Source organism: Panthera leo, chromosome C1, assembly GCF_018350215.1.
Source record: "Panthera leo isolate Ple1 chromosome C1, P.leo_Ple1_pat1.1, whole genome shotgun sequence".
Lineage (NCBI taxonomy): Eukaryota > Metazoa > Chordata > Mammalia > Carnivora > Felidae > Panthera > Panthera leo.
The window spans coordinates 101631494-101703582 of NC_056686.1; the positions used below are offsets into that span (position 1 = coordinate 101631494).

At 42.4% G+C, this 72089-nt stretch overlaps 1 protein-coding gene across 1 annotated transcript; it reads left to right on the forward strand.

Annotated features, from left to right (window-relative positions):
* Positions 1–23676: 23676 nt before the first annotated feature.
* Positions 23677–49914, forward strand: HAO2 (hydroxyacid oxidase 2). The gene is made up of 8 exons (XM_042951930.1): positions 23677–23706; positions 32833–32971; positions 34690–34841; positions 36759–37042; positions 38956–39165; positions 43569–43727; positions 44093–44162; positions 49605–49914. The coding sequence occupies exons 2-8, from the start codon at positions 32841–32843 to the stop codon at positions 49658–49660; spliced, it is 1062 nt and encodes a 353-aa protein (XP_042807864.1). The 5' UTR covers positions 23677–23706; positions 32833–32840; the 3' UTR covers positions 49661–49914.
* The last annotated feature ends 22175 nt before the right edge of the window (positions 49915–72089 follow it).

Here is a 72089-nt window from a genome sequence, read left to right on the forward strand (position 1 = left end):
GTTCTCCCATGCATATCCTCCTATACATTGTTCATTTGTACCCTCAATACCTTCCATAATCCAAACACTGCGGGAACAGGGAGCAAGGACACCAGACCCCTTGGCTTCAGAAAGAATTATCCAGGCATAAGACAGAAAATATATGAAAGAAGCTGTGAGCAGGCAGCACCCATTTCTTCCACTTCTGAGCCAACAGAGGAGCCTCTAGGCTGAGTAGAAAGAGGAGAGCTGATGACAAAATAGGGCAGGTGCAGCATAGAAGTTGTGCATCCTTCCAATCTGTCCACTCCCATAGCCAAATCACAGGTGTGGCTGTGTCTGGTAGGGACACACAAAAAAACCCTTTCTAAATCAGGGATCTGAGAATGGAGAAGACCCGTGTCTTGCTAGCTGCATGAAGTCTAGGGAGACTACAAGCACGATCCATTGTTACGTAGCAATGGTGGAGTAGAAGTGGTGGCCAAGTACAATGGAGACAAATGCTACCCTGAGTTTTTTTGTATCCCCAAAGGGCTGTGGATGGCCATCTGAAAATACCCAAGGCTCCTGTGTGAGACACGAAAGATGGGAGACAGCAAGCCTGTGGAGACTTGGGACCAGAGCAAGAGAACACATGAGAAGTGAGCAGCCCATGTACAGGACCGCTGGAGTTCTGGAAGGATGCAGCTGTATCTCAGAGGATGGCTGGTGTGGGGGACAGTATCTTGGGTGGATACAGGACAGAGCTCATCTGAAGCAGCAGGTCATAAGGGCGCCAGAGCAAACCACTGAGAATACATAGGTTACCCAGCCCACAACACCAAGTTGGCAAGTGTAACAGTGGCCAGTCAGTGTGACAGCCCTCTCCCTACTGGAACAAAGACCAACCAGGAACAAGAAGAAAGAGGGAGAAGGAACTCTTTCTTGACTGTGACTCGCTTATAGCGGATGATAGCTGGGAGATCACTGAATTTAACTGTGTTTACCCCCAAAATAATTACATTAACTTTTCTGTATCTGTTTGAATGAGGACTCAAGATAGGAAGTCAGGCTAGAAACAGGAAAAGTAAAGAAAGGTACTTTTTTGTCCACCCGAGTCTGTGTTTTATGAAATGAACAGGCGTTAGTTACATTAGCTTTTATTTGTGATTATTGAGTATTAATATTATGCCAACTACTTTACACATATCATCTCATTTAATCGTAACAGCTCTGTGATGTTTGGAATTGGAGGGAAGAATTTATCCAGGATAACATTTGTACCTTTGAATTTTAAGCCCTGTGACTGTATTGATACCTATGTAACAATAAATATAATTAAAATAATAAAACTGAAGTTCACGTGTTTTTTTCTGACACAACTTTCCAGTCTCTGTGTCTTTCCTGCACAAAAGTACACTGATGTTCACCAACCATTGAATTCCTTTCCCATCTCTTTGTTATAATTGTCCATAAGGCACTGACCCCTGAGAACCAGACTCCAGCTGGGCAGAGCTGTCCTTTCCCTTTTCAAACAGGGGTGAGCCGGCAGTGTGGGCTGGGATGGCCTCATGCCCTGGTGAGCAAACAAGACCATTAAACTCTGGAGACACGGACCCCATCAAAGGTCTGATGGGCTTGAAATTTTTCCTTGCTGGTTAAAAATGTTGCTCATTAACCTATGTGACCCCAGACTTTGGACAGTGTGGGGCATGGAAGAGGTACCCCGGAAGACCCCGTGTACTGGGGAAGGGAGGGTGGTGCAGGCAGAAGAATATCCTTTCCTATCCTTTTCTCCTCTAGACACATAGCCAGCCAGCACCACCGGGTTCCTGTCAGCTTGCTCATGGCCTTGTAGAAAGAACAGAGTCTTCATTTGAACAAGGAGCAGGAAACAAAACCATTGCCCTATTTGAACGAAGACTTCAGGGCTAGATTTTTCGTCACATATTTGACTGTGGGCTATCCAGGAGATTATCCTAAAACTGATTTTAGGAAGGGGAGGGAACACAATGATACTTCTAATTTCTCTCATCCACAACACTGATCATTTTCCAAATAGGAATCATGACCCCTTCCTCAATATCTGTAACTATCTATAAACTTTGGAAAATTAAGAAGAAAATAAGAAAATGCAGGGAGGAAGAGGAGAATGGCGGATGGATAAGGCAGATCCATGTGTGAGTGGTTTTCTTTTGTACATGAAATTATCTGCATCATCAACTCAGTGTACATTCACGGCCATATCTCTATTAATTTTCCAGAAGCGGTTGCATATTGTGTTACCGGGGAGCCCAGAATATTATTTTTCAATCCTTCCCCCAATAGCTCACCCACAGGAGTTCCAGGTGCTCACACAGTTGCAAAAAGGTTTGTAATTATTTTCTGGGATGAGAACCTGGCATCCACCACAATCACTGGTGGCTCTTCATGACTTGACAGCTACTTGTCCTCTATGTAAAGATTACAACTCTTTTGAGCTCACATTGCCTTGTTCATCCATCAATCTCCAGATCACAAACATTGGTGCCGGAGCACTGTGTCTGGAGGTGCTCCCAGTATGGACCTTACCAGGATGTGCCCAATTCACCCCCCAACACGGATAGACAGCATCATTGGTCCCAAGTCTCCACCTCTCCCTACATTCATATTCATGTCCTTTGCCATGTATCTTGGGAGTTTTCCTCACTAAAAGGCAGAGTCTATTAAATTTGCCTCTTAAATTTGGATTTGTCCATGTGACTTGCCTTGGCCAATAAATAAAGAGCAAGTGATAGTGTACCAATTCTGAGACTAAGCCATAAGAAACCTCATGCGTTTATGTTTGTGGAACTCAGTTGAGCCATGTCAACCAAGACCAGTCTAGGTTAGCTGAGCTCCAACAAACCAGTATATACTTGAACAAGCCTACTGGGGATCAGCAGAACCACACAGCTGAGCCCAGTATAGATCATTAGCCCCTAATCAACCAGCAGACTCCTGACCTAAATGGTGCTTATTGGTTTTTCCACCAATATTTTGTGGTTGTTAGATAGAATCAGTGTGGTCCTTGTTTACTGACCCACGGATCACTGGCTTTATGTTGAGTTCAGGCAATCAACCTCATTCCTCCTTTCCTCAATATAGTTTCATTTTGAGGGACTTCACAGACCTTCCCCATCCCTAGCTCTGGTTATGGCTAATTGGTCCACCTCTGGTAGATCACTATAACTTTGATCCTTGGGACACAGGGTTGAGATCCTCAGGCCTTGTTTTCTCAGAAGGCCCCTGAGATCCTTTTGCAAATAATTCTAGACCCTTGCCAGAGTTTCCATTTCCAAGGAGATAGGCAGTTTTATGAAGGTTCAAAAGAGGTCCAGTTATATCCTCTCAGAAAATGATAACCTGATCAGCCATCTGTTATGTAACTAACAGAGACATTCCTCAGGATCTGCCTGTACAGAGCCCTGGAAGCTTCTCTGGCTGGAAAAAAGTCTCTTATTATATAAACATAAGCCTTGGAGTGGCATCCAATTACACATATAATTATGAGGTCATGATTTTATGAGCTGGTTTCACATTCAATAAGACTGAAGCATTGTAAGGTTATAGATCTGCCCAATTTCAAACCTGTAAGGAAAGACAGAACCAGGATCAGAACTAAATGTTCAAGTTCTCATTCATGTTTCTGGACATTTAAGCCATGCTGGGGTATCTGAGGGAGCCCAATATAGAGCACCCTCTTTTCTGTCCATACTCTGTACAGATTAACTGGCAAATGGAGATAAAAATACCCTTTGTTTCTAATAGGGTCCAGGTCTGCAGGATGTGGCAGATCAAATGGATCTGCCAAAACTGGACCCAGTGAGGAAAATAATCCCTCCCCTAGAAGAGCAGAATAAAATGCTTCCTCTGTGTGAACAACTCAGTCCAAGAGGAACATGGGTGGCACTGAGCTGAGCATGTCCAGATATATCAGGCAGTTAAGAGACTCCATCCCCCCTGGGGGAAGTATGAATAATGAACTGAAAGAACCCAGGAGTTACACTAAATGAGCTCCCTTTAACAAACGGAAACACCATGAGCTGAGCAAAAATGTTCCTGTACATCAGATTTATCTGATATCAGTCTAAGTTAGGTTTCATTAGCAGGGCCCATATCTTAGCCCACATCCATAAAGCCAGAATGATACGTCCTCTGTCTCTATGTTAACAAAGACAGTAGTAATATTTCAAACCTAGAACAAACCCTGAGGTACTGTAGAGTGGGGTAAGATGGAGTATCTACTGAACCATCCTGAAATCACACCACTATATTCAACCATCAGTTCTGCTTCCGTGTAAAGTAGACCTGGCTAACTGTCTGACACAGGGAAACCTTCTGTGTTTCATCAATTTGTTAGCTAACAAGACACTGTTTTAACTCTAGCAAAGTTGTCACTTTCCGTCCCAACCCCACCTTCAAATGTGGTAATGTTCTTTTTGTTTTTAGGTAGCCAACATACAGCACAATATTGGTTTCAGGAGTAGAAGACGGGTGATGAGTAGTAGCGTTCTTTTAGGCCCAAACTGGTTCATCTTCTTCTAGAAAAACCATCCGTGAGAAGAATCTGGATCTTAAATAACTTGCCATCTCTGCATATTCACAGTACATTACCTATTCTGGCTGCTTATTAGCTCCTTGCATCCAATTCATAATGCACAATGAATGTTGAAAGAATAAGAATTGAGAGATGGATTCCCCAAACCATGGCAGCAAAGATTACCAATTGCCAAAGGCTTTTATAAAGTAGGTGAAGAGCAGGGATGGTTCTCATCATATCCTGTCTCCACCATCTTGATTCATCTGCAGTGAAAAAGGAGGAGGGTACGGTGTGGAAATGTGTGTGTGTGTGTGTGTGTGTGTGTGTGTGTGTGTGTGTGTGAGTGAGGGGGGGAGAGAGAGAGAGAAAGAAAGGGATTCAAATTGCATTTTTTGGCTACATCTCGAGTAAGATGATTAAAGAACTTTAGCTCTTTGCAACCATCCCAGCCAAAAGTTTGACTATGCTTTGCTTTACAAATATGGTTCTCATTTGCTTTCAACCTCACTCATTTCTTATTATTTGTCTTTTAGAGAAAAAGCCAGCAAGAAAAATTAACCTTGAGCTTTGTTAATTAAGGCTTGCATTCTTCTAGTGTATTTCAGAAAAACAATCGGTTCCTTTTGTCCCCACTCTCTGGAGAACCTTATAATGTGGTTCTATTCATTTATCAGGGCTCCGTACAGCTCTGGGGCCTGTCCAGGTTTGGTGGTCCCTAAATTCATTTTCATGTGGAGTTGTGGACATTGTATCAGTTTATAAAATTAGTATTTCTCTCTGCAGCGCTCCAGCAAACAACCCCTAGGATAACCTCATAAATCTTCATTGGGAAGAAGCAGAAACAAGGATTTTTATCTGACTGTGTGATTTCCATAATTAAGAAAAAGAAGAAAGGTAAGTATTAGCGTTTTCACTCCCTACCCCTAGCTGGTCCAAATACCAAGCATTCTAGTTCTGATTCCCTGTTTACTTGTTATATGAGGTCCTGGTTCATTGTAAGCTCGGTCTCATTTAAAAAAATTTTTTAACGTTTATTTTTGAGAGAGAGAGTGTGAGTGGAATTGGGGCAGAGAGAGAGGGAGACACAGAATCTGAAGCAGGCTCCAGCCTCTGAGCTGTCAGCACAGAGCCTGATGTGGGGCTTGAACTCACGAACCATGAGATCATGACCTGAGCTGAAGTTGGACGCTTAACCGACTGAGCCACCCAGGCGCCCCACTCAGTCTCATTTTACATGATAAACAAACCCCCCAAAAAGCAGGGAACTTTGGGGGTATCTTCCAGAATGTGGAACCAGACAGAGTCAGGGAGAGAAGCCATATGTCTACATTCTCAAATCTCTTTTCTCTTCACATTAATGCTTTCTGGAAAGAAGGCTGATGTGGTTCAGTCATTTTACCCAAGCCCCTTTGTCATTTACACCAGAATAAAACTTTCAGCCTGGATTCAGACTGAAGATAAAAATGGGTCCTTAAATAAAGTTCTGTCTGTTTAATCAACAGACACTATTCTGCTCAAGACAGTGGTATGAGTATTATGGGGAATCAGAGATGAACTCACTGTGCATACTAAGGGGTCCATAAACAGGACAGATATGGAACAGAGAAAGGAGAAGTCAAAGGGATGAGGGGGAGGGCAGGTGAAACACGCCCCCTTGTGAACTTGAATCTCACTGTTCTTGTTTTAGTTGACTCTGCACACATCATCATAATTCTAAACTGCTTCTCCTCTAGTTCAGAATTCTTCTACACTGCCTCATTGCTTCCTAGGAACAGGGAAGCAAAACCAGCAAGAAAAAAAAATCACAAACCCAATTGGCTGAAAACAAATGAGCCAAGAAAATCAGTTTTGTAAAATCATTAATTTGTTAAAAGATCAATTTACCAAACTAGTAATTACCAAAAAATGTTTTTATTTTCCATTAGCTTCTCAGAGAGTTCATTGCAATTCACATGCTTGACAATAGCTTCAACAGGCCTCGTGGACTTTTCCTAAATTTGGTTTCTCAGAGACTTTTCCACAGCCAAGGCCACTAGGTATCATAGAAGATTTCTACATATAAGAGAGCTTTGTACATGTGTACCCTTGATGAAGGAGTGGTCCCCCACTTTCTGGGTTGTTTGAGTACACAGCTGCAAGAAGGATGCCTAGGAAGCAATGAGGGGTGGCCATGTAGCCAGGTAGCAAAGCCAAACCAGCCAGGATCATGCTTCTAGGGATAGATGTGGTGGCCCTCACCGGCAAGTCCAGGCTAGACATGAAGAATCCTAAATGTCAAGTGAGTGAGTGTGAAATTCCCAGGAGGCTCTGAAGGACGTCTGAGTACTAAAATGACAAGAATGTAGATAACACCTACAACACTACAGGCCACACAAAGGCACCCAGGATGCACCTATTGAATGAACAGCTCACCTTAAGGTACTCCATTTTCCTTTGCTTCAGCTTGAGCAACGAGGCTGTAAACAACCCCCTCTTTAAAACAAAAGCCAATGGCACTGGGGCGCCTGGGTGGCTAAGTCAGTTAAGCCTCTGACTTTGGCTCAGGTCATGATCTCACAGCCCGTGAATTCAAGCCCCACATGGGGCTCTGTGCTGACAGCTCAGAGCCCAGAACCTACTTCAGATTCTGTGTCTCCCTCTCTCTCAGCCCCTCCCCTGCTTTCAGTCTGTCTCTGTCTCTCTCTCTCAAAAATAAACAAACATTTAAAAAAAAAAGCCAGTTGCACTGATAATAGTTCTGCTTTGGTTAGGTAGGGGCATAGCTGTATCTTTCTCATTGGAATATGGGACTGTCAATGGTTGTGATATTGTAATTTAATTAACATCATCATTATCATTTGATAAATAGCCACACTGTAGAATGGAGCATGGAAGGTGCTGGGCCCATGACTCAGAGGCCGACAGCTCAAACTATTCCCTACTACTACTATTTAAAACCTAGGGGGAGGGGAGGGTTCAAGATGGCAATGTAGAAGGATCCTGAACTTACCTCATCCCAAGAACACAACAAATCTAGAGGTACATATGCGACAGTTCCCTCAGAAAAGGACCTGAAATATAGCTGAACAGTGTCTCCACAACAAAGGATAAAAGGGCTACAGTGAGACAGGTGGAAGAGGTGGAGACACGGTTTTGCAAGAAACTCCACCCCAGGAATGGCAACCCTCAGTTGGGAGGGATCTCATAACACAGAGTTCATCTCTGAGGAGTGTTTTGTGTCCCACGTGAGGCACCCCAACCCATGGGAGCCACACCGGAGAGATAAGCCACAAAGTGTCTGGCCATGAAAACCAGTGGAGCTTACTTTCAGGAGTATAGGAAACAGGAAATCTGCTCTTAAAGGGCTCATTCACCCCAGAAGCCCAGTGCAAAAGAAAGAGTTTGAAAGGCAACTACACCATATGCAAAGGACACTCATTTGCTCATCTGAAAGCATCTGCAAGACAGACAGTAACCTACTGGGACTTTCTCCAAGGACTTAGGCACTGATGGGTGCCAAATTTGCATTCACCTCTGCCTTTTTGATGCTGGCGCTGGTAGGTACCATTTTCATTCTCCTCACATCCACCCAGCCTGCCAGCTCCAGTGGTAATGCCCAGCCCCCCATGTATCACAGCCACTGCTGGTCCCACCGCAGGGACCAGCTGAGATCCCCTCCCCCATGCTGCCACAACCAGCAAGCACACGCAGCCCACCATAAGTCTGGTGGCCAGGGGGATTGCATTTCTGTGCCGCAGGGGTCTGAAACAATCAGAGAGACAATTTTTGGCAGGCTACCGTGCCCTAAGCACTGCACAAACAGCAGACTGAAATACACCCTCATTCTTCATGTGAAAAAGGCCTATTCCTTGTCTTAGTGCTCAGCCTGAGGGGCAGTTTCAGGTTTGCCTTCAGACTACAGAGGTGCTCCCAGGGAATGTAGCTAGAAAGACACCATATTAGCACCCTCCCCTGGCCTCACAACAGCTCGCCGATACTTCCCAAAAGGAGCTTAGACATATGTGTAAAGCCATGATTTTTGCAACTGTCACCCAGGGGACACCTTCAGATATCCTGGTTTGGAGGTCAGCACAGTGTTTAATTGCCAGCCCACAGGGCATACTTTAAAAGCTTCTGCCTGAGGATCTGGTTTATGATTAACCTGAAACTAGGCACTGTCTGTGATCCTTCCCTTTGGAACACTGATGGATCTTGGCACATCTTCAATAACTGCGACCTTTCAAGGACAAACCAGGTGACTTAGATAATCACAAAAGTTCAAGAAACAAACAAAAGCTAGGAAATGGTTGAATGGTAAGTTTCATCTCCTACACAAGGCCACTCTTTCAAGACTAGAAGAGATAGTTGTTTTGCCTGATATGTGGAAACATAAAGTCAAGCAAAATGAGTAAACAGAAAAATATGTTCCAAGTTAAAACAAGACAAAACCTCAGAAAAAAGACAGAAAATAAGAAACAGAAATAAGTAATCTACCTGATAGAGATCAAAGTAATGGTCATAACGATGCTCACTGAACTCGGGGAAAGAAAGAATGAACATAGAACATCAACAAAGAAATAGAAAACATTAAACAAGTACCAAACAGAAATCACAGAACTGAAAACTGTGCTACAGCAGATTGTTGTTGGATGAAGTAGAAGAATGGATAAGTGACCTGGAAAACAGGGCAGTGGAAATCAGCCAAAACAGGACAGCAAAAATAAAAAAGAATTTTAAAAAGTAAAGATACTTAAGGGACCTGTGGGACAATGTCAAGCAGTATAACATCTGCATTATAAGGGTCCCAAAAGAGAAGAAAGAAAAGGGGTAAGAAACTTATTTGAAGAAATAATGGCTAAGAACTTCCCTAACTTGGGCAAGAAAACAGACATTTTACTCTAGGAAGCACATAAAGTTCCAAATAAGATGAATCCAAAAGATCTACACCAAGACACATTATAATTAAAATGTCAAAAGTTAAAGAGAGGATATTAAAAGCCCCCCCCCACACACACACAAGACTACCAGTTCATTTTTCAGCAGAAACGTTGCAGGCCAGAAGGTATTGGCTTGATATATTCAAAGGACTGAAAGGAAAAAACTTCCAACTAAGAATATTCTACCTGGTAAGGTCATTCAGAATCATCTCACAGTTTGTGGGATCGAGCCCCATGTTGGGCTCTGGGCTGACAACACAGAGCCTGCTTAGGATTCTTTCCTTCTCTTTCTGCCCCTCCCCCCACTCTCTCTCAAAATAAATAAATAAGCTTTTTAAAAAAACTATTGTATAAGAGTTTTCCAAACAAGAAAAACTAAAGTTATTCATCACTACTACTAAACCAGCTTTAGAAATGTTAAAAGGACTTGTTTAAGCTTAAAATAAAAGGTACTAACTAATAACAAGAAAACATATGAAAGTAAAAATCTCACTGGTAAAGGTGAATATATAATAAAGGTAGTGGATTAACCACTACAAAGTGACTAAGAAGATTAAAAACAAAAGTGATAAAATTAACTATATTTAAAAGATAAACAAAATAAAACAATGTAAAATATGACATCAAAAATAAAACAAGTGGTGAGGAGAGTAAAAAAAAAATTGGAATGCATTCAAACTTAAGGTGCTATCAACTTAAAATGGATACATATATAATATTATATAATGTTATATGTGAACCTCATGGTAACCACAAAACAAAAACCCATAGTAGATACACAAAAGACAATGAGAATGAAATATAAACATAACACTAAAGGAAATCACCAAACCACAAGGGAAGAGAGCAAAAGAAGGGAACAGAGAGGAACTACAATAACAACCAGAAAACAAACAAATGACAATAAGTATATACCTATCAAAAATTACTTTAAAATGTAAATGAACTAAATTCTCCAACCAAAAGACATAAAAGTGGCTAAATGGATAAAAACAAACAAACAGGGGTGCCTGCGTGGCTCGGTTGGTCGGTTGGGCATCTAACTTCAGCTCAGGTCATGATCTTGCTCGTGGGTTTGAGTCCTGTGTCAGGTTCTATGCTGATGGCTTGGAGACTGGAGCCTGCTTCAGATTCTATGTCTCCCTCTCTCTCTGCTCCTCCCCTCCTCACGCTCTGTCTCTCTCTCTCAAAATAAATAAACATTAAAAAAACTTTTTAAAAAACAAACAAACAAAACAAAAAACAAGACTGATCTATATGTTGACTGCAAGAGACTCACTTCAGACCCAAGGACACACACAGACTGAAAGTAAAGGGATGAAAAAAGATACTCCATGCAAATGGAAGTGAAAAGAAAGCTACAATTATATCAAACAAAATAAACTTCAAAATAAAGACTGTAAGAATAAATTAAGGACATTATATAATGATAAAACTGTCAATCCAAAAAGTGTATATAACACTTGTAAATATTTATGTACCCAACGTAAAAGCACCTAAATATATAAAGTGAATATTAACAGACCTAAAGGAAGAAACTGAGAGCAATACAGTAATAGTAGGGGACCTTAATACCCTCCTTTCATCAATAGATGGATCATACAGAGAGAAAATCAATAATGAAACATCAGCCATCTGACACATTATACCAGATGGACCTGATAGATATATACAGAAAATCTAATCCCAAAGCAGCAGACTACACATTCTTTTCAAGCTCACATAGAACATTCTCCAGGATAGATCACGTTGGTCATAAAACACAACTCAATAAATTCAAGAAGATTAAAATCATATCAAGCATCAATTACAGAAAGAAAAACTGGAAAAAATGACAAATATGTGAAGATTAAACAACATGCTATTGAACAACCATTAGGTCAACCAAAAAAATCAAAGGAGAATTTTTTAAAATATTTATTTTATTTTTGACTGAGAGACAGAGACAGAGTGCGAGCAGGGAGGGGCAGAGAGAGGGAGACACAGAATCTGAAACAGGCTCCAAGCTTTGAGCTATTAGCACAGAGACTCATGCGGGGCTCAAACCCATGAACCACAAGATCATGATCTGATCATGATCGTGATCATCTGATCACGCTCAACTGACTAAGCCACCCAGGTACCTCTCAAAGGAGATATTTTTAAAACACTCAGAGACAAATGAAAATGGAAATTTAGCAGTACAAAGTTTATCAGATACAGCAAAAGCAGTTTTAAGAGGGAAGTTTATAGCAATGTGAGTCTACCTCAAGAAACAGGAAAAATCTCAAATAAACAATCTAACTCTACACCTAAAGGAACTAAAAAGAGAAGAAAAAATGAAGCCCAAAATTAATAGGAGAAAGAAAATAATAAAGATCAGAGTAGAGATAAATGAAATAGAGACTAAAAGAAAGTCAACGAAACTAAGAGCTGGTTCTCTGAAAAGATAAAGCTTTTCTCTGGAAAGCAAAATTGACCAACTTTTAGCTACACTCACTAAGCAAAAAAGAGAGAGGATTCAAATAAAGAAAATCAGAAATGAAAGAGGAGAAGTTACAATACCAAAGAAATACAAAGGCTACTACAAACAATTATATACCAACAAATTGGACAACTAGAAGAAATGGATACATTCCTAAAAACATACAATCGCCAAGACTGAATCAGAAAGAAATAGAAAATTTGAATAGACTGATTACTGGTAAGGAGATTGAAACAGTAATCAAAAACATCCCAAAAAACCAAAGTCAAGGACCAGATGGCTTCACCGGTGAATTCTAACAAACATTCAAAGAAGATTTAATATCTATCTTTCTCAAGCTCTTCCAAAAATTTAAAGAGGAGGGAATGCTTCCAAAACTCAGTTTACAAGGCCAGCATTACCCTGATATCAAAACCAGACAAGGAGAGAAAAAAAAAAAAATTACTGGCCAATATCCCTGATGAATATAGATTGAAAAATCCTCAACAACAACAAAATACCCCCCACAACATTAAAAAGATATGCCATTATCAAGTGACATTTATTCCAGAAAGGTAAGGATGGTTCAACGCCCACAAACTGAGCAACATGATACACCACATTAACAAAATGAAGGATAAAAATCAAATGGTCATCTCAATAGATGCAGAAAATGCATTTGACAAAACTCAACATCCATTCATGATAAAAACTCTCAACAAAGTGCATATAAAGGGAAATGTTCCTTAATATAATAAAGGCCATATATGAGAAACCCACAACTAACATCGTACTCAATGGTGAAAAGCTGAAAGCTTTTCCTCTAAGATCAGGAACAGGACAAGAATGCCCACTCTCACCATTTTTTATTTAACATTTATATTTAAACATATTTAAATATTTAAACATAAATATTTATTTAGTATTGAAGTCCTATCCATAGCAATTAGGCAAGAAAAATAATAAAAGTCATCTGAATCAGAAAAGAAGAAGTAAAACTGTCACTATTTGCAGATGACATGATACTATACATAGAAAATCTTAAAGACTCCATCAAAAAATGATTAGAACTAATCAATGAATTCAGTAAAGTTGCAGGATACAAAATCAATATACAGAAATTCGTTGCATTTCTATACACTAATAATGAACTATCAGAAAGAGAAATTAAGAAAATAATCCAATTTACAATTCCATCAAAAAGAATAAAATACCTTGGAACAAATTTAACCAAAGAGGTAAAAGACCTGTCCGTTGAAAACTATAAAGCATTGATGAAATTGAAGAAGACATAAATAAGTGGAAAGAGCTCCCATGTTCATGGATTAAAAGAATTAACATTATTAAAATGTCTGTCCTACCCAAAGCAATCTACAGATTCAATGCAACTCCAATCAATATCCCAATGGCATTTTTCAAAAAATTAGAAGAAATAACTCTAAAATTTCTATGGAACAACAGAAGACCCCAAATAGCCAAATCAATATTAAGAAAGAACAAAGCTAGAAGTATTATGCTCCCAAATTTCCAACATACTATGAAGCTATAGTAAGCAAAGCACTGGCACTGGCATAGAAACAGACACATAGATCATGGGAACAGAATAGTGATCCCAGAAACAAACTCACACAAATACTGTAAATTAATTTACCGAGCCAAGTACTTGCAATGGGGAAAGAACAATCTCTTCAGTAAATGATGTTGAGAAAACTGGACAGCTACATACAAAAGAATTAAACCAAACCACTACCTATACACCATGCACAAAAATTAACTCAAAATGGATTAAAGAGTTGAAGGTAAGACCTCAAACTATAAAAATTGTAGAAGAAAACATAAGTAGTAAGCTCCTTGTCATTGGTCTGAGCAATTTTTTTTTTTTGGATTTGACCCCAAAGACAAAGGAAACAAAAGCAAAAAAATTTTAAATTAGACTATATAAAATTTAAAAGCTTCTGCACAGTGAAGGAAAATATCAACAAAACAAAAGGCAGCCTACTGAAAGAAGATATTTGCAAATTATATATCCAATTAGGGGATAATATCCAAAATATATAAATAACTCATATAGCTCAATAACAAAAACAAACAACCTGATTTTAAAATGGGCAGAGGATCTGAAGAGACATGTTTCCAAAGAAGACATACAGATGGCCCACAGGCACATGAAAAGATGTTCAACATCACTAATTATCAGGGAAATGTCAATTGAAACCACAATGAGATATTGCCTCAATTTGTTAAAAGGACTATCATCAAAAAGACAAGAAATAAGTGTTGGAGGGGATGTGGACAAAAGGGAACCCTTAGATACCTTTGGTGGGAATGTAAATTGGTACAGCCACCGTGGAAAACAGTACAGAGATTCCTCAAAAAATTAGGAATAGGAATACCATATGATCTAATTATCTCACCTCTGGGTATTTATCTGAAGAATATGAAAACATTAATTCAAAAAATATATGCACCCCCATGTTCATTGCTGAATTATTTACAATAGCCAAGATATGGAAACAACCTAAGTGTCCCTCAATGGATGAATGGATAAAGAAGTTATGATATATATACAATGGAATACTACTCAGCCATAAAAAAGAAAGAAATCTTGCCGTTTGCAACACTATAGATGGACCTTGAGAATTTTATGCTAAGCAAAATAAGTCAGAAAGACAAATACTGTATGATTTCACTTACATGTGGAATCTAAAAAACAAAACAAATGAACAAACAAAACAAAACAAAGATAAACTCACAGAGAATAGATTGGTGGCTGCCAGAGGGGAAGGGGATTGAGGGGGAGTGAAATTGGTGAAGGGGCTCAATTATATAGTGACGGATGGTAACTACATTTACGGTGATCACTTGGTAGTGTATACATGTATCAAATCATATTTTTGAACACCTGAAACTTATGTTATATACCAACTTTATTTCAATAAAAGTAATTTAAATATAAAACAAAACCTAGGGGGAAAACTATTTGATATCTAAAAGTTACTCAAGGGGGTTATAAAAAACGTCTATAAACATTGTATGTCAATTACACCTCGATAAACAAAAGAAAAAAAACCCAATGTCTATAAGATCTTAATTTCATATTCTTCTCCAATCATGTGACTATTTGTTTATTATAAGCAAGAATGTGCAAATGTTTAGAATGTGTTTAATTCCACTGAATGTGAACACTAGACACAAAATACTAAGATCTTGGTATAAAACTGAGGTCTGCTTCTTCCTAGTTGCACGCTCTTGAGTAAGCTTCTTATCTTTTCCGAGCCTCAGTTTCCTCAGCTGTGAAACCCATAACACCCACTACAGAATGTTGTTCTGGAGATCCAATGGCACAATCCATGTGACTTTTGAATGAGGTGCTTCTTCTCTGACCTCACTGATGGATTCCCTCCCACAGTACCCTGTATATTACTTGGAATCGGTATGGTCCGACTGCCTTGCTTACTCTCCTAATAAGAATTATTAAAATAACTGTAATTAAAAGGAACTTACATGGGATATGTATTAAACCAGTAGATTTCAATGGTCTTTGAAAATTCCTCTTGCTGCCCAGTTCTGCATGCCTTGAGTCTCACTCAGGTGCTGAAGGAGTGAACACGCATGCAGCAGCTTCCACTGATGTCTGTCCCAGCTGCCCCCACGGCACCCACCTTCCCACCAGAAGGAGGGCTTCCTTCTTTTTCCTTTCCTGGACTGCCTGCCCCCAGCTCTTTTTGCTGTATGTTTGCCCCTCCACTTATCCCTGAAATCCATCATCCTTACGGAGAGGAGGGGCCTTGATAACCTCAGTTGTCTTTCTTTGGTCACCTCCTTTTGTTCCTTCTCTGGCACTTACATCCTGACTTCTCTCTTTCTGGTGGGGAGGGACTCCTTTCAATCTCTGTGTCTTAGGAAACTCCTGGCCCCAACCAGTTGGCTCATCATATTCTTTACGGCAGATTCTCCTCCCCTCGTTGTCAGCCTATCCATTCCCAATGACATTGTGGCTTCTAGTTCCAGGTCCAACTTCAACCACCTCTCTGAGGGTTGGGTTCTCACTTACATATATTTAAATTACATGCAAATCACACATATGTGAGTTACGTATGTATTGTATAAAATACATACACATAGGCATCTACACATCCAGTATAGCATTTGACACTGTGGAGTCCTGTGATTTTTGCCTTTATCTCATATCTACATGCTCAATACAGTAGCCACCAGTCACAGATGGCTATTTAAATTTCAATTAGTTAATATTGAGTAAAACGTAAAATTCAGTTCTCAGTCACACGAGCTACCCTTCAGGTGCCCACTCGCCACCTGTGGCTGGTGGCTCCTATAGGAGCATCACTAAAGTTCTCTCAGACAGCACTCCTCCATATCATTTGTCCGTGTCCTTCTGGGTCTCCGGGTCATATTATCATCACATCCTTAGGAACCCAGAGGGAGGTATTCTTACTTCTAGAAAGTATTCATCCTTTTTTGATTCCATTCAGCAAAACCCAAGGCCAAGATGGGTCTCAGAACAGACAGAGAGCCTCACCCCAACTTCTGGTTGGGGTCAGGATGCAAAGGACTGCTTTCTAGCCATTAGAAGGAACTGCAGGATCACCGTTTCCCCTTGCCGAGCTCCAGCCCTGGCTTGTGCGTGGCGCTCTTGATACTCTGAGTGAATGGCAGTGACGACATGTTTAATGAAAGGTAAATATTTATGGTCAGTCTCCAGCAGATGTACTCTGTGGGTGGGTGAGGGAGCGGGTGGGTCAGCAAGGCCATCGGCATAGACGCTGGGATCCCGTCGGTGGTTACCCTCTGGATCCCACTTGATGTGTTGCTGTGTGCCTAAGCTTGACCCTGTTGTTCCGGAACCGGAGCAGGTAGGGAACGGGGCAATTGAGATGCTATGAGCAGCCAGCCAGCCAGAGCAACTTTCCTTGTGCTGTTTTGGAAACTCCCAGAGCCTTACGGCACAGCCATCCAGTCTCCTGGGGTGCTGCTGGCATCTAGTGGAAGACCAGGAAGTGGCCGGCATGCAGAAATACTTGGGGCTCACGCAGGGTCCCAACCAGACCTCACCCTGTGCTGTGGGGCTCACATCCGACACCCCTACTCTAACCAGAGCAGTTACCAGAAGCCATAGGCATGGAAAGATATCGCTCTATTTCACCCAGACAATACCCACAGCATTGGTTCTCAACACTGTCAGAACCAATGCCCCCTTTTTGTAATATAGATTTGGTTTTTGCCCCCTTTTCCCATCCCATAATTAACTCCACAGGTAATATACCTACCTGTGCACATTATTATAAAAATCAATATGATGTCCTGACTTTAACGTAATGATTAAAACACGGTAGCATGTGACCTGTAAAACTGTGTTTCGATATGTGTGTATCCATAGGCAAACAAACTAGAACACATCATTGGGTCACATGCGTGCACCTACGTTAAATGATTGTGAATTTAAGAGAAGTAAAAATATCAGAAGCCATTCTCTACGAGAAGGGCAGGAAAATACAAGAGCAAAAATACAGGTGCACACTGGAATAAAACCTTGTATTCAGATAAATAACAGCAGACCAACCTGGTTATTTGCGTGTAATAAGATAAGAGGAAATAACTTTCATGGAAGACAAAAGGAGACGGTAAAATCCCTGCTGGGATCAGTGAAGAATGAAAGTGGGACAGTGTCAGGAGGGGAGACACAAGTGAAGACTGAGAATTCAGCAGAAGCCACCGAAGAACCTAAGAACCGAAGAACTCGGGAAGAACCAGAAGGAAACGGAAAGGTGCTGAGAACCTACGGAAGCTGAGAGGGGAGGGATGAGAACTCCCCACTCACGGAGATGGGAGCCAAGAGCAAGTTTATCTGCTATTTGAGTTGGAAAGAGGGTGGTGGCATGTGACTCGGGTTACATCACACCCCAGGCACTGTGGCTGTCACCTTGCGAGCCTTCTCAGAAGGACATCGTGCCTAATTGGACAGTGAGTTGTCAGCTGAGTGGCTGTGCCGTTTGAGAAAGCTGCCTTTTGGTTGAGGGCGCCCGTAGGCGGCTGAATAGGTGCTTTCCATACATCACCTGATTCTTGTAACTACCTTGCCAGGTAGTCACTTGTTGTCTTCACTTTACAGAGATTAAAACCCAAATTTGGGAAGTTAAATAAGGAACACAGTCAAGGTTTGGTAGGACGTGGCCAAGTCAGGGTTTGAATGCAGCTGTATCTTATTTGAACCTCACACCTGTCCTAGCAGGAAGGTGGGTAGAAATAGGAATCACCGTTCCCACTTTGGTTTTGGGGGACCTGACGCCAGAAGTGACATGACGTGCTAAATTCCATGCAGCTGGCGTGCGATGCGTCCCTATCCTGACTGCAGAGTCTGTACCTTCCATTTACCTATCGCCTTGTGATCTTTACCCAACATCTTGTTTTAGGGATGTCAGAAATCAGCCGCAAATTAAAGCGACCCTCCTGGCAGGATATGAGCACGGTAAATTATCCACTGTTTCATAACAGACTAGAAATGTAAATGTCATTTAGGGCATTTCGTTAAGATCCGTGCTCAGTATGGGAACAATTAGCTAACGGACTGCAAATAAATTTCTCTGATTACCCAGGAATGGGATAGTGACTTGTTGCAAAGCCACTCTTGAATCTGAGGGTGATCTGGCTTGAACACCTGTCATCAAATTGCTTGTTGGGTTTGATCCTGCATGGTGGGCTAAGCTGTATTGTCTTCCTCCTTTATTGCCCCTTGGATACCCTTCCTAATTTTGCATGCTGCTTCTAAGGTCCAAGAGAGTGGCAAATCCTTTTCCCAACAAGTATGAAGCATCTCTTGGGGACAGAACACTCTGAAATCTGTTTGTAAGAACCAATGTTACGGTTCTTTGAACGGTTCCAAGTGGTAACTGTGCACTAGCAGAACAAAGCCTATATGAAGCCAAAGAACTAAAAATTTCATACTGTGGGGTTGGGAATGTGAAATGGTATAACCACTTGGAAGAAGTTTCTGTAACAAAGTTAAAAATACGCCTACTCTGTGACTCAGCAACTTTACTTTTGGGCATCTATGGAAGAGAAATAAAAACATGTCACAAAAAGAATTGTATGGGGGTGGTGAGGGGGTGCCTGGGTGGCTCAGTCGGTTGAGCGTCTGACTTTGGCTCAGGTCATGATCTCACAGCTCGTGAGTTCGAGCCCCGTGTCGGGCTCTGTGCTGACAGCTCAGAGCCTGGAGCCTGCTTTGGATTCTTGTCTCCCTTTCTCTCTGCCCCCCCCCCTCAGTCTCTCTCTGTCTCAAAAATAAACATTAAAAAAATTTAAAAAAGAATGGTATAGGTATGTCCATAGCACTTCCATTCATAATAAACCCCCAAACTGGTCACAAACCAAATGCCCACCTACAGGGTCATGGACAACATATGTGCGGTATGCTAATATAACAGAACAACACTAAGCAACAACACAAAAATAAACTACTCATACAAGCAACAACAGAGGCGAATCTCCAAAGCATTTTGTTGAGTGAAAGAAGCTAAACATACATAAATAATCGTTTCAGTGATTCCAATAAATTAAAGTTCTAGAACAGGCAAAACTCTCAACCAAAGTGATAGAAATCAGAGCACAGCTCACTGCTGTGGCTGGGAGGGCATTGACTGGGAAGAAATAGGACATCTTCTGTGGTGACAAAAATATCCAACATCTTGATTGTGTCAGTGGTTTCACCAGTTTTGTCAAAACGCACCCAACTGCATGCTTCAAATGAGTTTGTCTTATTATGTGCAAATTATATTAGAATGTTTAAAAACGAAACCTAAGACTGTTTCGGCAACTGGGAGACCATAGCTGTGTCTACCTCTGCTCCTGCTTTCTCTGGCACTTTTCTCATGCCTCAGGCTTTAAGGGACCAAGAATCACAGTCAATCCTTAGTGGAAATCATTGGGGTGGGGAACTGGGGCATTGGGGTACAACTACAGCTTAATGTTTAAAACGATAACCAACCCATGATTCTACGAAGCAGATCCAGCTTGTGGACCAAAGAGGTTCAAAGCCCAACAAATGTTTGCTGTCACCCCCCCGGCAGAACAGCCAGGTGGCACATTCACGGAGCCTGAATTCCCCTACTTCACAGAAGGAGCCATGAGCACGCACAGAACACTTTCAGGGAAAGAGCACTTGCAAATTCAATGTGGCAGGGTGGAAGGAGAAGGGCAGTCTCAGGCAGCCGCTTTCCAGAGGCACCAAAGACTCCTCTTAGCCACAGTGGCGTGGCAGGCCTAATGCGGCTCATTCAGCGTCACCGTGGTGGGCTCCAGTGGGAGTCAGTGGTGTGGTGGTATGTGAGCGAGGGGCTAGGGGGCCGATCAGAACCTTAGGACTTAATAAAGCGACCTCCCAGGAAACTGATTGCATCAACAAAACCTGGTGCTCTCACTTGGAATTTGGCCCCTGGATCTACTGAGGTTATTGCAAGTTCAGGAATGTGAACATCAGTCAGCAGTCCAGGAGCCAAAGATATCCTGACCTTTGCATTAAACTGGCCACACTCCTCCAGTCGGACCCATGGTAGAGAGGAGGAAGAGGAGGGCGAAGCGGGTAGGAATGGGCACGAATGATGCTGACTGCATTCTTTGCCTGCATCTTTGAGAATTCAGGTTGTAATATCTGTTCCCCAATCCTACAACACATAATCGTCATGTGCCTACCGTGTGCCAGGCTCTGTGCTGGGCATTGGGATTCAAGAATGAATACAACATGGTTTCTGGCCTCAAGGGACTCAAAATCCTGCAAATGCCACCACTATAGTGGGCCAACTGGAGTGCAGTGTGATGAATTTCACACACACGCACACACACACACGCACATGCACGCAGCCAGCTCTGCCTGGAAGCACTGGGGAATGCTTCATGGATAGGTAGGCACATCAATTCAGTCTTTGCTTTTTAATGTTCATTTACTTTTGAGAGAGAGAATGAGAGCGGGAGAGGGGCAGGGAGAGAGAGGGAGACAGAGGATCCAAAGCAGGCTCCAGGCTCTGCGCTGACAGCAGCGAGCCCGATGCAGGGCTGGAACTCACAAACCATGAGATCTTGACCTGAGCTGAAGTCGGAGGCTTAACTGACTGAGCCACCCAGGCGCCCCCACCGATTCAGTCTTAAGGACAAATGGGAGTAATGGGAATATTCCAGGAAGAAGGAATAGCAGAGGCGTGTAAACAATGTGTTTTCGTGCAAGTAGAGGCAAACGTTAGCCAGTGAGGCATGAACGTTTTCCTGGTACCGCGGCCAGTCTCTAAGAGTCCCTCACTAGTGGGGCCACTGGTCCCCAATCCCACCGGGCTCTGGTTCAGTAGGTCTGAGGCCTCAGCTGACTACCCCTGCCCCCATTTATGTAGGAACAAGACCCCTGGGCTCAACTTCAGGCCCAAGGACTGGGGTTGGGAGCAGAAAATAGATTTGAATGTATGTTAACGGGCCAGATGAGGGGTGCCCGGGTGGCTCAGTCAGTTAAGCATCTGGCTCTCGATTTCAGCTCAGGTCAGGATCTCACAGCCCCACATCGGGCTCTGGGCTGACAGCACGAAGCCTGCTTGGGATTCTCTCTCTCTCTCTGCTCCCCTCCCCCCCACTCTCTTTCTCTCTCTCAAAATAAGTAAAAAATGTAAAAAATAAAATAAAATAAAAAATAAAGGGCCAGCTGAAACTCCTGTTTATTCAGATCACTCACTTCCTTGGTCACCCCAGCCAGAACCTCTCTCTTTCTCCTCCGGTCTCTTCTCGGCTGCTGTCTTTGGATTAATTAATAGCCAAATATTTACCAGTGTGAACTCTGAGCCCAGATTGCCTAGCTTTGGATCCTGGTGCTGCTGCTTGTTAGCTATGTGATCTTGGACAACTTATTTTACCTCTATGTGCCTCAGTTTTCTCATCCATAAAATGGGGATAAAGTTGATCCCTACCTCGTGAGTTAATACCTTAGAACACTGTCAGGCATATAGCCAATACTCTGCAAATGTTTTATTACTATTATTGACAATAATACTAACTACCATTTATTGGGCACTTACTAGTACTAAGCACAGTGCCAGGCCCTTTGCACACCGTATCACAGGTCAGCTATGAGGCCCTCTGGTGGTCTCAGCAGGAGGATGTCACAGTACGAAGTGACTGTAGGGAGGATATTGTTGCTTTCTCAATAGAAGAAACTTCCCAGCTCCAACCATCCCTCCCCTGCCACTTAACTCATATGTAAGTTATGGTTGGTCCTTGATCAACATAAACCTTCCCAAGGATGCAAACCCTCTTCAAGATGCCAATGGCTCTCCCATCAGTGCTCTGCTGGTAGAATCCTGCATGATCTCACATGTGGCCCTCGAGCCCTCCACTGAGATTGATGCTCTTAGGCTAAAGCAGTGAAAGCTGGCATGACCGTGTGTCCCTTTGGAAAAGAGGAGGCTCCTTAGCTCAGTGATCAAATTCAAAATGTCCCCCAAACCCTGTTTTAGGTTCAAACTTGAAAATCTACTTTCAACTAGACTCAAACTACAAATCTAGTTATGAGACCTATATGTTGTATCTATTAACAGACCCTGAAAAGCATTAACCCACTTACTTCTTAGTAAAGTGTGGGAGATGTTACGAGGAAACTGACACACAGAGAAATGAAGGAAGGGATCACCGATTTGAGATTGGGTATTATTCTCTGGTGTCTGTGTTCTGACCACTACACTAGTGTCTCCTGGAAGTTAGGGACGTGATTCAAGATTGGAAAACCGCAATGGAAAGTCCGGCTCAGGAGACAATCAGCAGGCCAGGTGTTGGAAGAGATGACTGTGGGCACGGCCTAGAGGCTGACTGTGGGGGAGTAAAAATTGCTATGGAATTTCCAGATCCCAGGGTATGGGCTCTTTGAAAAGCATTTCTGAGGTAACTCTGCCATCTGGTGGTAAGACAATTGATAGCAATTCCTCTCCAAGCAAATCTAGTGTGGAAGAGCCTGTGGGCAAGGTATAGCAAATCAGCAGGGAAGTTATTTTTTTTGCTCTAAAAGAGGTCTAAAAAACCCTAGAAGACAGACAAATCCCACTGCCCTGGTCCGCAGAATTGCCTGCAATTTCCACATGTCACTGAACGGTGGCTGCAGGCTAGAGTCAAATCCCAACTCTGCTCACTATGGATAACAGGGCAAGTTAAATAGCCTCATTTTCTCTTCTGAAAAAATGGGGAAAATAACATCTTTCCGTATGACTGTGGTGAGGATCAAGTGAAATAATGCAGGCGACACGTCAAGCACATTGTAAGCACTGAAATGTTCATTGTTGTTACGGTACTAAGGAGATGTGACAAGGAGATGGGGACTGGCCCAAAGGGAAGGACCTGGACAATTATTAATTGGACTTAATTACTGACCTTCAGTAAACCTCCCCAACCAAGCCTTTCCTTTACAACACAGAGGCTTTTGTAATTCTCCACCTGAAATCACCCGCTCCCTTTTCTGAACCATCTTTGATGAATTGGGAACATACATGGCTTGGGAGCAAATAGGCAACTATTTTATTTTGCAGTCTAATTTTGTAATGAAATCACTTAAATTGGAAGAGACCTTGCAAAGCCCCCAGAGTTCATTTCAAAATTAACCTTGGTCTGGCCTAGTTGCTCATTTACTTCCAAGCTGGAAGATTAACTTGTAGCCTTGAACCTCTTCTGAACTCATAGAGTTATAGGTAGTGACCTACTGCTCCCTACCACATCCAGCAGCAAGCCAGGCTCCCATCAGCTTCCTCTGGACACCACTTTTCCCAAGGACTGGAAGACGCTAATCTCAGGTTTGTTACTGGGTGTCTTCTGTGTGCTTGCAACAGGAGAAGGAGACGAAGTCGCAGGAGATCTAGGAGAGAGGTCAGAGACTATGTGAGTATCACTGGTGCTGACTGTGAGTTTCCAAGGTGAATGATCCAGCAAAAAGGGGCTGTGTAGGGACAGGTAAGTAGGGGGACTCCAGGAAACTATCAAAGGAAGGCTTTGCTTCAAAGACACTACAGAGAAGGATATGTTTAGCAAAGTTAAGTCTTAACTCAATGGAATATTTATGGGTGTCCTTAAGAGGGAAAAGTCTCAGCCTTTGGGCATGTCCTTTATAACTTGACCATTGCTTCCTGGCCACCAGCAGAGGAAACCAGTGACATGGCTATCACTTCTAAAAGGCAAAGAAGTTAACTTCTCAAACAACTGGACCAGGGTAGTTTCTTTGAAAAATAAGCTTGCATGGAACTAGATACCAATTCCCTCCAATGCAGAGCCTTCTGGGAGTGTGATTGGGTCAGACGGAATCTATAGACCAATCTGGAGGGAACTGCCCAAGAACAGTGATTAAGTCAGCATGGTATTGGTAGAAAGATGGACCAATGGATCAGTGGAACAAATTAGAGAGTCTAGAAATAGAATCAGAGGAGAAATAGCTTTTTGTGATCTTCTACATCCAAACAGGAAGCAAAACTCCCAAAACTTGACTCTTAATCACTAGGTTACTCTGCATTTTATAAGATCCTTTTAGTCATACAAGGTCTCTATTAAGATAGTCATATCCTCATTTTATGGATAGCCAAGAATTGGAGCTTGTCTAAACTAAATGGTAGTAGAACATCATCTGTGAGACGTTGAGAAACATTATTGAGAAAAAAACAGGAATATTCCTAAATCCCCGGATAGTACCCTTCCCCCAGAAAAGGACTCCTGTTACCCTCTATGCCCTAGCAACTAACCGAGAATGAGCTATTGAAGTCTGTCTCCTTCAACTGTAAGCTTCTTGAGAGCAGAGATTGACATCATGTAAGTTTTTCAGTCTCTATTGTTCAGCACAACACCTGGATATATTAGTTAGGCTTGTTGTGCTGTCATAGAGAATAAACCCTGAAATCTTAGTGGGTTAGCACATAAATATTTATGTCTTGCTCATATAAAATCAACTGATCTACTCCTGTCCAAATGGTGCTTCAGAGACCCAAGCTGCCTTTATTTTATAGCTATGTCTTCTGGGGAACAGGGCCTCCACATTGTTGTAGCAGAAGAAGAGAAAGATGAAGGGGCACACATCAGTTCTTAAATTCCTGGCCCAAGATTTGACACATGTCACTTCCGCCCCAACCCACTGGCCAGAATTAGTCATATAGCCCTGTCTATTTTTTAGCAACTGGGAAGGAAATGTCAGAGAACATATGATGAGTAGTAAACATCTCTGCCTTCCTGGCTGACAGTGTGTACTCAGTGAATCTTGTTGGATGAACTGATAAGTAAACATGACACAGGGTTTCAATGATGCTGTCACAGAACTGAAGCAACTTTCACCTCCAGAGCCTCAGACGAGAATGCACATGTCGTCAACATGGAGAGTAATGCACTTGGATCTACCATTTATTGATGACTACTCTACATAAGGCACTTGTGACGGCACAAGAACTTGACACGGACTGTGGTGTTTAGTCCTCATGTGGGCCCTATGGGATAGGCCTTAATATTCTTCTTTCACAAACAACTTTGTCATGGAACCATGGTGAGCAAGTAGCAGAGCTGAGGCTTGAGCCCCCGTGGGCCAAGTTTCAAAGCTTATGAGAGTCTATCTTCTCGACTCCATGGACTCCTTCCGCTATGAATGCCTTTCAGAACATCATGAGCAACTGAAAGCAATGGCCTTCAGAAATCCAGTCCAGAGTCATTGCCCTAGTGAGAGTGCTAGGAGGAAAGCAAAGAGAGACAGGGCCATTCCATAGCTGGTTTTCCCCATTTCCAATGGCCTTGTCCTTTCTCATCTCTCTCCTGCTACCTCCTCCCAGGGACTACCACCATCAGACAGAAATGTGCCTCCAACACCTCAAGTCCATGGTGAAAAGAGTAGAGGTCAAAGCTCATTGTAATCATTTGTGTAGTTTCTGAGATCTGTCTGTTTTGCACCCTCCATCCTGTTTGAGCAAATGAAGAGGTGAGAGCAGTGATCTCCATCCGGGACACGTTTCCCGATAGCCTAGATTGTGTGGGAACTGTGGCCAAGCCCACTTTATGCAGCTCTCCCAACCCTGCAAGACAGAGACCTGAATGTCTCCTAAGGCACCACTAACACTCTACAGCAGCTCCACTATAGCCACGGCAAGTCAAAAGGATTCCTGGTCAGACTTTGTTCTTTTCATTGTGTGAGCATAGGTAATTCACCTGGATCCTCTGGGTTTTAATTTTTTCATCTATAAAATGGAATTGTACATCTACTCTCTGATCATGATCTCACTGGATTATTGTGAGCATCCAATGGAATAGTATATGTAAGAATAGTAAGTGCGTTTAGATTGCTAAGACTGCTTAACTGCTTAACTCGTTATTGTTTATGACCAGCTAAATAATGAAATTTTCTTTTCTTTTCTTTTCTTTTGCAATTTTCTTACTTGAATTGCATCTTGTTGAGGGGAGGGAGCAAAGCTACATATGCCCATGGCATTTAAATGCCAACTCTCTCACTCTATAAACCACACTTGGCTGTAAACATTTGCTTCTCTTCATGATGTTTAAGCTCCAGGCTATGGAAGTCAGAACATTACCACATGAGTGATGTTGGGTAAAGTATTAACTAAGTAATCTCTCTGAGCTTCTGGTCTCTCATCAGTGAAATGGGAATAACATTTGTGTTTGGGAATTATCGTAAGGGGTGAAATACTAACGCACATAAAACAATCTATATAGTGCATGACATCATGAAGCACGTGATAAACGGTTGCAATTTGATCGACATTTTATTATCAAGGAGCCATCATGCTGTCTCCAAGGGTCTTTGTGTAATCAAATGATCCCACTGCTTAACAGAATTAGAAAATCCCCAACCTTTCAAAACACCTTATGAGCACTTGGATCAATGTCTCCCCGTGTGCTCTCAACAGTCTCCAACACCCCATAGAAAGCACACAACTTACAACATGGCTGTGCTCCAAAACTCTACTTGGAAGTCATTTGTTTGGGACTCAACACATATTTTCCCACAGAAAGAATGCTATTAAAATAGTGGTTGGATTCCCAGGTCACTGGAAATACCCACTTGATTTGCAAAGTAGCAGAAAATGGGCATATTTGCAATGCAAATGAGTATAAAGCAATGCTGTTGCATTGCTAGTCATTGGCCAAAACCGAAAACTAACAATATTATGTAATAGATAGTTTCTTTTATTTTTCATAAATGATGGCAATAAGGAAAGCAGGCTTACTTAGAGAAAGAAGAGGGTGTTTTCAAAGGTTATGAAGGCTCTTTATTTGGTCTAATGTGACTTCAAAAATTTTAAACTTTTTAAAAAATTTTTTAAATCTTTATTTTTTGAAAGAGAAAGAGACAGAGATTGAGTGAGGGAGGGGCAGAGAGAGAGGGAGACACAGAATCCAAAGTAGGCTCCGGGCTCTAAGCTGTCAGCACAGAGCCTGATGTGGGGCTTGAACTCACGAACCGCGAGATCATGACCTGAGCCAAAGTTCGATGCTTAACTGACTAAGCCATCCAGGTGCCCCAAACTGTTTTGTTCGTGATCCAAGGGACTATGTAGCACTAATCTTATCAACCATGATGGAGTTATTTTTGGTTTGCAAACAGAAAAGGCAAGGAAATGGGAAAGATCAGGGAAAGGGAAGAAGTGAGAAAGATTCCCTGGGGAAAAAAAAAATCAGCCAGTGGTTTGGATACACTGAGCAAGGAGGAAGAGGTATACATATGGAGTAAGATAGATATTACTAAGTAGCTATGATAGCTATTTAGAAGAACAGCTTCTAAAAAGAGAGGTGTCAAGGCTGAGAGGCAAGAGGGAAGGAAGGCTGTGAGTACCCAGCTACTTGGTGTTAGGAAACAGCCTAATGATGGGCTCATTCCATCCTGTACTTCACTGCTATGAAGTACATGGTGAACTAGAATGTTAACAGCCACATCTAAACCAGGTCTTTGCATGTAAGGGCCAGGGAAGCACAGGATGTGAAAACCCCAAGGACCTCAGCCCAACCTTTAATTTCTGGTGCCTTCAAAGCTGGTAGAGATTAAACGGGAACATATGAAAACCTACAGCTTTCAAATGAGGAACTGAGGCCCAGGGAGAGGAAGTAACTTGCTGGCAATCATATCACTAGTAAGTGTCAGTAACCTCCCCAAAGCAGGCCGCCTCTCAGTCTGCTGCAGCCACTAGTTCCCTGACCTGGCCACTAGTCTGATTTGTGCTACACCTCGAACTTCAGCTCTTTCGGGCCGCTGTGGGCTAACCAAGCCGGGGCAGAAGGAGTACAGGAGGAACTGGAACGATCCAGGGTAGATCAATCTCTGGAAGGCTTAGGTCTAGGCTGAGAAGCTAGTTCTCAAATAAGAAGTGAATTCCAGGTACCACTACCAGACTATCCGGAAGGGACTGCAAGGGCACTGAGCGCGGATAGGAGACCTAGGTTGTTTTTCAATTCTGCTCTGGTATGAGCTTGCTCACATTTCTTCCTCCCTCTGAAGTCCCTCTCCGCTCTGATTGTCTTCTAATCCTCACCAGGCAGGATCTGTGGTCCTTGTGGCCTGGGGAGGTGGGCCAGTGAGTCGCTAATGTCACAATAGCTCAGACCCCTTCCAGGTCATGGTGGCCATTTTTTGTTTTGCTCTGTTCCGTTTTTTGCAATAATCATCTCTCCTCTTCAGCCCACCACCCCGCAACCACTCCTATTAGCTTGTTTTCCTTTTCAGTGATTAAACTTCTCCTGGCCTGTAGTCATGCTCCACCATGGGGAGTAGGATGTTTGGACCACCGTGGCCTGGAAGGGGTCCTGCGTCCTCACTCATACTGTGTGAGGGCTCAGGAGAAAGGCCAGAACTGATCCCAGGCTGACAGAAACAACTAGGCTGGCCCCGTGTCCCCTCACTCCTACGCAGATGTAAGTCTTGGTTCCTTAGGCCACTCCAGGGTTAGGGACACTCTGATATCTGACCAGATATTTCTAGAATTCCAACTCCTATACCCTGACCTTTCTGCCCCATTTGGAGGACTCCCTGGGGACTCATGTGCCTCAGTTACTGGCATTGTCCTCACTGTGGCCCCAGCCCTGCGCTCCCCTCCCTGGGCTGCCGTTGCTATGGTGATGGCTGTAGGCTTTGCAGCCACTCTCCTTGAGGCTGTCACTTCATATACAGTGATTAAAGCACTTTCAGCCAACCTTGACTGGTATAATCTCTCAGGCAAGGTCCCCAAAGTGTAGCCTTGATGCTATCTCTACCATTCCAATGAAAAACTTGGCTTAAGTTCTGGCTTGGGGACCAAGCCAGAGGGTCTTGAAGGACACCACCTTTCAGCATCAAGCACTTGCACCTGGAGCTGGGCCCTCAGAGGCAGACTTGGCTTCCCTTATATCTCAATGACCTGCCCTGTGAGTTCCGCCCTGAGATCTCTTAAAGAACACCTAGGGTTTTCTCACACAAATAGAAGCTCCGATATCCCAGATTCCTCAAGTGACATCAACATGTATTATGAATCATTTAAAATCTTCAAAGAAAGACAACTTGTTTATCTAGCCTAATTGCATTAGATCAAATGGCAAATTATCTGCCTTGAAACGCCTACTGGTTATAGTCTATGTAATTCTTTCTTCCCCCATCAGGGAAAGCTGTTTGAACTTCGAGTCATTAGCAACGGGTACCACTGAATGTCCTTGCTTTTATATTTGCGCTTTCTTATCACTCATATGCTAGTTGTACTTCGCCATTTTCTACCAAGAGACAAAAAGCCTGAAGAAATTACATGAACTACAAGGAGCTAAGGTTCTTGGTCAGTGCACCAAAGACTTTTACCCTCTTTATGCTTCTTCTGCTTTCTCTTCCTCTTGGGCAGTTGGGATAGGGGAGAAAAGAAGAAAAGATAATGCAGCAGAGATCAAATAAAATGGGAATACAAGAAAACCATTAGATAACCTGGATCCTCGCTTGAATTCCTGGTGGCTTTAAGTCTGGTATTGATCAAACGGAGATACATAAAAACATGGAGTGCTAAGTCTTTCTTCCAAATTTGGGGAAAGCTTTGAACAATGAAGTTGTCCTTCTGTTCAACTACAGGCCTTATATTGGACCTCTAATAAAAATAATGGGCTCAGTACTTTACTAAGCTGTAAAAAATTTCACCCTACAAAATTATTGTAAATTCAATAAAACAAGTAATTTATGTGAACCAACTATTTTGCCCGGCACCATGAAAGCAAAAAAGGAGAATGTCTATCCTTAGGGGCTACCGGAAGGCACGACTCCAACCCTTCCCTTGTCATAATTTACTGCCTAATCTTTCAGAATTTATTCCATATCCAAGGCCTCATTCTCTTCAAATGCAAAATGAAGACACTAATACCTTCTCTGTCTACTTCACAAGGAAGTAGAAAGAAAATAGTAGAAAAAGAAACAGCAAACAGAAATGTGATAACAAAGTGTTTGGTATCTATAAAGATGCTGCCTTATTTCTTTCTTTCCAAGCAGCTTCCAGATGCTTTCATCCCCACTATTCCAGGCAAGTAATTCTGAGTGAGTCTAAGCCACTTCTCTTGGATTAGACTCAAGTGTTGTTGGGGTTTTATGCTAGAAAGCTGCAGAAGAGCATTTCTGTGAGTGTGTAATATATAGAATATGGAGAATTTGTTGAGACATCAGGAGTAGAAACCTGGTGGAGAATTCTCATCCAACAAGGCAGAGAAAGGACAGACAGGGGAATGTTAAATTCAAGTAATGAACATTCATGAACAGCAACTCACTGTCACATACTATCCTAATGCCTGGGGATTCAAAGCATGTTGGTGGGGGGAGGGGGTCCCAATCCAGTGATTCGCTAGGAAGACTCATAGGACATAACATGTAGTTGAAGCTATGATTAATTACAGAGAAGGAATGAGAAGCAAAACTAGCAAAGGGAAAAGGCTCATGGGGCAAAATCTAGAGGGAAACAGGTGTAAGCTTGCAAGAGTCTGCTCTCAGTGGCATTACACAGGATGCACTTAATTCCTCCAGCCGTGAGTTGTGACAACATGCGTGAAGCATTGACCACCAGGGAGGCTCATTTTAGAGACTCATTGCCCTAGGCTTTTTGTTGGGGGCTGGTCATATTGACATTCTCTGCCAAACTCATGCCAAAACTCTAAACTCTCAGAGAGAAAGCAGATGTTCAGCATAAACCATGTTGTTTGTACAGTTTAGACACAGTGAGCCATGCCATTCTTATCAGGGAGTACTGGGAACCTTCTTGAAATCCAAGTTCCCAGACTCTAACCAAGGTCTAACTTTGCAAGCAGGCTTTTCGAGGGATAGCATTCTGGAGCCTGTTATGTTAACTCTTTTGTGCACAGAGAGGTTTAAATCAGTGATCACAATACAGATGGATAAATACAATGATTAATTCATTTGGCCAAAGTCACTGAGACTTTGAAGGGTCGGACAGGGATGAGATAAATTAGATGTGGTTCCTGTGCTTTGTCAAACTCAACTCAGCACCTCAACAACACCCTGCCCACCCACTGACAAAGTGTATTGCTTATAAAAAGCTCTATGGCTGTGCTCCAAATTCCTGCTGCTATCCTCCCCATCCGGAACCCACTGCACATCCCAGGGGCTTTGTTTCTGCCTGCCATAACTTCTTTCTGCTTAGCCCCTTGGGTAGATGTTTGGGGCTACTTCTCTGTTTGACTTGACTAGATTCTGGTGTGGCCCTGGATGCCTTCCAGCCAGTTCTGTCCCATCCCTGCCCCCACCAAGATCTCCAACACTCCATATTTCATCTGGCCTCCTTGGCCCCTTGTCCACTAGAGGAATCACTCCATTCATGTTTGAAGCCCTAGCTCCTGGGGGCAATCCCTATCCCTCAGTCAATGATTTAAAAGTCATTCCATTTCTACTCACAGACTTTTTTGGTTAATTTTTACCCCACTGCCAGCTGCCAAGGAGATGCCCAGGACTATGAAGTACAGATTTCTCAGCCTTTCCTACTGGAATCCTCTTATGAAGGAGCCCCACATGCTGTCTCTGACCGCAACCAGGGCCTTTAGCATCTCTGCAGCTAGACTTACCCCTGTCCTTGCCCCTACTAGAGGGATTTATCCTCAAACTATACCTTCTTTCCTCTTTTAGGGGAGTGAGGGGTTTATCAGAAGCACCGGGTTCCAGGTCTGCTGCAGATTGGGGGTCACATAGGTTGAGTGCAGGTCACATAGTTGTTTTCTTGGTCTCAAAGCGAACATGTTCGGTGACCCAGCCAAGGAGTCAAAAACAGTCAGCTTTCTCCCTGATGTCAAGCAGAGCCCCAAGCAATTAGTTCACCCAGAGATGCCTGGGAACTCCCAGGTGATAGTTATCAGTTCAGCCCCAATTTCCCCAGCCTGATGGATCTCCTCCCCCAAAGGCACAGAGGTAGGAAAGAGCCCTTGGGCAAGTTCAGGAAATGTTCATAGTGACTCAAATGACAAGGAAAAGCCACATAGAGATGAAGTTGGTGAGAGTTAGGAGCTGGTCCAAGAAAGCTGTGAACGGCATCATAGGGGCACTTGATCAGACTCGTGTTTCAGAAAGATCCCAGAAGCTGGAGGGAGACAAGATAGACAGTGAATCTGGAGGCTAGGAGACAAAGATAAGAAGCTTTTGTAATAATCTTACAAGAAATGGCAAGGCCTCAACTGGACCTGAGGTGGCGGATGTAGAGACGAGGGGACAGACGTGAGGGATATTTAGAAAGCCAGACAATCAGCAGCTGGGAATGGGGGTGGTAGAATGGAAGCAGTGGGGTCGGCAACTTTGGCAGTTACCCTCATTGAAAGAAGGAATCCAAGGGAGTTAATGTTGAATCCAAATAGCACCAGGCCATACAGAGCCCCCCACATTCACCCTGTCCTCTATTTCTGACATATTCTGACCGGGTCTTTGTTTGGTTTTGGATTTTCTTCTGAAGGTCCAGAAATGCCTTTGGCATGTTTGACAGACTTTCAGGCTTTTGCCCGGGAGCGTCTGCCCAAGTCAACTTGGGATTTTATTGAAGGCGGAGCAGATGACAGCTTCACGCGGGATGACAACATCGCAGCCTTTAAAAGGTCTGGTCTTCTGTATCCTTTCTATTGTTAAGTTCATGTGCACCAGTTGAGAGGTCCTTGGAACATAGTAGCCCTGCTTTTTGCCTGCAGAGGACACAAAGTACTCAAGATATATTCATTTTGGGCTTTGCCAGAGGCTAATTTTTTTTTTTTTTTTTTTTTTTTTTTTGGTGGGGAGTGGGCAGGTGGTTGGGAAGAGAATGGATGGAGAAAAAACTTATCTTAGTGGCTCTGCAGAACTAGCGTGAGTCACCCTCCCTCTATCCCAGCAACTCTGCCACCTGACAAGATAGGACAAGAGTCCAGGGTCCCCAGTTACCTGGGCCCGGAGGAGAAGCTGGCTGGGTAAGCCTAAATCTCCTGAGTTCCTAAACTTCTGGCTGGAAGGAGAGACTGTACATCGAGAAATATGTCCATGGGACATATGGACACCCAAAGAGTCTTAGGGGTGGAAGGAGGTTGATTTCAAGGGAAAAGAACTGGGCTGGAACAGCAGCAGGCAGAACACGGGGCAGCAACGAGCCCACAGGCCACATTGGGCCCACCACCTAATTTTGGATGGTCCACAAGCTAAGAATTTTTGTTTCCCATCTTTAAATGGTTGAAAAAAATTGAAAGAAGAATGATAATTTGTGACATGTAAAAATTATATGAAATTCAAATTTCGGGGTTTATAAAGTTTTATTAGCACCAACCATTTAAATTACATTTGTCATCGACGTATTGGCTACAGCTGCTTTTGCATCACAACAGCAGAGCTGAATAACTGTGACAGATGCATGGTCCACAAAACCCAAAATACTTACTATCTGGCCCTTTACAGAAAAAGTTTGCTGACCCCTGTAGTAGAGAGGTAAGGAGGAAACTGAAAAATGGGATACAAGGTGAACGCAATGTTCTGTATTTTCATACTTGTTTAGTACTACCTTTAGGCCCCTTCCTTGCTTTATCTCATTTTGCTTCTGTGAGACAATGATGAAATTTGGATTACTACTTCATTTCACGAAGTAACACAAGTTTGTACAACCAGTATTTCTAGCAAACCTTTCTACATTTGTGTATGATATTTTGTGAAAAACAAGCATTTTTGGACCCTGAGGCTAAGTATCTATTGGACTTAAAAGTGTGTTTTATATATTTATGATTTATGAATTTCCCCGCCTTCTTCTAAAGAAGTAGTCAAGTCAAATCTTCAAATGAATTAGCCTCTAGCAAAAAACAAAAACAAACAAAACAAAACAAAACCTCCGCCATGATCATGCTCTGGGATTTGTCCTCCTTCGGTGACCTTTTCTTACTTTATAGAGGCTTGTTTGTAACCCATGAGGGAAGATCCTCGAACTCCTTCCTGCTTATTCTTTTCCTTTCTAATTCTTGCTAGGTATGGTAAATCAACCAAAGCATCCAAGTGCTGAGAGTCTGCTCAGACAGACAAAACTCAAAGGCACAGACCTGTGCCAGAGCAAGGTCAGAGGCAATATGAACCATAGGTGCACTGGGGGTTTAGAGAAAGTGGGGTTAAGGTGGGCCAGGGTGTTGGGAAAGGCTTTCTGAAGGAAAGTTGGTCTATGTGGCCTAATGAGCCCACTGACCCCCCACCCCCAGAGGTTTCTTGGGTCCCAGTCTGGTGTATTCCTGCATGGGAATCTGGAGGCCCGGCACCAGGCAGCACCTGCACATAACACCACCAACAGAAAACTCTTTGTTGCTAAGCACAGAATCCGCCTCCGTCCCCGGTACCTGAAAAATGTGGTAAACGTGGACACCCGGACCACAATCCAAGGGGAGGAAATCACTGCCCCCATTTGCATCTCACCCACGGGTTTCCACTGCCTCGTCTGGCCGGATGGAGAAATGAGCACAGCCAGAGGTATGAACCAACCACACCTTGAGGCTCCCTTCCCTGGGGGCCCCGAAGCACGCAAGTGTCCTTCAGAGCAGTAGCAGGATTTCTCTTAGAAGGAGTTCAGGGACAGCAATCTGGCCACAATTAAGGAGTGTGTGGGAAAAAGGATGCTTAACGCTATGTTTGTATAACATTTCACCTAAGAGTGAGAAAACATCCATTTCCATAATAATGGGTGGTTAGAGAGGGGGCTAAGGATAAATGGATGTGGAAATCGAGCAAGCCATCCTTCAAAGGAGGGGTCCAGGCCACCGTAGTCTGTGGGGAAAGGGGTTCTCAGTGTGATTTCAAAGACAGGGCTCTCTCTGACCTCTCGTGGGTCAGGGCTGGAGCTGAATGGTCTCTGGATTTAGGATGAGGAGGGATTCATGGCATGATGTCCTAACAAAGGCCCTGACAGGTGTTCCTGCCCCAATGTTGTGCTTCCCTTCTCATTGACTGATTTCATCATCTTATATGACAAAAAGGCTTTTATTGGGTGTGTCTTCTTCTTAGGAGCCCCTTATTCTCTTCTCTCATCCCTCTCTGCCAAAGAGAGAGAGAAAGAGAGAGAAGAGAAGGAAGAAGGGAGGTGAGAGGCTAAAAATAGTCTTATGACTCCCTTTATAATCTTTACTATAGGCCAAATCTAGGAAATAATTTATTTGCAGGTTGCCCAGGGCCTCTCTGGGATCTTTTCCTTTGACTCTGTGATAGAGGAAGTAATGAATCCAAGGATTCTAGAGTCGCAAATGACATCTGTCTGGTTAGGAACCCAGTCTGGCCAGGCTGAAATACGAATGTCCCACAGGACAATGACTACTTTCCCAAATGTTCATGCTTGAACGTGTGGTGTTGTTTTTAGAGTGGGGCAAAAGAATGGGATATCTCCTGTTGACATTAAGGATTGAAAATATTAAACCTTTTTTATAAAGTTATTTATTTATTTATTTACTCACTCATCTATTTTGAGGGGAAGAGAGGGACAGAGTAAAGGAAAGAGAATCCCAAGCAGGCTTCGAGTCGTTAGCACAAAGTCCAATGTGGGGCTCGAACTCACCAACCGTGAGATCGTGACCTGAGCTGAAATCAAGAGTTGGCCGCTGAACCGACTTGAGCCACCCAGGTGCCCCAAAATATTAAATCTTGATTAGGCCAGATTCTCTGCCCATGGGCTGCTGAATGGTAGTGACATTAACCTGCTGGAGAATCCTACTGAAAACAATGATTAAAGTAGGAAATGAGAAATATGTCGCAGTGTCAACATCACTGTCACCACCACCCTCGCCAACCTCGTTATCACTAACATATGCACAGCACATCACTTAGTAATTTTAAAAATGCTTCCATATCTAGTATCTTGTTTAATATCCCAACAACTCTGTAGGAGAGGTAGTAGTAGCCCCCCCTCCCCCATTTTACAGACGAAGAAAATGAGACCCAAGGCCACACAACTAAGAAGGGGAGGAGTCGGCATTTTTCTAACTCAGATAGCATGCTTTTCCCAGGACAAAGCTCAGCCTTCTCCACTGGAATTACATTTCCTCACCCTTGGTTCCCTTCTGTTTCCTTAACAAGTTCACAAGCAGCCCATTCTCCCATCTGAAAGCTGTAGCAGGTCCAACATGGTTCTGGGGACTAAGTGACACCTCCAGCTGGAAATAACAACCATGGACAACAGGGTTTGGAAGACGGGTTATACAGCAGGGGACCCAGACAGGATTGGGCCTCCCAGCTTGATCTAAGGCCCCCTCTCCCTCCTGCCCTAGCGGGAAGCAGAATGAAGTCAAGCTTTACCTTCACTGTCAGGGCAAGCTGGTCAGAGCGGCACAGACTCGGAGGGCTTCTGAGCCCCTTCCAGAATCCTGCCCTCCCACCTGAGCTGTACTGTTTGCTTTGCAGCGGCCCAAGCAGCCGGGGTCTGCTACATCACCAGCACATTTGCCACCTGTGCCCTGGAGGACATTGCTGCTACTGCCCCCAGGGGCCTCCGGTGGTTCCAACTCTACGTGCATCCAGACCGGCAGCTCAGCAAACAGCTGGTCCAGAGGGTGGAATCCCTGGGTTTCAGAGCTCTGGTCATCACTGTGGATGTGCCCAAACTGGGCAACAGGCGACATGACATCCGAAACCAACTGGACTTAAAGCTGAACTTACTGCTCAAAGACCTTCACTCACCTAAGGAGGTAGGAAAGATACCAGATCCGATGGGCAGGCATTACAGGAGGCAGATTTCCTCTTCTCCTTCCTCCCTTCTCTCTTTCCACGAAAGTTCATGGAATGCCTGCTCTTGCCAGACGCTGCAGATGCCACGTTTCCTGCTGTCCAAGGCTTCCAGGCGAACAGAACGTAACACACAATGTCCTCACTGCTGGCGCTATCCACTTGTCACCAGAAAGAAGTGTTCAGGCCAGGGCTGGGCGCTAAGAAATAGGAAAGCATTGGAAAGGATTTCTTCATGGCATAGGAGAGTAAATTAAATAAGTTCTTCCTACATTTTCTACTTTATGGGACACTTAGAAAATGACAACTTGGGGGACGCCTGGGTGGCTCAGTTAGTTGAGTGTCTGATTTTGGCTCAGGTCATGATCTCAGGGTCCATGAGTTGGAGCCCCGCATAGGACTCTGTGCCGACAGCTCAGAGCCTGGAGCCTGGGGCCTGCTTCGGATTCTGTCTCTCTCTCTCTCTCTCTCTCTCTCTGTCCCTCTCCCTCTCACACTCCGTCTCTCTCTCTCTCTCTCTCTCTCTCTCTCTCAAAAATAAATAAACATTAACAATTAAAAAAAAGAAAATGATAATTTTGGATGACACATTTAAGTTAACTAACCCCCTGAAGAGGCTGCTCGTAGACAGGGTGACTGGCCCATGGAGTGTAGTCAGCCCAGGCCCCACCCTGCTGCCTTAAGAACTGAGGGTCAGAATCTCTCTACACCTGGAACTCATTCCTGGAGCTGCAAAAGCACACTTGTTTGGAATCTCTGAAATAGGTGACTGCAAAGGCCACTTCCCCATTAAAACCCTACAGTCAGGGGGACCTGGGTGGCTCAGTCAATTAAGCATCCGATTTTTGGTTTCAACTCAGATTGTGACCTCATGGTTCATGGGTTCAAGCCCCACATTTGGCTGTGTACTGACAGTGTGGAGCCTGCTTGGGATTCTCTCTCTCTCTCTCTCTCTCTCTTTCTCAAGAATAAATAAATAAACATTTTTTTAAAAATCCTAGTCAGATGCAACGGAGTGCCCCAGAAACAGAAAATCATGGGAACATTGGAATGCCTTGGCTGCATCAGCAATAATGATACCGGCCTTTTCAGCTAGTGAATGGCTGTGATACACAGCCAAGTGAGTTAACAGTTCTACTCATTCACCACAAATTAGCCTTGGATTTTCTGGAATCCTTATATCAGATCCCAGAGACACATTGGGATTGATGGGTATGTTATTCACATGGTAAGCCAAGGTTAAATATGAGGTAGTATCTGACTTAGGATTATTGAAGTATTTCTTAGCGCTTATAACCTTGTGCCTATCTCAAACATAACATGCTACACAGGCCTAGACGTGCCTTTGGTTATCCACCTCATGACTATATTCTAAGTTCCTTTAAAGTAGGGATTATGTCTTATTTGCCTTTGTATCTGCAGATCCCGGCATAGTTATTGAGCAGGGACACAATTAAGGGTTAATGAATAAGCAGTTGAAATAGCAGTTCTTTTGCACAGTTTGTTAGGAAAAGGAGCCGGAAGTGTTGTTGATTCTGTGGCTCCTCTTTTAAGGCTCATGAAAGGTGGCTATCCGACTGTCTCATTTTGGAATGGATCAAATAATCTTAAAGGAGCTCAGGTCTAAGTTCTCTTTTCTTGGGGCGCTTGGGTGGCTCAGTCGGTTGAGCGTCCGACTTCGGCTCAGGTCATGATCTCACGGTCTGTGAGTTCGAGCCCCGCGTCAGGCTCTGTGCTGACAGCTCAGAGCCTGGAGCCTGCTTAGGATTCTGTGTCTCCCTCTTTCTGCCCCTCCCCCATGCTCGCTCACTCTCTCTCCCTCTCTCTCTCAAAAAAAAAATTAAAAAAACCCAAAGCTCTCATTTCTTCCCCACAGAGAACGTCAATGCCTTATTTCCAGATGTCCCCCATTGACTCATCCATCTGCTGGAATGACCTCTCCTGGCTTCAGAGCATAACTCGATTGCCCATTATCCTTAAAGGGATCTTGACAAAAGAGGACGCAGAGTTAGCCGTGAAGCACAACATCCATGGCATCATTGTTTCCAACCATGGTGGAAGGCAGCTAGATGACGTTCTTGCTTCTGTAAGTAGGGTAACTTCAGAGGCGTGTGTGTGTGTGTGTGTGTGTGTGTGTGTGTGTGTGTGCATGCGTGCCCACAGGAAGGTACCCTGTGGAGTTTGGCCTACGCTCTCGTCTCCCTTACTAGGTATCTGCATATACCTGTGAATTGCAAGGACTTTTCATCATTAACAGCCTACTGTGTACCAGGTTCTTTTTCCAAACTTCACATACGACATCTCTAAATCTCACAATGGTCCTACAAGAATAGGATCATTATCACTCTTTTACAGATGGGGATCCTGCAGCTTAGGGATGTTGAGTAACTTATCCAAGATCACACAGTTAATTAGTGGTTAACTGTCAATAGGAGAGACGTTCCAAAGGCGCTGAGGTTTCCTTCCTTCTGGAAGAAGTGTTCAGTCAAAGACCGCCTGTGTGCATGGAGTATAAGGACATATTTTCTCATGTCACACATCCTGGGAAGGAACACTGCCTCACTTAAACTAATAAATAACCATCTTTCACAGTAAAACTAAAAAATGCCATACGAACCCTCTTCTAAAAATCTGTGACAATCTGTAATTCCCCCCCTTTCTTTTGAATGTACGCCCATTACGGAGGAAAAGGAGGCAGGCAGAGAAAGAATCTTTAAATGGGAATGAATTGTTGATTTACTTTCATGGACATATATCACTTATATTTTTCAAGAGATTCTTCTATTCCTACTTGATTTATTTTAAGAAAGGGAAGTGGGTTTTTTTTCTCTCTTTCAGGCCTTTTTATTATGTAAATAAAACATGTTCACTGCAGCTAAATTATAAAATATACATATGCAAAAAGAAAAAGATAAAAATCACCCCTAATTTCATCACTCTCATTAGCAACAATATTTTGGTAATGGTTTTCATCTACTTCTTAAGGCAAAGATGACATCTTGGGTTTAAAAAGCTACATACGGTTTTGTAATTTTTCTCTTTTCACTTACCGATGTGTTAAGAGCATCACTTCAGTTCAATATATATGTTTCTCTCAGTTTTAATGGTATAGAGTAGGAATGGGCAATTTATACAACCAACAGCCTATGGTCGAACATCCGACGACTTCCAAGCTTTCACTATTTTAAACAACAGCATCAAACACTGTCCTTAAATCTTTAGCACTCTCTCAGTCTTGAAGATGAATGCCGGGAGATGTAGAAGGTTCATTAGCCAATCCGTACATTTCAAGGCTTGTGAAGCTTGGAGGTTTCAGGTGCCAATCACTTGCCCCTTCTTCCTTTCCAAGGGAGAACCCTCCAGGTTCTCATTGAGAGAGAACAGACACAGAATGGCAAGCCCGCATGGAGAGCAAGGGGCACCGTGTGCCGTGCCTCTCCGTAAGAGCTGATTGAAGGGAATAGTCGGGCCTCCTACTTCTCATCCCAAATCTTGACCTATGACCCTTGGAGAAAGTAGATCTGCAGAGCACATGCTAGCTCTCTCACCCAATTCCTGTAAGAATGCCCACAGGTTTCCTGCCACACACCCAGGAACCGGCAGAACAGGCTGCAAAAGATTATAGCAGGTCCTGGGCAGTCACAATCGTGTCTATAGATAGGAACAGAAAGCAAGAAAGAGCCCATCACCAGCAAGCAGCAAATAGAGTCAAACGTTCACCCTTGAAATAACTCTAATAAAACACGATGCAGTAGGCTCTCTCTCATGAATCATTTAAGCCACTCTTGCTTCCTTGGGGAGGACTGAGTAATACGTGGTGCAAGAGGCTACACTTCTCACTGCACCTTTCACTGCACTTCCTCAAGAGAGAATGCCTGTTCGTAAAGGCAGGAGCCAGAGAGAGAATTTCTCCTTCCCCATCATGCTGATCCACATGTCCTTCTCCCAAGACATCTGACTGAACAACCAAAACCAAGGTCATCGGGGGCCAGTGCCGAGATTAGTGTGAAGCTAGTGAAGTACCCACTTCTGGCTCAAAATTTGAGAGGGTGCCAGAAAAGCTTAGTAAGATAAATAATAGTTTAATGCACTATTTAAAAAATTTAAATTAATGCCCAATAATCCATGGTGAATAAAATATCAACATTTTTGTTAATGTTTATTTTTGACAGAGAGAGATAGAGACAGAGACAGAGAGTGAGCAGGGGAGGGGCAAGAGAGAGAGGGAGACACAGAATCTGAAGCAGGCTCCAGGCTCCGAGCTGTCAGCACAGAGCCCGACATGGGGCTCGAATCCATGCACCATGAGACCATGACCTGAGCCCAAGTCGGACGCTCAACCAACTGAGCCACCCAGGTGTCCCTAAAATATCAACATTTTAAATAAAGATAGGATCTGTCTTTGTATTTGCATAACCTACCTCCACTCATCTCACCACTGGCCTGGCCCCAGATCCAGTAAATTTTATTTATAAAAACAAGCACGCACGCGCACACACACACACACACCCGCTGCCCTTCAGCTCACAGGTCAAAGTTTGCCATTTGATTTTTTAAATATTGCATTCAAATGTTATTTATCTGAGTGTTTGGGCACACTTAAGTTTTGTACCTGAGGCCAGTGCCTCACTGTGAGGGGTATGACTCTTTGAAGTTCCCATTTCTAGAAGGTTCCATATCTAACACTCCTTGTATTTCTTCCTGAGACCTGGGAAAAGGGTAAGCTAGCTGTAGCCAGAAGGCTGTAATGAATGTCCTATCATGACCTATTGAAAGTAACTCTAAAGCAATACTGTATCCGAGGCTCAAATTCACTCCTTTGTTCTCAAATTCTTTCAGCTCCATTGTCCAATACGGCTCATTGGAAGAGTTTGCACAGATACATTTATCTCTTTTTCACAACATCATAGGAATATTCCAAATAATACCACACTGGGGCTATAAAAATACCCCTTATTTGGACATGCATTCTTGCCAGTTAGCACATGTAAGTCTAAAATGTATTCAGTTCAGGGCACCTGGGTGGCTCAGTCGGTTAAGCGTCCAACTTTGGCTCAGGTCATGATCTCACAGTCCGTGAGTTCGAGCCCCACGTCGGGCTCTGTGCTGACAGCTCGGAGCCTGGAACCTGCTTCGGATTCTGTGTCTCCCTCTCTCTCTCTGCCCCTCCCCTGCTCATGCTCTGTCTCTCTCTGTCTCAAAAATAAATAAAAACATTAAATAAATTTTTTTAAAAATAAAATGTATTCAGTTCTTCTCCACTTGTAAACTAGAGTACAAAGTCCTTTCCTCCCTGATTTCATATTCTGTTCAGTCTAGGCCAAAGGATCGCATAGAGGTAGAATTCCCACTGATTCCTTTGGCAGCAGAAGTCCCCCGGGCGTCAACTTTCTCCTCCTCTCCAGTTGTCCCTTCAAGAGGCACAGAACAGGAGCCCAGAGGCAGTTCCAGAACGCTGTCCTCAAGGACCCTCCTCCCAGACTCTCCCATCACCCCTCCTCTTAGACGTAGAGGCGCTGAGGGGTGCAGCCCGGTCTGGGGCACCATGGGTTGGTGAGGCCGGGGACTGAGGAGGCAAGGTGGGAGACAAAGTCTGGGGAGAAGCCAGGCCAAGTGATAAGCTGCTTTAGTTTTGCCTTTCCGTACTTCTACAGTACTGCTGCTTTTCCATCCCCACCCCCCATGTCTCCGATAACCCACACGGGAGCCAGGAACAAGTTGTTCATGTGTGGTGTGCAGGGAACAAGGTATAGCCCAGTTACACAAGACAGCCTGGGGTCCGGACACTTGGGCCAAGGCTGGTCACATTCTCTTTGCCCACGACACCCACTGGCTTAGTGATGGAGAACACTCCTGCCTGTGCTGCCCTAGAAACAGAGAAGGTAGAAGAAAATCAAAAGTCAAAACGTCCTTTAGAAACAAGAACAGGAAAGGGACGCCTGGGTGGCTCAGGCGTTTAAACGTCTGACTTCAACTCAGGTCATGATCTCACGGTTCATGGGTTTGAGCTCTGCGATGGGCTCGCTGCTGTTGGTACAGAGCCTGCTTTGGATCTTCTGTCCCTCTCTCTCTCTGCCCCTCCTCTGCCTCACACATACTCTCTCTCTCAAAATAAATAAACATTAAAAAAAAAAAGAATATTAAACTGAACGCCATAAATGGAAATGTCTCCTTTAGGATGTGAAGAGGAACCAAGAGTTTCTTCCAAGCTACAGACAGCTGAACGAGTCAGAGAGGAGCTGTGCTCTGTCAGGGCAGAAAATGGCAAGAAGGAGAGCCTGTAGGAAGTCCCCGGGGCTTGGGGACACAGCTGCACTGCTCTGGGAGGGGAGGGGAAGCACAGCTGGGGCATGGGAAGGGAAGACACTGGTAGACCTCACCCACACTTGGACTTCCTGTTCCTAAGCCACGGTGAGGGGCCATCTCTGTCCCATGACCCCCAAGAGTGAAAATGGAACTCCCTCCAGCCCTGCATGTCTCTTTTTTCAGATTGACGCCTTGGCAGAAGTGGTGGCTGCTGTGAAAGGGAAAATGGAAGTGTACCTGGATGGTGGGATCCGAACTGGCAACGATGTGCTCAAGGCTCTGGCCCTTGGGGCTAAGTGTGTGTTTCTGGGGAGACCAATCCTGTGGGGTCTTGCCTACAAGGTGAGAGTGGCAAAGTGAGACCCAGCCAGAAGCTACTGGGCTTCTTGTTTGTTTCCACACTTTCCTGTGGTTTGCCCTCCAAGCTTAGCCGTTTCTCAAGGTGCCACAGATTTCTGAGGGCCCGTCCCCCCTTGCCTGGATCCCCACGCCTCCTCTGCCACAGGGTACACATTCTCAGGCGCTCTCACCCCATCTTTTCCTCTTTGCTGCCCCGTATTCCCAGCACAGTTCCAATTCCGCAGACATCCCTGTTCTGCAACCCCCCCAGCTGTGAGCACACCCAGACCTGATACTCAGCCCATGGTCAGAATGTTCCTTCACGCTTCTTTTTGTGTCCCCCCCCCCACCCTCATTCTTGGGAGCAGGGTGAAGATGGTGTTAAGGAAGTTTTGAACATTATAAAAAACGAGTTCCACACTTCCATGGCCCTCACAGGTAAGTTTTTACAATTATTTTTGTTGTTGTTATTGTTGTTTACTTATTTATTTTCAATTTATGCCCAAATTAGTTAGCATATAGTGCTACCATAATGATGTCAGGAGTAGATTCCAGTGATTCAACCCCTGTGTAAAACACCCAGTGCTCACCCCCACAAGTGTCCTCCCTAATGCCCCTTACCCATTTACCCCATCCTCCCACCCACATCCCCTCCAACAACCCTCAGTTTGTTCTCTGTATTTAAGAGTCTCTTCTGCTTTGTCCCCCTCCCTGTTTTTATATTATTTTTGCTTCTCTTCTTTATGTTCATCTGTTTTGTATCTTAAATTTCACATATGAGTGAAGTCGTATGATATTTGTCTTTCTCTGACTGACTTATTTCACTTAGCATAATACCCTCTAGCTTCATCCACGTTGTTGCAAACAGCAATCATTCTTTTTGATTGCCGAGTAATGCTCCATTGTGTGTGTGTGTGTGTATATATATATATATATATATATATATATACATATATATATATATACCACAATATATATATATATATACCACATCTTCTTTATCCGTTCATCCGTCAATGGACATTTGGGCTCTTTCCATACTTTGGCTATTGCTGATAGTGCTGCTATAAACATTGGGGTGCATGTGTCCCTTTGAAACAGCATACCCATATCCTTTGGGTAAATACCTTGTAGTGCAATTTCTGGGTCGTAGGGTAGTTCTATTTTTAGCTTTTTGAGGAACCTCCATACTGTTTTCCAGAGTGGCTGCACCAGTTTGCATTCCCACCAGCATTGCAAAAGAGATCCTCTTTCTCTGCATTTTTGCCAACATCTGTTGTTGCCTGAGTTGTTAATGTTAGCCATTCTGACAGGTGTGAGGTGGTATCTCATTATGGTTTTGATTTGTATTTCTCTGATGGTGAGTGATGTTGACTCTGTTTTTATGTGTCTGTTAGCCATCTGGATGTCTTCTTTGAAGAAGCGTCTATTTGTGTCTTTTGCCCATTTCTTCACTGGATTATTTGTTTTTTGGGTGTTGAGTTGATAAGTTCTTTATAGATTTTGGATACCAACCCTTTATCTGATATGCCTTTTGCAAATATCTTCTCCCATTCCGTTGGTTGCCTTTTAGTTTTGCTGATGGTTTCCTTCGCTGTGCAGAAGCTTTTTATTTTGATGAGGTCCCAATAGTTCATTTTTGCTTTTGTTTTTCTTGCCTCTGGAGACATGTTGAGTAAGAAGTTGCTGCGGCCAAGGTCAAAGAGGTTTTTGCTTTCTTTCTCCTCTAGGAGTTTGATGGCTTCCTGTCTTACGTTTTGGTCCTTCATTCATTGTGAGTTTATTTTTGTGTATGGTGTAAGAAAGTGGTCCAAGTTCATTTTTCCGCATGTCGCTGTCCGGTTTTCCCAGGACCACTTGCTGAAGAGACTGTCTTTATTCCATCAGATATTCTTTCCTACTTTGTCAAAGATCAGTTGGCCATAGGTTTGTGGGTCTATTTCTGAGTTCTCTAGTCTGTTCCGTGATCTAAGTCTCTGTTTTTGTGCCCAAACTTTTACAATTCTTTTCCTGATTTGGAGCGGAAGGCATGAGGGCTACGGAACAGGCACCTTCTGGCTTAGCTTTCCCTGGCCCGGTGGCCACCCAAAAGAGAGAGAAAGGAAGAGATGTTCCAAAGATGGAGCACAAATGCAGAACGTGATACCTTTGCTACAAAAGCAGATGCAATTTCAGGTTATGGGAAAGAGGGTCCCATTATACTCTGGCCTGTTCAGGTCACATCAGGCTTGTTGGATGTGTTTCTGTGAATCATCTTTTAAGTAATATTCATGGACTGTGAGGAGTTGAGAAATTATGTCCAGGAGGAGGCATGGAGGAACTGGGGAGATAGATACAACAGGAGGAGAGGAGGGAGGAGAGGGAGAAGTGTCATCCTGTGTGACCACAGCTGGACAAACGTGAACGTCTCGAAGTTACATGCGGGTGGATTTCACTCAAAAACGAAGTTATTGTAAAGCAGCGCTCATAGAAATGTACAAGTTTTTAGCAGAGCCTGGGATCCCAGTGACCTATAAAATAGTAGTTTTTAAACTAAGATGATGACTGCTGTCTTGAGAAAGATTTGGTTTGGAGTTTTTAGTTTATTTCTTTCTAGTTGGCACAAGATGGCAAGGTGGGTATTGCAGGTAGTTAGTGCTGGGGCACTAGAGGTGCTAAATGTCCTAAAATGCCTGGAACAGTCTCACAGAAGAGAACCACCTACCCAGTGCCAACGGCCAATGGCTCTGTCTTTGATTATCTGTGTCTGCTAAGGAAACAATCAATCAAGAGCTCTGATGTGAAATCAAGACCATTTTCTTTCATTAACTTGTTACCATAAGTGTTACGGAGCATCTGTTGTATGCCAGGCACAAGGCAAGGCATCCAGGCTCTTCTCAAGTCTGGTTTTGGTCTGATATTTAGACAAGTGTCTTGCCCTCGAGCAAGACAAGTTGTATTAGTAGTGCCCATTGGGGCTGCGGACTCAACCTTTTGGGCTTGAATGATACAAATTAGAAAACTTAGATCAGCATTAACGCCAGCACCAGCCTCCTTTCTGCTGAGCAGATTAATTCAAGAAAAAAAATTCAGCTTTGAACCAGAACCATACTATTCAAAGCCTATGAAGATAAGTCAGTATATGACACGGGGTCACCAAGATCCCTCCTCGTGGGCATGAGCCCATGAGGCACGAGTGTGAATAGATATCATATTGGTGTGTTTTGCCCCTGGGACGGAAGGGGGTGAAAGATGGGAAGACCCATGAGCTTCTACAGATTCTGGGAGGTTGAAATGACTTCCACTGCTCCCCCCAATTTTTTTTCCATCCTTGCCAATGATGCCTGATCTTCTTTTAACAGAAAGAAGCCTGTTGGGGGGGATTCACAATAACAAACCTCTTCTATTCTGCCCAAAGTTTACACTTCACAATCACTGGGCTAGAAATGGTGGCTGGAAAATCTTCTGAAATGGAGTGGAGAGCACCCTTTTTTAAAGGGGGCAAAGAAAGACACCAAACTGTGAGCACGTTTATGGCAGACAGTTTATACTCCCCTCCTTCTAACTGTTCCGCAGTGAGAATGTATGGTTTTAAGTGTAGATACAGAAAAATTAGTAATCGCAACCAAATGTGGCACAGGGAAGAAGGAAGAAGAGAAAGAATAAGAAACTGAGGCAGAAGGGCTTCCATTGGCATCCTCTGCATAAGAGTCCCTCCCCCAGAGAAGACCCCCAGACTAGTCCCCGGGGTGAAGGGATCTTGGGCAGGGATTTTGGTAGAACTCACTAAAATGCAAAATCACAGCGTAAACCCCCTTAGATTCTGTCACCCCCTAGCCCTTCCACACACAATGTGCGTTAAGACACCTGACACAAAACCGGCACTCAGGAGGGATCAGTTAATATGATTTCTCTCTCCCAATTCCCCTGGAGATGTGCGATATTTTCCCTTATGACCCTGTAACATACAGTCTTGGAAGGAGAACCCTATTTACTGATAGCAAAATAAGTTTAAGAGTCATGCTTTTTTGGGGTGCCTGGGTGGCTCAGTCAGCTAGGCGTCCAACTTCGGCTCAGGCCATGATCTCGCATTTCGTGAGTTTGAGTCCCGCCTGGGGCTCTGTGCTGACAGCTCAGAGCCTGGAGGCTTTTTCAGATTCTGTGTCTCCCTCTCTCTCTCTGCCACTCTCCCCCTTGCTCTCACTCTCTCTCTCTCTCAAAAATAAATAACTATAAAAAAATTTTTTTAGGTCATGTTTTTCTCACCGTGAGACCAATTGCTGAAATTATCTTACAGAAAGGTTAGAACCAGGACCGGTCTTGGAAAATGTCCACATATAAATCACACCAACACGAGGCTGCACAGACCTCACTAAGGCCTCGTCCTTCACAAGGGGACGAGGCTGAATTAAAAAGTCTATGAACCTTCTTGAGGTTTATTGTTTGTCATTACCCACTCCAGGTTAAAGTAGCCAGAAACATTTTAGTGTAAATAGCCTCCTAATTTGCAGTAATGAAAAAGCAGGAAAAAGTTATAAATATGCATTCTCTCCCCACCTTTCATGGAGTCTCTGCCAAGTGCAGGGCGGTGCCCTTGGTACTGCATGAGACCCAGAACCCAATCTGAGGAGAGTCGAATAAGTACAGAAGCATTACCAAAGCTTGTGTGTCCAACTGTCTCAAAATGCAATCGCAGCATAACTCTGAGGCAACTATTGAGACATTTTTACATCGTTTGCATATGATTTTTATTACAATACGTACCGGCGATTCTGTTTTGACATCTCTGTGCTCCTTGAGTAGGTCTGCCTGCTGTGGACACCCACTATCCTCTGCTCTGGGGAAACCCAAAGCTCTTAAGACCACTGTCCATCCTCAGGAGAGCCGCCTCTGGCACCGAGGTCCTGCTTCTGCCGTATGAGTTCAGTTTGTGGCTTATTTATGTATCCCATGCCTGACACTTCTGTCCACTACAATCAACCCAGGCGTGAAACCCAACTTTTTCCTATGTTTCCTTTTTTAGGGGGGAAAAAAGCCTTTCATGGGTGATATTTTGGTGAGTGATACATTATGCTAAAGCTGTGTTTTGAGAGGTGAGGGTACACACATCGCCCATGTGGAAACAACTTAAATTAATCATTGCACATCCCGGCCTTCAAGTCCTTCCGCCTCATCATCACCAGAGATTTCCCTTCTACTCAAGGCCACGACTCCCCGGTCTGTACCAACACGCTACCCTCTCTTCCTCCCCGCTCCTCGTGCTTCTTGTCTGATGTCACTGTCTTCACTCACTTCCTGTGTCTAATCTCATCTACAGTTCTAATTTTGCATTTTAATGAAGCTCCTCCACTAAAGAAGTACGTTTCATCTTGCAGAGCTTTCCCTTGGAAGGCAACTGCTGTATGAAATAGTCATCCCATCTCTTATTTCTGACTCATACTTTTCCCTGACAGATACTTCCTATATCCATGAGCCTTATCGGCACTCAGATAAAGGTCAAGTGTATCTACGGCCCATATGAATTGATTTTTTAAATACTAAAATGGTGTTTACATATTTTTACTGTGGCATTTTGACATGGCTGTGTTGAAAGAGGACACGGGCACAGGCTCACAAAATAATTCTCAAGGCAATCAGAATAACATTACTCATCCAGTATCTTCATCTACCTTTTTTTTTTAATTTTTTCTTTTTATTTTACAGAGGGAGAGAGAGCATGAGCAGGGGAGAGAGCAAGAATCTTAAGCAGATTCCATGCTCAGCGTGGAGCCCCACACGGGGCTCAATCCCACAACCCTGGGATCACTATCTGAGTCGAAACCAAGAGTCGGATGCTCACCCGACTGAGCCACCCAGGTGCCCCATGGAGAAATAAGCTTTTTAACTGCTTTGTTCTTTTAGGTTGCCAGTCAGTTGCAGAGATCAATCAGGACATGATCCAGTTCTCCAGGCTGTAAAGGAAGAAGGCCAATGAGCAGACTGCTGAGGTTGCCCACAGAGAGAAGACAAACTCACAGCATGGTGTGCAATGCCTTCCTGCCTTGCCCCTATCCTACCCAGAGGCTCATCCCCTGCACCTTCAACCACTCCACCCCTTGTACTTCAGGCCCCAGACCCCTCCTCTTCCTCAAAGGTGACACGCTCTCCTTTACCTCATTGTTTGTTATATGCTCTTGCCTGAACTCCTCCTCTGAAAGAAAAAAACCTTAAAAACATGGGCCAATAATGACTGAAATGGCTAGCAGATTTCTTTTTTTTTGAGTATCCTATATAACTCCATGAACCAACTATGTAAATGGACACTCTGTACAGAAGAGCTATATGTATAAACTGTTCTCCCACAAAAATCCTACTCCTGTGTGTAGTTAATAGGGAAATCATACAGGTAAAAACCTAGGCTTTAGAGCCACACAGGCCTGGATTTAGCAGTCAGGACTGGTACTGACCAGCTCTGCAATGGGAAAGTTTTTTCAATCTCTCTACCTAGCCGGCGAGGTCGAGAGAAAGAAATGAGATAACGTATGTCAACCTTACAGCGCAATGCTTAGCACCCAGTAGAAGTTTAGGAAATGGTAGCTTTTATTGTTTGGCAAATTTCTATTCATCTTTCAAAACCTTGCACAAATGTCACCTATCCTTACTATGGGCTACTTTCTAGGTATTTCTTCCTATTGTACTTCGCACATTCTGCTATTACAACACCTATTATAATATGATATGTTTGTTTAGTTAGTTAGTTAGTTGCATGTCTTTTTCCACAAGTAGATTGTACATGGCTCCAGGCAAGAAGCTGTACACTTGATACTGGGTTTGGCGTTTGGCAGAATCTTGATGAATACCTGTAAGATAGATGGATGGATGGATGGATGGATGGATGGATGGATATGTGGGTAGACAAATGGATGGGAGGACAGACTAAAGATAAATGGATGAAAGGAGAGATGAAAAAAATGAATAGATACCCTCGCAGGGTAACTCCCCACACCAGTAGTCAGCTAAAATAGCCTCCTAAAGCAGGGGCACCTCACTAAGATCTGACATTGTAGACTTCAAGAAAGTTAGGGATGGAAATCAACATTGTAAATAAATAGCCCCCAGACTCATTTCTCTGTGGTCTTGCTCCTTTTTTACATTCTGTTCTCTATCCAACAACCAAAGAGATTGTTTTTCAAGTACAAGCAAATCTTCTGTCTCACTTGTTCAAAGCCTTTCTGTGGCTTCCCATTTCATTTAGTGGAAATGCAAACTGATCCCCAGCTCTTCCCTGGGCACTGCATGTCTGGTTCTTGCAGACCCTTCCAGCACTCTACCCTTTGCTCACCATGCCCCAGCCATACTGTCTCCCTCTTATTCCTTAAACAAGCAAAACTCTTCCCTGCCTCTGGACTTTCACACTTACTCTTCCCTCTGCATAAAATATCCTTCCCCATCCTCTTCCCATGGCTGTATCTTTCTTGACATTTAGATCTCAGCTTAAATATCACCCCTCCCCCATGAGGTGAGACTTCCATGACTATCCTATCTAGAGCAAGCTCCATTTGACCCATGCCACCCTGGCTTCCCCTTCTCAGCACTCACTGCAATCTTCCATTAACTTATTCTTTGTGTGTTTACTGTTCATCTGTAGCAGCACAGGGACTTGGATCCATCTTGCTCACCACGACATTCCCAGAGCCCCAACCACGCCCAAGGCCATAGCAGGCTTTGAGTATATATTTTTTTAAAATAATTCATTCAGAAAGGAGAAGCTGGATCAAACTGCATTGTCACATCTGGAGAACGATGGCACTCCCCAAGGAATACAGTGTGTTAGGACAGAACCAAGCTGAATGGGTCACTACCTAATCCGGAAGACATGGAAAATTTCCCTTCATTTCTGGGCTGGACACATTTCTGCAGGAACTCATGCCATAGTACAGTCCCACTTTTGCCCAACTTCTCCCACATACCCAAGGGCCCAGTCAAGGGAGCATTAGATGGCAGGAAACACACTGAAAGAGAGAGTGGTCCCATAGCAACCTCCCTGATCATAACTCCTAATGCTATAGCTGTTGCTTAACCCAGATATATGAGACATGTGCCACCTACATATTTAGAAAGGAAATAAACTATGTGTTAATAGACAGTCCTGCACTGGGCTGTATTCAGAATCCAGAGTCAAGGGACATGAACACCCAGACTCCCATATCACCAACCCCTTTGATTCTTCTCAGAATAAAAGATCTTGAAGGCAGATCAATATAATATGCTAAGTATTCAAAATAATCTGCTAGTTATTTCAGTTATTGAAATTACTAGCAGATGTTTTGCACACCATCTATATCTCTATGAAGTAACTATGAAATTTTGCACTCTCGACAGAAGAGCTATCCCTAGAAAAGATTCCCTCAACAAAAACCATACTGTCTGTCAAACAGGGCAGGACAGGCCAACCAGATGAAAGAAGGAAAGTAAAGCAAGTGTGGGGTGCCTGAGTGGCTCAGTCAATTAAGCTTCTGACTTCGGCTCAGGTCATGATCTGGTGGTTCGTGGGTTCGAGCCCCACATCGGGACCACTGCTGCCAGCGCAGAAACCGCTTTGGATCCTCTGTCTCCCTCTCTCTCTGTCCCTCTCCCACATGCACTATCTCTCTCTCTCAAAAATAAATAAAAACTTAAAAAAAAAAAAAGAAACTAAAGCAAATGTAGTTAGAATACTTAGAAGAATACTAGGTACGCTACAGAATTGTGGTCTTTGAAAAGAGGCTTGAGCGGCTGATTTGAATGCCATTAATGGAAAGAAAAAGGGTAATTGACCATGATCCTTGTGTTAGACCCTAACTTTTTATTCAGTTAAAATTTTGAACTGGCCCCTGCACTGGCGTGCTGATGGTCAGTTTGAGGCCAAAGAGCAGTCCTAATTTGCAGCAAGGATGGGGTGCTTGTGCTGAAAGTTTAGGGACACGCTAAGGAAGTGGCACATCTGGGGGCAACTGCCTGGCAGTCAGTTTCACTATGGGACAGGAAGCCAAGATTACCCTCAACGCACGGATCAGAGTAGCACCGTGTGCCTTGAAAAAGATGGAAGTTTCACAATATCAAACAGGGATATAGGTCAGGGGTGATCCTGGTGTAGCCCAACTCATTTACTGCTACCAGCAGTCTCAGGAAACTCTTTTACTTTAGTTCACAGAGCCAAGGCCAGAGACATGAGAGAACAGAGGAGCAAAAAAAGCCTAAAATATTTGTGTTCATGACCTACGATACTACAGGATCTTCCAACCCATAAAATAATGTCTTTCTGGGCAGTGCACTGACCTCCAGGAGAAGTAGCATAAAGAGAGTTTTGACACAAGAGATTTGAGGACTCTGGAAACAAATTTTAAAAGACCATAGAAGTCCTTTGCCAGTAAATGAGAGAGATCTTTACTTCAGTCATATTATATAATCCTACTGGACAGATGTAGGCTTTTTCAATAAAGTACCAAAGAGCTAAACCACCTGAAGAGATTAAAGTCTGAGAAAGATTCTATTACTCAAGGGTTCCCAAGAACATGGACTCTATGGTGGGCAGGCTGTAGGCAGACTCATGAGAGAAGTATATAACCCATGTTATACATGGTTATAACCCACTTCATGTAGCATGTGATCTCACCCAGATAGATTTTGCTCCTTTCTGGCCTACTCCTCAGCCCTCACACCCCTGTCACCCATTAGGACTCAGCATCAGATACAGTGGCACTTGGTGCTGATGACCAGATCATCTCTTTAACCCTGAAATCACCTGCTGGGGGCTTGGCTGTGTCATTCCAGATTGGTTTGGGAGAAGAGCGAAACAAATCACAATGGCATATGGCACTCAGGCAATTTGGTCTGCAGAAAATGGAGGTAGCTTCCTTTCCAAGAGAATCTAGTACAAGTTCTCCCTGTATATCCACCTTGGTGATAACTGCACAGACACGTGTGTGCTATTTTTTAGGTTGCTTTTCCTTCTGGAATCAGAGAGCTAGATCCAAGATTCCAAGGGCAATGAGCAAGATAGTAGAAAGACAGTACCAAAAGGCTGTTCGCATTGCCTCAGAAGCGTGGACAGAGGAATGTCTATAGTCATCTGAAGAGATGCATATTCAGTCTCACAAGGGACTCCTTGACCCCCCAAAATGTCCTACATCAAAACAGATGGGTAAGGAAGGCAAATAAACCTTCTCCAATGGAAAGCTTTGAACAGTTGAACAGAATACTGGGTATCTAAGTGATAAGCACTGTGTCCTGATAAAGAGAATCAGCTTCAGGGTCATCCCAGGGCCAGGCTGCTTGGACTCAGACTCTGGCTCCACTGTCCTCAAGATGTTTGGTAAGACTCAAAATGTCTTTGTCTTTACCTATTAAATAATACTAATCTTCTTGGATTCTCACTGTGAAAATAAATGATATGGGGGACTTCTGATTTTCAGTCCAGGGTATAAGGAGCTTGGAAGTCACCACTCCATTTTAGCCAAGTAAAAAGCTGAACGAACTGAAAAATCAACAATTCCCCTAGATAACTTAGAAAAGTGAGGTCATAGGGAAAACCACTGTCCCCAAAGTGGAGACACAGGCAAATACAGAGAACCACAACTTATTTGAGCAGAAACCTCCATGAAAACCAGTACTGGGGGCGGAAAACCTGAACTGTAATTGATGAAATGCTGGAGGCTCTGTGGGCAATTCCAAGAGTTAAAAAAGGTCCCTTCCCTCATACTTTTGTTCTACCTGTAGGAACGCTACCAGATTCTCACAGTAACAACCGAGAAAAATCCCCTAGAGCTTCTAGCAGGTGGAGGGAAAAAGCAACCATTTTGCAATATGCCAGAACATTATGTTCTCAACAAGCCTACCCTCACGAGAAACCATTTTCCCACATCCTAACCTACCAGGGTTTATCAGAACTTAACTAACCTGGAAGGTGAGAAATACCCAACTCTATCCTCCTCTAGCCACCCTGCCCCACATTAAGGGGAAGGTAGGAGACTGAACAACACTAGTAAAAGTCACAGTCCAGGGGCACAAGCCCACCAAAAGATTGAGACCAGTCACAGAACTATAGAACACTCCCCCACGCATACACATGCCTTACCACCACATCACTATAGGCCTATTTACCAGAGCTCCTTTTACCTATTACATCCATCATTACATCATATCTGGCTTTAATCAAAAAAAATTTCTGAGGCCCCAGGGTGGCTCAGTTGGTTAAGTGTCCAACTTCAGCTCAGGTCATGATCTCACAGTTTGTGAGTTTGAGCCCTGCATCGGGCTCTGTGCTGATAGCTCAGAGTCTATAGCCTGCTTTGGATTATGTATCTCCCTCTCTCTCTACCCCTCCCCCAGCTCACGCTCTGTCTGTCTCTGTCTCTCAAAAATTAAAAAAATTTTTGAACAAAAAAATTTCAAGGTATACTGAAGGCAAAAGATACTATCTGAAGAGACAGAACCAGACTCAGATATGGCAGGGATGTTGGAACTATCAGACCAGGAATTTAAAATAACTATGGTTAATATGCTAGGGACTCTAATGGCAAAGTGGACAACATGCAAGAACAGATGGGTTATATAAGCAGAGAAATGAAAATTCTAAGAAAGAACCAAAAAGAAATGCTAGAGCTCAGAGACACTAACCAATGTGGAGAGTATCTTTGATGGGCTCATTAATAGACTAGACATGGCTGAGGACAAAATCTCTGTGCTTGAAGATATGTCAACAGTAACTTCCAAAACCAAGAAAACAAAGAGAAATAAATGTTGAAAAAAGAACCCAGAGCAGAATATCCAAAAACTGTGAGACAGCTGTAAAGGGTGTACTGTATGAGTAATGGGACTACCAGAAAAAAGAAGAAAGAGAAAAAGGAAGAAAGAAATATTTGAAGCCATGCTAAGGATTTCTTCCCAATTAATGTCAGACACCAAACCACAGATCCAAGAAGCTCAGAGAACAACAAGCAGGCACACTATCTTCCAGTTTCTGAAAATCAAAGATTAAAAGGAAAAATCTTGAAAGAAGCCAGGGTGGGGGCACATAATAGTAGCTCTAGAGGAACAAAGATAAGAATTCCATCCAACTTGTCCTCAAAAACCATACAAACAAACAAACAAAAAACCATACAAACAAAAAGAGGGTGGAGTAAAATATTTAAAATGTTGAGAGAAAAAATAAAGCACTGACATAGAATTCTATGCCCTGCGAAATTATCTTTTCTAAGTAAAAAAGAAATAAAGCTTTCTCAGACAAACAAAAATTGAGGAATTTGTTACCAGGAACCTCACCCTGGAAAAAATGTTTTAAAAGGAGCGCTTGGGTAGCTCAGTCAGTTAAGCATTTGGATCTTGGTTTCCGCTCAGGTCACGATCTCACAATTCGTGAGTTTGAGCTCCATGTCAGGCTCTGCGCTGATAGCACTGAGCCTGCTTGAGATTCTGTCTCTCCTTCTTTCTCTGCCCCTTCCCCGCTTGTGCTCTCTCTCTCTCTCAAAATAAATAAATGAACTTTAAAAAATGTTTTTAAAAACGTTCCTCAGGGGTGCCTGCCTGGCTCAGTTGGTAGACTTCATCTCAAGGCCATGAGTTCGAGCCCCATGTTGGGTATAGAGATTACTTTTTTAAAAAGTTCTTCAGAGAGAAGGAAAATAATATAGGTCAGAAGCTCAGACCTACACAAAGGAAGAAAGAGCATTAGAGAAGGAATAAGTGAATGTAAAATAAAAACTTTCATTTTTCTTATTCTTTTTTTTTTATTTTTTTTTTAACGTTTATTTATTTTTGAGACAGAGAGAGACAGAGCATGAACGGGGGAGGGGCAGAAAGAGAGGGAGACACAGAATGGGAAGCAGGCTCCAGGCTCTGAGCCATCAGCCCAGAGCCCAACACGGGGCTCGAACTCACAGACCGCGAGATCCTGATCCGAGCTGAAGTCGGACGCTTAACCGACTGAGCCACCCAGGCGCCCCTCATTTTTCTTATGCTTAATAAATCTAATAGATAGGCGTTTACTCAAAATAACAATAGTAACAATGTGTCCCATTATTTTAATATATATGCTTGTGTACAAGTGAAATGAATGACAGAAATGGCAAAAAAAGACAGGAGGGAGGAATTGGAAATATTTTGTTATCATGAAGTACTCACACTACCCATGAAATGGTATAGGGTTATTTGAAAGTAGAGTTGGATTAGTTGTAAATTAATGTATATTACAAACATTAGAGCAACCACTAAAACAAGAAATATAATTGATATGCTGAGGAAATGGAATAATATGGATGCTCAGTTAAAACCACAAAAGGCAGGAGAAGAGTGGAAGACAAAAATAAGAACAAAGAACAGAGGCAATAAATACGGTATGTGTGTACATGTAAACATGCACCCACACACATACACACATAGCTATTTTTATACTGGACTGTTGAGTAGGAATGGAATGGCAATTTTCCTAGGGCAACAGGATGATTACAACTAAGTTTTTTGTGTTAAACAGATATTACATAGTCACTTGAAATGACACAGACCACCATGGGCTCCTTACTATTTAGCAGATTTTCTGTTAGAGGACTGTACATTTGCGGGGAACTAAAGGCAATTGGACGGAGCTTGAAATTTTGAGAAATTTGTTTATCAAGTGTCGGGGTAAAGAAGCCTTTTCTGAGTTTCAAAAAACAATTTTCTCCCTGGCTCATTATTATTTCAAAGAGCGCTTAATTTAAAAATCTGTTTTTTAAAGTAAAAGCCTTGGCTATTCAAACACACAAAAATAAGTACTCTGAGAGCAACATTTGGCCTACTTTTTGGACTTCAAGAAGAAGCCACAATCCCATCTCCACCTGTTATTAGTACTAAATAGACTTTGTATTCAAAGGTTGCCATATGAGTAGTAACCATATGCATGGACATCACGAACTGGGCATAAAAGTTGCCTAACGAAAGACTACTACTCTCTTCAACAAGTTCTGTTTACAGATAGACCAAGGTCAGCACACTTCTCTCCAGAGGACCAGATGGTAAATATTTTAGGCTTTGTGGGCCATACAGTCTTGTATCTACTTAACCCTGCTGCTGTAGCCTGGAAGCAACCATAGACATAGCTCATGAACAAATGGGCGTGGCTGTGTTCCAATAAAACGTTACTCAAAAGACAGATGATGGGCTGGACTTAGCTTGCAGGTTACAGTCTGCAACCCAATTTAGACCAGTAACGAATGGTATAAAATATTAAGCATACTCGGCAATCAAAAAGAATGAAATCTTGCCATTTGCACCTACACAGATGGAACGAGAGGGTATTATGCTAAGTGAAATTAGCCAGTCAGAGAAAGACAAATATCATGTGACTTCACTCACATGAGGAAATTAAGATACAAAACAGATGAACACAAAGGAAGGGAAGCAAAAATAATATAAAAACAGGGAGGGGGACAAAACAGAAGGGACTCTTAAAAACAGAGAACAGAGGGTTGCTGGAAGGGTTGTGGGAGGGGGAATGGGGTAAATGGGTAAGGGTCATTAGGGAGAACACTTGTGGGGATGAGCACTGGGTGTTATACACAGGGGATGAATCGCTGGAATCTACTCCTGACTTCATTATAGTAGCACTATATGCTAACTAATTTGGGTGTAAATTGAAAAGTAATTAATTAATTAATTAATTAATTAAAATATTAAGCATAATCCACAAAACGTCTGTTTTCATGCTCTTTCTCCTCTTTCCTGTCTGGTGTCCTGCTAATACGAGATAATCCCTGCCACTCTGTCTTTATTATCATTATTTGGAGGACTATCACCCTGGACTTTGTGTTGGGCTGTGGGTGCTGCATTTTAAAAGGTTAATGCGTTCTTTCAAGGACACGGGGCATTTCATGGAACTGTTCGCGGGAAGTTCTGACCGACTGGTCGTCTGTAATAGTCCTGACAAGTGGGAGAGAGTGCTGCAGATCGGGCAGGTGTCTGCCCTTTCCCTCAAACATGTGGCCTGCTGGCCATCAGGGATCATCACACCACCCACCATGTGCCAGCTCCAGGGGGAAAAGTATGCGTATTATGACATGTCACAAGCTGTTTTTCTCCTGCCTCTTATGAAATCAGTTGAGCGCAGCATGGAATATGGGGTGTGAGTTTGAACCAGAAGGTTCAATGGGCTTTCAGGGGTATCATGACCCAGACAGTGGTGTTAGGACCATGATCTGTGTGCCTGGGATGTGGTCTGGAAAGAGGACGATGTGATCTTTCCTTTTATCTCTCCTGAGCCCATGATCTTCTCTCCACCTCCATACCGTGGCTTTAACGCAGGTTACCATCCTATCTTTTAGCCTTTCAAAATTCTTTCTCTGGATTTTCCAATCAAATCACATCTAATCTGATCTGTTCTCTGTATAGCATCCAGAGTGACCTTTTAAAAATGCAATTCTCCTCATGCCACTGCATGACTTAAATTCCCTTTGGGGCTTCACTCTGCTCTTAGGGAAAAGCCAAAATCATTATGACGAAATTCTCTCAAGTTTGTGCATGCTCTGGCCCCAGCTCACTTCTGCGATCTCATCTAACTCCACTGTCTCCATGCTCTGGCATTTCAGCCACACTTGCATGGTTTAGCTCCTTAGACGAATTCTCCATACTGGCTCCCACCTAGGACCCCGCCATTTCTTTCACCTGCTATTGTACTATTGATCTTCTGTCTATAGTTTTGCTTCCTTAATTCTTTTTTTTTTTAACCTGTGGACCCCCTTCACCCATTTCTCCCACGCCTCCCCCCACCTCTGGTACTCACTAATCTGTTCTCTGTATCTATGAGCTTGGCTGTTTTGTTTTTGTTATTTAGATTCCACGTATTAGAGGATTTGAAGTAGTTGTCTCCCTCAGTCTGACTTATTTCATTTAGATAATGCCTTTGAGGTCCATCCACGGTATTACAAATGGCAAGATTCCCTTCTTTTTTTTTTTTTTTAATGTTTATTTATTTTTTGAGAGAGACAGAGTGTGAGTAGGGGAGGGGCAGAGAGAGAGGGAGACACAGAATCGGAAGCAGGCTCCAGACTCTGAGCTGTCAGCACAAAGCCTGATGTGGGGCTTGAACCCACAAGTTGTGAGATCATGACCTGAGCTGAAGTCAGATGCTTAACTGACTGAGCCACCCAGGCACCCCAGATTCCCTTCTTTTTTGTGGCTGAACAATGTGTGTGTGTGTGTATGTGTGTGTATCACGATGTCTTCATCCATTCATCCACCAGTGGATTCTTAAGATTGTTTCCATATATTGGCTCTGTGAACATGGGACACACATATCTTTTTAAAGTTAGCGTTTTCATTTTCTTTGGATAAATACTCAGAAGTGGAATTGCTGGATCATGTGGTAGTTCTACTTTTAATTTTTTGAGGGGGTCTCATACTGTTTTCCATAATGGTTGCACCAACATTACGGTCTCACCAGCTGCACCGTTTTCTCCACATTCTTGCCAACACATGTTATTTCTTGTAATATGGTAGACATTAATCCAACTATTATCAACACTCCCCTTAAGCAAAAGTGGTCTAAACAAACCAATTAAAAAAGAGAGATTCTGAGTGAATCAAAAAAGGAGACCCAACGAAATGTTATCTGCTCGAAATCTACAATATTAAAAGGAGGATCCTGAACTCACTTCCTCCCACGGACACACCAAAGCAACAACTACGCGTATTGCAACTCACTCTGAAGACGATCTGAAGACTGGCAGAACAGATCTCCCATAACTGAAGTCATAAAGAGAAGGCCACATTGAGAAGGGTGAAAGAGGCACAGTCAGAAACCGAAGCCCTGGAGCGGTGACCCACGGTGGGAGGGGCATCACAAGCAGCAGGAACAAGGGTATCAAGTCCCACAGTGGGCACCCCAGCTCTGGGGGCCTGCACTGGGAAGACGAGTCCCCATAGAGCCTGGCTTTGAAAATCAATAAGGCTTGAACTCCTGGAGAGCAGTTGGGCTTTAGGAAACTGAGTCTTCATCCTTAAAAAGCCAATACACTTTATCACTCAGCCCAAGACCCAGCACAGAAGCTGCAGTTTGAAAGGTGCTAGCTTGTACACAAAGGGCTATACATACTGACCCATTTTAGGGTATGTGCCAGAGGGTCAAGGACCCGCAGGAGATCTCTCTAGGAACCAAAGTGCTGGGAGGTGCCATTTTCCTTGCCCTCCCTTGGCCAGATACCTAGATACGTGTGGGAGGCAGTTTTGACACTCCCCATCTACTTGCCAGTGCTGCTTGCCCCACCCCAGTGCTCCTTTGTGGACTCACCTCACCCAGACCATCAACCCTTGCAGGTGCCCCTCCAGAGCAGCTCCCATTCTGTCACACCAGGTCAGGTTTAGTCGGGACCAGCATCCCCAGCCCTGAAGTGACTACTGCCCCACCACACCCAGTAGTCAGCTCTGGCCAGGACAGGCACCCCTCCAAAGCAACTCCTGCCCCAAAGGGGATTGGCTAACTCCACACCTGCATACCAGGGGCAGTCATTACAGACAGCTAGGCTGAGGGCCAGCCCACCCACCAGTGTACCTACAAGGGTCACAGCTCAGCCATAACAGGTGGGCACATGCAGCCCACACAGAGGACAGCTGGTTCTGGTGATGAGGAGTATGGCACTATGGCACTATAGGGCACTACAGGGCACCTCCTACATACGACTGTGACTTTCAAGATCAGAAGACATAGCTGATCTACCAAAGACATACACACAAACACAGAGAATCAGACAAAAATGAGAAGACAGATATGTTCCAAGTAATACATTCCAAAAGAACAGAACAAAACCACAGAAAAAGATAAATGAAACAGAGGTAAGCAATCTGCCTGAGAAGGAGTCCGAAGTAATGGTCATAAAGATGTTCACTGAACTTGAGAGAAGAATGGATACAGTCTGTGAGAACATCAACAAAAAGATAGAGAATATGAGAAAGCAGCAGTCAGAGCTGAAGAATACAATAATTGAAATTAAAAATACACTAGAGGGAATCGACAACAAATTAGAGGATGCAGAAGAATAGATCAGTGGTCTGGAAGACAGGGTAATAGAAAGCAACCAAGCTGAAGAGCAAAATTAAAAAAATTTAAAAAAAGAGGACAGGCTAAAGGATTTCTGTGACAACATCAAGCATTATAAAGTTTCCAGAGAAGAAGACAGAGATAAACAGGCAGAAAATTTATTTGAAGAAATAATAGCGGAAAACTTCCCTAACCTGGAGAAAGAAACAAACTAGGAAGGACAAGGAAGCACAGAAACAAGATGAGCCCAAAGAGGTCCACACCAAAACATGTAATAATTAAAATGTCAAACCTAGAAATAAAGAGAGAATCTTAAAAGCAGCAAGAAAAAGGAAACAGTTATGTACAAGAGAAACCTCATGTGACTATCAGCTGATTTGTTAGCAGCAGCTTTGCAAGCCAGAAGACAGGGGCATTATATATTTGAAATGCTGCAAGGAAAAAAAGCCTACAACCAAGAATACCCTACCTGGCAAGGTTATCATTCAGAATTAAGAGAGATAAAGAGTTTCGAAGACAAAAGTTAAAGAAGCTTATCACCACTAAAGCAGCCTTACAAGAAGTATGAAAGGAACTTCTTGCAGTGCCTGAGTGGCTCAGTCGGTTAAGCATCTGACTCTTGACTTCTTCAGCTCAGGTCATGATCTCACAGTTTGTGAGTTCGAGCCCCATATCAGGCTCTGCACTGACAGGGTGGAGCCTGCCTGGGATACTCTCCCTCTCCCTCTCTCTCTGCCCCTTTCCCACTACCCCTCCACTCAAAATAAACACATAAACTTTAAAAAAAATAAAAAATAAAGGGACTTCTTTAAGTGGAAAATGATGAAGTTTTAGGGTGATGGGGGGGCAGTTCATGGGGTCTGGAGCTGACACCCAAGAAATAATTCTTAAAGACATCCTTGGTGCAAAAAAAGGTGATTTTATTAAAGCACAGGGACAGGATCCGTGGGCAGGAAGAGCCGGGGAGTCTGGGGAGATAAAGCCAAGAGGGAGTTTCCAAAGAGACTTTCAAGTGCCAAAGACTTACTGGAGGCCTAGCTATTGTCAAGCTAATGTCTTTCCCTCTAGCAAAGCATTAACATTAAAACAGTAGGGAGTTCCTGGACTTTAAACTATTGACGGGATTGCCTTTTTCTTGTAAACTGGTAGAGATTTTTCTTTTTGTCCTTTCTTGTTTTGGGGCTGTCAGGAGTGTCCAAGGAATATCATATACGTCCCAGCTGGGGGCAGGGCATGGTGTGAATACTAGCTTGTGCTTTGCCCCTCAGCCTGCCTCCAGCTCCTTCATCAGAAAAGAAAAGGCCATAACTAGAAGTAAGAAAATTATGAAAGGAAACAATTTAACTAATAAAAGCAAACATATAGAAAAGGTAATAGATCAATCACTGATATAGCGAGTATGAAGGTTAAAACATGAAAGTAGTAAAAATTATATCTATAAAAATTAGGTAAGAAACACACAAAATAATAATCTGTAAAATATGGCATCATATATATAAAAGAGAGAGTGGGGGGTAAAAATGTAGTGCTTTTAGAATGTTTTTGAGAACTTAAACAAACATCAATGTAAAATAAATTGCTATATTCATAGATGTCATATGTTAACCTCATGGTAACCACAAACCAAAAACCTATAATAGATATACAAAAAATAAAGAGAAAGGAATGCCAGCATAACACTAAAGAAAGCTATCAAACCACAAAGGAAGAGAGCAAGAGAAAAATAAACAGAAGAACCACAAAAACAATCATAAAACAATGAACAAAAAGGCAGTACATACCTATCAATGATTACTTTAAATGTAAATGCCCCAGTCCAAAGACATAGGGTGACCAAATGAATAAAAAAACAAGACCCATCTATATGCTACCTACAGGAGATTCACTTCAGATATAAAGACACATACAGACTAAAAGTGAAGAGATGGAAAAAGATATTCCACGCAAATGGAAGCAAAACAAAACAAAACCCTAGGGTAGCAATACTTAGACAAAATAATGGTGTGTGTGTGTGTTGTTGTTTTTGTTTGCTTGTTTTTGAGAGAGATAGTGAGAATTCATGTGACAGCACGTGCAGAAGAGGGGCAGAGGAAGAGGGAGGGAGAATTTTAAGCAGGCTCCACATCCAGCACAGAGTGCATTGCAGGGCCCAAGGTAGGGTCCAATGTGGGGCCCAGCATGGGGCCCAGAGTGGGCCCTGATCTCACGACCATGAGATCATGACCATGAGATCATGACCTGGGCTGAAATCAAGAGTCAGATGCTTAACCAGTAGAGCCACCCAGGCGCCCCAAACAAAATTGAGTTTAAAACAGATGCTAACAAGAGGAAAGAGGGCAGCACATAACAATAAAGCGATCAATCTACCAAGAGGATATAACAATCAGAAATATTTATGCATCCAACGTAGGAGCGTCTAAATATATAAAGTATATTAACAGATATTCTACAAAATGAGAAATTGACAGTAATATAATAATAACAGGGGACTCTAACACCCCATTTACATCAATGGATAGATGATTCAGACAAAAAATCAAAAAGGAAACAGTTTTCCAATGAGAAAGTCAATAAGGAGGGGCGCCTGGGTGGCTCAATCTGTTAACTGCCCCACCTTGGCCTAGGCCATGATCTCCTGGTTTGTGAGTTCACAGCCCACATTGGGCTCTGTGCTGACAGCTCAGAGCCTGGAGCATACTTTGGATTCTGTCTCCCTCTCTCTCTGACCCTCCCCTACTCACACTCTATCTCTCTCTCTCTTTCTCTTTCTCTCTCTCTCTCTCTCTCAAAAATAAAAATAAATGTTTTTGGGGCGCCTGGGTGGCTCAGTCAGTTAAGTGGCCGACTTCGGCTCAGGTCATGATCTCGCGGTCTGTGAGTTCGAGCCCCGCGTCGGGCTCTGTGCTAACAGTTCAGAGCCCGGAGCCTGTTTCAGATTCTGTGTCTCCCTCTCTCTGACCCTCCCCCGTTTATGTTCTGTCTCTCTCTGTCTCAAAAATAAATAAACGTTAAAAAAAAATTAAAAAATATATATATTTTTTTAAAAATTAAAAAAAAAAAAAGAAAGTCAATAAGGAAATAGTGGCTTTGAACAATGCATTAGACCAGATGGACTTAACAGATATATATAGAAAACTCCATCCAAAAATAGCAGAATATTCATTCTTTTCAACTGCACATAGAACATTGTCCAGGATAAATAGATCACATGACAGGCCACAAAACAAATCTCAATAAATTTTAAAAGACTGAAATCATGTCAAGCATCTTTTCCAATCACAATGGTATAAAACTAGATATCAACTATAAGAAAAAACTGACAGAAATTCAATGAGGCCAAACATGTTACTAAACAACCAATGAGTCAATAAAAAAATCAAAAAGCAAACTTCAAAATACCTTCAGACAAATGAAAATAGAAACACAACGTTCCAAAATCTTTGGGGCACAGTGGTTCTAAAGAGGGAAGTTTACAATGACACAGGACTAACTCATGAAACAAGAAAAATCTCAAATAATCTAACTTACAGGAAATAGAAAAAGAAGAGCAAAAAAGTCCAAAGTTAGTAGAAAGAAGGAAATAATACATATAAGAACAGAAATAAATCAAATAGAAACTAAAAAAAAAAAGAGAGAGATAGAAAAGATCAATGAAACTAGCAGCTAGTTTTTTGAAAATATAAGCAAAACTGATAAAACTTCACCTTGACTCATCGAGAAAAAAAGAGAGAACCCAGATAAATAAAATCAGGAATGAAAGAGAAGTCACAACCAACACCACAATAACACAAAGAATTATAAGAAAGTACTATGAAAAATTATATGCCAACAAATTGGACTACTTAGAAAAAATACAAATTCCTAAAAACATACAATCTTCCAAAACTGAATCATGAAATAATAGAAAATCTAAAAAAACCTTATCACTAACAACAAAATTGAATCGGTAAACAAAAAATTCAACAAACCAAAGTCCAGAACCAGATGGCTTCAGACGTTTGGTAAACTCTACCAAACATTTAAAGACCAGTTAATACCTGACCTTCTCAAACTTTTCCAAAAAATGGATGATGAAGAAATGCTTCCAAATTCATGCTATGAGGTCAGCATTACCCCGATGCCAAAACCAAAAACACTACAAAAACGAAAATTAGAGACCAATATCCCCGATGAGCCTAGAGCAAAAAAATCTTCAACAAAATGTTAACAAACTGAATTTGAAAATACATGGGGCGCCTGGGTGGCGCAGTCGGTTAAGCGTCCGACTTCAGCCAGGTCACGATCTCGCGGTCCGTGAGTTCGAGCCCCGCGTCAGGCTCTGGGCTGATGGCTCGGAGCCTGGAGCCTGTTTCCGATTCTGTGTCTCCCTCTCTCTCTGCCCCTCCCCCGTTCATGCTCTGTCTCTCTCTGTCCCAAAAATAAATAAAAAACGTTGAAAAAAAAAATTTAAAAAAAAAGAAAATACATTAAGGGGCGCCTGGGTGGCTCAGCTGGTTAAGCCACCCGACTTCAGCTCTGGTCATGATCTCATGGTTCATGGGTTCGTGCCCCCTGTCGGGCTCTGTGCTGACAGCTCAGAGCCTGGAGCCTGCTTCGGATTCTGTGTCTCCCTCTCTCTCTGCTCCTCCCCCCACTCATGCTCTGTCTCTCCCTCAAAAATAAATAAACATTAAAAAAAATTTAAAAAATACATTAAAAGAATCATCCACCATGATCAGAGGGGATTTATTATAGGGGTGGAAGTGTGGCTCAATATACACAAATCAATCAATGTGATACATCACATTAATAAAATAAAAGATAAAATTATATGAATATCTCAATAGATGCAGAAAAAGCATTTGAAATTATTCAACATCCATTTATGATAAAAACAACAAAGTGGGTATAGAAGGAACATACTTTAACATAATAAAGGCCATATAGATCAACCCACAGCTAACATCACACTCAATGTTGAAAAGCTTTCAGTTTTTTCTCTAAGATAAGGAATAAGACAAGGATGCCCATTCTCAACCACTCTCATCCAACGTAGTACTGGAAGTCCCTGTCACAGAAATCAGACAAGAAAAGAAAAAAGGTCAACCAAAGCAGTAAGGAAGAATATATATATATATATATATATATATATGTGTGTGTATATATATATGTATATATATATATGTGTGTGTATATATATATATATATATATATATATATATATATATATATATATATTTAAGCCCTGGGGCACCTGGATGGCTCAGTTGGTTGAGTGTCGAAATTTGGCTCATGTCATGATCTTGGGGTTTGTGAGTTCAAGCCCCACATCAGGCTCACTGTTGTCAGCCTGTCAGCACAGAGCCCACTTCAGATCTTCTGTCCCCCTCTCTTGCCCCTCCCCTGCTTGCAATCTCTCCAAAATAAATATTCAAAAAACCCTAAAGACTACTGAGAAAACCTGTTATAACTAATAAATGAATTCAGTAAAGTTGCAGGATACAAAATCAATACACAGAAATCTTTTGCATTTCTATACACTAATAACAAAATAGCAGAAAGGGAAATTAAGAAAACAATCTTATTTACAATATTGTCAAATAGAATAAAATACCTAAGAATAAATTTAACCAAAGCAGTGAAAGACTTGTACTCTGAAAACTATAAGATAATGGTGAAAGAAACTGAAGATGCACAAGTAAATGGCAAGATTTACCATACTAATGGATTGGAAGAATTAATGTTGTCTAAATGTCCATACTACCCAAAGCAATCTATAAATTCAATGCAATCCCTATCAAAATACCAATAATATGGTTCACAGAACTAAGACAAAAAAATCCTAAAATTTGTATGGAACCACAAAAGACCCCAAAGAACCAAAGTAATCTTGAGAAAGAAAAACAAAGCTGGGTGTTTCACAGGCCAGAGTTCAAACCATACTACAAAGCTATAGTAATCAAAACATTATGGTACTGGCATAAAAATAGACACAGACCAATGGAACTCTTGAGAACCCAGAAATAAACTCATGTTTCTATGGCCAATTAATCTATGACAAAGAAGACAAGAATATACAATGGGACAGAGACAGTCTATTCAATAAATGGTCCTGAGAAAACTGTACAGCTACATGCAAAAGAACGGAACTGGACCATTTTCTCACACCACACACAAAAATAAACTCAAAACAAAGTGAAGACTTAAATATAAGACCTGAACCCATAAAACTCTTAAGAGAAAACATAGATAGTAAACTCATAGACATCAGCCTTAGCAATATTTTTCTGAATATGTCCCCCAGGCAAGGGAAACAAAAGCAAAATAAACAAATGGGACTACATCAAGCTAAAAAAATCTTTTGCACAGTGAAGGAAACCATCGACAAAACAAAAAAGCAACCTACAGAATGGGAGAAAATATTTGCAAATGATATATCTAATATTGGGTTAATATCCAAAATGTATAAAGAACTCATATAGCCCAATACCAAAAAAGCCAATGTTCTGATTTTAAAAATGGACAGGAGACTTGAATAGACAGTTTTCCAAAGAAGATATACAGATGGTCAACAGACAAGTGAAAAAATGTTCAACATCACTAATGATCAGGGCAATGCAAATTAAAACTACAATGAGATATCACCTCACACCAGTCAGAATGGCTAGTAACAAAAATACAAGAAATAGTAAGTGTTGGCAAGGATGTGGAGAAAAAGGGACGGTCGTACACTATTTGTGGGAATATAATTTGGTGCATCCACTAGGGAAAACAGTATGGAGTTTCCTCAAAAAATTAAAAATTAAAGTATGTTACACAATAATTTCACTAGTGAGTATTTACCCAAAGAAAATAAAAACACTACTTTGAAAAAATATATGTACCCCTATGTTTACTGAAGCATTTACAATGGTCTAGATATGGAAGCAACCTGAGTGTCCATTGATAGGTGAATGCATAAAGAAGATGTGGTATATATACACAATGGAATGTTACTCAGCCATAAAAAAGAATGAATCTTGCCAGTCACAACATGGAAACCTAGAGGTTATTATGCTAAGTGAAATAAGTCAGACTGAGAAAGACAAATATTGTATGATTTCACTTATATGTGTAATCTAAAAAACAAAAGAAACAGACAAACAAAATCAGAAATGACTTATAAATACAGAGAACAAACTGGTGGTTGCCAGAGGGAAAGGGGTGGGGGGAGGGGCAAAATAGGTGAAGGAGATTAAATGGTACAAACTTCCAGTTATAAAATAAATAAGTCACAGGATGAAAAGTACAGCATAAGGAATATAGTCAATAATATAATAATAATTGTGTATGGTAGCAGATGGTAATTACACTTACTGTGGTGTGGTGTGGTGATCATTGCATGTATAGAATTGTCAAATCACTATGTTGTACACTTAAAACTAATATAACACTGTATGTCAACTATACTTCAATTAAAAAAACACAATCTGTCAAAGTCACACAAGACAAAATAGACAATCTGAATAGGCCTATGTCTATTGAAGAAATTGAATCAGTAATTAATAACCTTCCAAAACAGAAAGCACCGGGTCCAGATGGGTTCACTGGTGAATTCTACCAAACATTTAAGGAAGAAATTATATGAATTCTCTACTATCTCTTCCAGAAGATAGACATGAAAGGAATATGTCCTAAGTCATTCTGAGACCTGCATTACTCTAATACCAGAACCAGACAAAGACATCACAAGAAAAGGAAACTACAGCTCAATATCTCTCAAAACATAGATGCAAAAATCCTCAATAAAATATTAGCAAACCAACAATCATATTCAAATTCAAAAATACTCAATAAAATATTAGCAAATCAAATTCAACATTCAAATTCAAATCAAATTCAACAATGTATAAAAATAATTATACACCACAACCAAATGGGATTTATCTCAAGTGTGCAAAGCTGGTTCAATATTCAAAAATCATTTAATGTAATCTGTCACATTTACAGGCTAAAGAAGAAAAATCCAATGATAATGTAAATACATGCAGAAAAAGCATGTGACAAAGTCTAATACCCATTCATAATAAAAACTCTCAGCAAATGAGAAATAGAGGGGAACTTCCTCAACTTGATAAAGAACATCTACAAAGAACCTACAGCTACCATCATACTTAATGGTGAGCAATTCAAAGCTGTCTCGCTAAGATCAGGAACAAGGCAAGAATGCCCCCTTTCACCATCCCTTTTCAACATGATACTGAAAGTCCTAAGTAAAAAGACATGAAAAAGAAATGAAATGTGTACAGAGTAGGAGGGAATAAATAAAATTGTCTTTGTTTCCAAATGACATTTGTCTAAGTAGAAAATCCAAAAAAAGACACACACAAAAAAGTCTCCTTAGAACTAATAAGCAATTATAACAGGACTACTGGATATAAGGTTAACAACAAGTCAATCACCTTCCTCTATATCAGTAATGAGCAAGTGGAATTTGGAAGTAAAAACACGATACCATTCACATTACCACCCAAGAAAAGTAAATAGTTAGGTATAAATCTAACAAAATGGGTACCAGATATAAGGAAAACTACAAAATTCTCAGTAAAGAAATCAGAGAAACTAAATAAATGGAAAGATGTTTCATGTTATACATAAGAAGACCCAATATGTTAAGATGTCAATTCTTTCCAACTTGATTTATAGATTCAATACAATTCCAATAAAAATCCCAGTAAGTTATTTTGTGGATATTGATAAACTGATTCTAAAGTTTATATGGATAGTCAAAAGACCCAGAATAGCCAACACAACACTAAAGGAGAAGAAAAAAGTTGTAGTATTGTCACTATCCAACTCCAAGACTTACTATAAGTCTACAGTAATCAAGACAGTGTATATAGGTGAAAGAATAAATAAATAGATTATCATGGAACAGAATAAAGAGCCCAGAAATAAATCCACATAAATATAGTCAACTGATCTTTGACAAAAGAGCAAAGATTGTCTCTTAAACAAATAGTGACAGAACAACTTGACATCCACATGAAAAAAAAAAAAAGAATCTAGACACTGACTTTATACCTTTCACAGAAATGTTAACTCAAAATGGATCATAGACCTAAATGTAAAATACAAAAAACTAAAAAACTCTTGGAACATAACACAGGAGACAACCCAGGTGACTTTGGGTATGGCAATGGCTTTTTAGATACAACACCAAAGGCACAATCCATGAAAGAAATAATTGATAATGTGGACTTCATTAAAATTAAAAACGTCTTCTCTGAGAAAGAAATTGTCGAGAGAATAAGAAGACAAAATCCATATCTGATAAGGAATGTTATCCAAAATTTATAAAGAACTCTTTTCTATACATATCATGTTTATTTATTTTATTTTTGAGAGAGAGAGAGAGTATGAGCAGGGAAGGGGCAGAGAAAGACGGAGAAAGAATAAGTAGGCTCCATGCTGTCAGCACAGAGCCCAGTGTGGAGTTCAAACTCACGTACCCTCATGTACCATGAGATCATGACCTGAGATGAAATCAAGAGTCAGATGTTTAACCGACTGAGTCACTCAAGCATCCCACAAAGAACCGTTAAAAGTCAATAAGAACATGAATAACCTGGGGGCACCTGGGTGGCTCAGCTGGTTAGGAAACCGACTTCGGCTCGGGTCATGATCTCATAGTTTGTGAGTTCGAGCCCCACGTCAGGCTCTGTGCTGACAGCTCAGAGCCTGGACCCTGCTTCAGATTCTGTGTCTCCCCCTCTCTCTGTCCCCTCCCCTGCTCACACTCTGTGCCTCTCCGTCTCTCAATAATAAATAAACATTAAAAAATTTTTAAAACTTAAAAAAAAAGAACATGAATAACCTGATTTTAAAATGAGCAAAAGACCTGAACAGACACTTCACCAAAGAAGACATAGAGATAGCAAATAAGCATATGAAATGATATTCCACATCATATGTCATTAGGGAGCTACAAATTAGAACAACAGGACACTACTTCATACTAATTACATTGGCAGAAAATCCCAACCACTGACAACCCCAAATGTTGATGAGGATGTAGAGCAACAGGAATGCTCACCGTTAGTGGTAGGAATGCAAAATGACACAACCGATTTGGAAGGGAGTTTGGCAGTTTCTTATAAAACCGAACATCCTCATACCATGAAACCCAGCAGTTGTGCTCCTTGGTTTGTACCCAAATAAGTAGAAACCTTACACACACACACACACACACACACCCACAACCGCATGTGAATATCTGTAGGAGCTTTATTCATAATCAACAAAATTTGGGAACAACCAAGATGTTCTTTAGTAGGTGAATGGATAAAATGAGGTACATCCACACAACGGAATATTGTTCAGAGCTAAAGAGAAATGGCTCA

Bases quoted from the DNA above. Each gene is read 5' to 3' on its own strand.
- HAO2 (XM_042951930.1), top strand. From the start codon at position 32,841: ATGCCTTTGGCATGTTTGACAGACTTTCAGGCTTTTGCCCGGGAGCGT. The intron at 32,972-34,689 runs GTCTGGTCTTCT...TGCTAAGCACAG, and splicing joins AACATCGCAGCCTTTAAAAG to AATCCGCCTCCGTCCCCGGT. The intron at 43,728-44,092 runs GTGAGAGTGGCA...TCTTGGGAGCAG, and splicing joins TGTGGGGTCTTGCCTACAAG to GGTGAAGATGGTGTTAAGGA.